The sequence below is a fragment of the Myodes glareolus genome, chromosome 1 (assembly GCF_982192425.1).
Source record: "Myodes glareolus chromosome 1, mMyoGla1.1, whole genome shotgun sequence".
Taxonomy (NCBI): Eukaryota; Metazoa; Chordata; class Mammalia; order Rodentia; family Cricetidae; genus Myodes; species Myodes glareolus.
The window spans coordinates 87,677,123-87,749,211 of NC_142026.1; the positions used below are offsets into that span (position 1 = coordinate 87,677,123).

Below are 72,089 nucleotides of genomic sequence, written 5' to 3' on the forward strand. Positions count from 1 at the left end.
CCTATCTGGGAAATCTGCACTTCAAAAAGGAATCTGACAAGAATCAACAAGGGTAAAAAGAGTCGTGGATAGGTAGGCCTTTGGCCATGGTTACAGAATCAAGGGCTTTCCTTTGCCTCTGGATAAGGTTGTTTGGGGCTTAATTACATCATTTCTTGGGAAGTACTTGAGGAGAGAATCTCTGGGGCAACCACTTCCTTCTCCTCCCCTTCCTCTTTCTCCTTCAGTTTAAATCTTTTCTCACTTTGCCATGATTGCTGTCCTGTGCAGGATTTCCCCTCAGCAGATTCTGACTACATCTTGACCCAAAAGGCTGGGTAAACCTGCCTCTCTCCCTGCAACCCTGCCAGCCCAATCCCTGAGCAGTAGGGTAGGTGTGGCTAAAGTCTCCACTAATTGCCAGACACTCTCCTAGAGAGAGAAAATGAGGAGGGGGAGGGGAGGGGAGGGGAGGGGAGGGGAGGGGAGGGGAGGGGAGGGGAGGGGAGGGGAGGGGAGGGGAGGGGAGGGGAGGGGAGAGGAGAGGAGAGGAGAGGAGAGGAGAGGAGAGGAGAGGAGAGGAGAGGAGAGGAGAGGAGAGGAGAGGAGAGAAGAGAAGAGAAGAGAAGAGAAGAGAAGAGAAGAGAAGAGAAGAGAAGAGAAGAGAAGAGAAGAGAAGAGAAGAGAAAAGAGAAGGAAACCGGAATGGACTTTGTCAGCCTGACGTGTTTTCTGAGCTCTGAGTCTCGGAACTGTCCTCTTCACAATTGTCCAAGCCTAGGAATGACCCTCAATGCCACACTGAGGAGCGCTGTGAAAAGTCATCTGGAGCCCAACTGCTCATAACAAACCCTAGTTCTTCTCCAGGGCAGCACTTCCATTCACTTGGCCTCTGGAAAGTTACGAGCTCTACCAGTCCTATGGAGATTTCTCTTGGTTGTCACCTTTTCTTATGGCAAATTGTACTATGCAGCCACCAAGGAAACTAGGGTATATTATCTGCATGATTGGCTAACTTGGAGTGAAACTTTTATACTTTTGTAGTCAACCTGGCTTTTCATGGAATATAGAATCATAGACAAAGACATAATCATAGACATATATACATAATCATAGACAAAAGAAAATAATCACTCTATTTAAAGGAATATGGAATTCAAATTTTAAATAAAATGTAATTGCCTATATGAGATCAAGTTCCATGCTGACCAGTTATATTGGTAATCGATTTTCAGCCTGGATCCTACCTGGGTGCCTATCTGCCCGCCGCCCACTGTAATTATCACTAGATCAAAGGTCTGAAAGGTCAGGACCACTTTGGTCAGGGTCACTGCTGCAGTGACCAGTGTGCCAAGGCCTGTCACACTGCCTGTCTTGTCCTAGGGGACAAATGATATTTCTTCAGTAAGCAAATGAGAGGCCATTATCTAGAACCAGGGCTTTGGCGTGATCTGAATTGGGTAGGATTATTTCTGCAGTGGCTGAAAGAGATGGAATTTAAGGGATAAACTCGAATCAAAGAGTGAGAGGGAGTGAACACTACAGGAGTATCAAATGTGTTGTTTTAGTTTACTCCCCTGGAGGGATTTCTCTAAAGCCAAAATCGGAGAACAGGGGAAAGTTCAGGAGCGGGAGGTCGTGAACTTCCCGGGAACTTCCGGAGTGTGCGGAGAGACAAGCAGAAGGACTGAAAAGCTACAAGTGAAGCTAGGGTCTCCGCGTCACTAGAGCCACGTGATGCACAAGCAGGTTGCCTAGCTTAAAGATCTGACTATGGCCCCAGACCTCTCTGAAACCAGATTCCTTCCTGGAGCGGCTTAAAAAAATGTCAAAGCAATGCGAAGCTACAAGTCTGTACAGCAAGGTTCACTGCGGTTTAGAGAACTCGGGTCGAGGCCACATCCCCTAAATTGTGCTTTTAATTTTTCTTAATGATTAACATGGGACGTTAGCAGGGTTTTGTGGAAGAAAAATAGAAAGTGCTAGTAGGCTCCTTCTCTCTCAACGGTTTTATTTATTTTTATTATGTGTGTAAGAGTGTTTTGCCTATATATCTGGGACGCATGCAGGTGCCCATGGAGACCAGAAGAGGACACCAGATCCCTTGGGGCTGGAAGTGGGTACTTTTAACCACTGAGGCGTTCTCAAACCATAGAGGTCTTTTTTTTTTGAGACAAAGTCTCACTTTGGTGTGGGATTCCCTTCTGTAGGCTGTGAATAGTATTGATTGATAAAGAAACTGTCTTGGGCCTGTGATAGGGTAGAGTAGAGCTAGGCAGGGAAAACTAAACTGAATGCTGGGAGAAAGGAGGCGGAGTCAGGGAGAAGCCATGGAGCTGCCGACAGAGACAAACATGCTGAACACAGATGAATGGAAACTGGTTAATTTAAGATATAAGAGTTAGCCAGAAATATGCTTAAGCTACTGGCCAAACAGTATTGCAAATAATATAGTTTTTGTGTGATTATTTAAGGGTTGAGCATCCAGGAACAAACAAACAGCCTCATTACAACAAATTGGTGTGCTAACATGGTTGACTAAATCCATGTAAAACCTAAGAAAACTTGGAAGGAAATTCTATACACTAAAAACAAAGTTTAGCTGGATTTTTTTTTTTTTTCGGATGGGCTCTGCTTGCTGGCGGCATGCTGCAGGTCCTTTAAGAGAGGTGTTCCTGATTCAGCAGAAGCAAAAAAAAAAAAAAAAACTGCACTGTTTTAAAGCAGTGGTTTCCTGATTCACACTACCAGCATGAACTCTGGTTCTTTTGGGGGGTTGATGCCCGCCACCCACTTCAGGTCCAGATGCTTATGTACCCACTCAGGGTCGGGAGAAAAGTAGCTGAGACCACGCCCAGGCTCAGCACTTTCTGCCTGGGCTGTTGGTGATTGAGTCTGCTAGGAGAGCATGGCGAATTCCCACTATCATACACAGAGATATATCCAGGCCACACAGTGTGCTGCATGGCAGCTTTAGCTTCTACTCAGATAAAAAAGGGTTTATATGCTACCCAGAGCTACCCAGAGTTGAGGTGGTGAGGATGGCTCCCACCCAGCAGTCCTAGAACCTGCGGTGAACTACCTCCACCATATTTAAAGCCCAAGAGAGGTGGACCCAGCACCCAGGGCCTCTGAGACCAAGCAGCTTAGCATTTTAAAAAGTATTCTTAAACAGAAAATGATTTCAGATACACAATAGGACAGATTCAGACATAAAAGACCTCTAAACGAGACACAGAGTGTTTAAAAAATGTTTGTAGGCTTGGGAAAGAGAAGAAAAAGAGTAAAAAGATAGTAAATGTAGTATAAAAAGAGTACAGATAGTCATAGATTAAAGGAATAAAGATAATAAAATAAATATTAAACTTGTTCAAAAAGTAATAAAGTAAAAATAATAAGCCATGTAAAGATGGACTAAACACAGAGAGTCTGGATCATATATATTATTGTGTTTCTTTAATTATTTTGACTGTTAAAGAGCTACATAACAAGAGACATTTCATTGTACGGGCTGCTAAGCTAAACCAGCATATATATTTTAAAGGTATCTTGATTTCAGAATTTGGGTTAAAGGATATGTTACTTTGGAAAAGAGGTTCTTCTTTTGTTTCCACAGAGGATGAGAACCTGTAGAATCCTTCCAGACTAATGTGGTTTGATGGACCAAGATCCCCTGAAAGGTCTCCATGAACAACCCCAAAAATTACTTTACCCAACAAAAAGTAGGAAGCAGTTTGGAGAAAACTATGTCCATATTCCCAAATACTGTTTATAAATGTTTTTTTACGTTTAAAGGGGGATATGCTATAGAGGTTTTCATTGGTATGGATCTTGGTTTATTGATACAAATTTAAGGTCGATTTGTAATATGTATATTTCTGCTCTTAATTAAGGTATTGTGTTTGTACAGCTCATTTTAAAATGCAATGTACAATTAAGAAATATAGACTAAAAGATAATCATCTATAATAGTCAAGCTTGTAGTCATGTTAGTTAGGTTTTCTAGAAATATAGAGATATAGTTCAGTTAGATAGGTATTATTCATATCTTTCAGAGACCTTCAGAATATGGCATGTAAAATGTTTTAAGAACTTAGGACTTTTCATGACAAGAAGACACATCTGCTCCTGGCAACACCAAGCTACTTCAAGAGGATGATGGGCAACAAAAAGTCTCCTCATGGCATTTGCTAGCCATTTGGGCAAGAAACTGGGGAGGGAACAGAGCTTGTAGGCATTCGGCTCTCATACAGGACAACATTAACTTTCAACTGTCAAACAGAAAGTCTGAGAGATTTTCCTGTGGGGGAGGAACTTGGGAAAACTGACCTACTCTGACAAAGCAGAGTAGAGCAGTCAACCCCACACTGTTGACAGTGTGGGCGGGGTATGGCAGTGGGCGGGGCCTTGGTGGTGGGTGGGGCATGGTGCCCAGTGGTTAGCATTACCACAATCCAAATGGAGCTGTCTGTGCCCCATTTTGGGCACAAGGTCTCCTTTGGAGACCTTGGGGTTTCTTCTAGGACCTGTCATTTCTGTCTATCATGGGAAGCTTTTTCATTAAATATTTTAAATGCCGTATTCAGCAGATCTCTGAAGAGTTTCAGGACCATTATCTATTAAGTATACCTAACTTTAAGTAAAGTTTGTTTGTAATTATTTGCTTTAGGTTTGATCTTAAAAACACATATATAGAAGGCTAAATAAATTATTCTTATAAATAAATTGCATTTGTATTTAACATTTACAAGTATAGGTTTGAACATATTAAAGAATTTGATCATTTATAAGGTGACTATTAACTTGCATCACTTAATCATGACAGGCCAGTCAACGCTGCATTGAGAGAAGTCCACCGCATCGAGCGCTAAAGTTTTAGTTCTGCTGGTATAATATTCATTGATTTCTAAAAATAATAAAATAAATAAAAAACCAAAAAAAAAATACAAAAAAACCAAACAAACAATAAAAGGCACATGCAGGAGGTCCAGTACAGACCGCATGCTAGAACCAGGTAAGGCAGACACCTGTACTTACAGTACTCTGGAGGAGGCAGATGTGAGGTCAGGAGGCTCTCAAGGCCAGTCTGGGCTACATATTGATACTCTGAGAAGAGGGACAGATTGAGAGGGAGGGGGAGGGAGGAAGGAGAGGAGGAGAAAGGGCAGGAAGGGAGGCCAAATACATGGGTTTTATTCATTGAACACTTTACAGCTTGAGGATTGTCTAGCAGTGAGACTAGAGGGAAAGCGACCCCATCCACATTGTCTGGTCAGTGGTTCTCAGCCTTCCTCACGCTGCGACCCTTTAACACAGCTCCTCATGCTGTGCTGACCCCAACCGTAACATTATTTCACTGCTACTTCATAACTGTAATTTTGCTACCATTATAAATCATAAATTAAATATCTGTGTTTTCAAATGGTCTAAGTGACCTCTGGGAAAGAGTCACTCCACCCCCCAAAGGGTCATGACCCAGAGGTTGAGAACTTCTGATCTAGATGAAGAAAAGCTGGTAAGAAAATGAAGGGTCCTGGGCCCTGAGAACTGCTTTCAGTCTTGGTGGATGTCTCCCTCAAAGGTTGCCTGGAGCTCACCTTCTAGAACAGTCTGAGCGGTGGCTTGAGTAGAGCACTGAGGTGGCTCTGCCAATTCCTCTGCTTTCCTCCTAGACCTTTGCTCCATCTGGGAGGCTTTAGGAGCTCAGTCAAAGATGGCTCCCAGCAGGTGACCTGATTCGCCAGGCTCCCAAACCATTGCTTCTTCCCTTCCACTCAGCCCTGGTGGAAATAGTGGCTCTCTGAGTGCCTCAAAGCCCCTTCCTCACTTCCTTAACTCTGCGCACACGTCTGCAGGAATCCCTCCATTTGAAGGATCCTCACTGAACTGCCTGAGGAAAACTGTGTTTTCTGTAGGGAGCCTTAACAGTACACCAATTGACATTCCTTCTCCAAACAAAGCTGTTAAGTGAGAACTTCCCTTACAGAATGCCTTTTAGTCTCAATCTCAATCCATGGATTGTTAATAAATACAAGTGTTGGGGTCATGCAGATTATTCTCGTGTGTGTGTGTGTGTGTGTGTGTGTGTGTGTGTGTATGTGTGTGTGTGTGTCTGTGTGCGCACCTGCATGCACACGCACGTATGGCATATGATACACGCATTGGGTGTCCTGCTTTATCACTCTCTGCCTTATCCCCTTGAGACAGGGTCTCTTAGCTGGAGCAGGCATAGTAACCAGAAAGCCCAGTTACCCTCCCGTCTCTGTTTCCCCAACCCCCATCACAGCAATGTGCTACAGACAAGAGGGGCCATGCTAGTCATTTCAGATGGGTGCTAGGATCCGAACTCAGGTCCTCGTGCATACACAGCATGTGTTCTTACCCACTACGCCCTCCTTCCAGTCCATTATGCAGACCATTCTTAACTGTGAGGTCCTACGTGTGCCTGATATTACTCTCTGACGGGGCAGTGGCGGTGCACACCATTAATCCCAGCACTTGGGAGGCAGAGGTAAGCAGATCTCAGTGAGTCTGAGGCCAGCCTGATCTACAAAGTGAGTTCTGAGACAGCCAGGACTGCTACACAGAGAAATCCTGTCTCAAAAAAAAAAAATACATACATACATACACATATTACTCTCTGAGCATAATTCTTATTCAGGAAATGTTTTAACTCACACAGTTCTTGAAACCTAGAAAATTTGGTGAATTAGAGTTCTTTTTATATTTTTAGTCATAATGTCTCTCTATTAATCGTTCAGTGTTTTTTATGTATGAAGCTAGCAGCCATGCAGATTACAGACTATCATTATCATGTTAACAAAATGGGCACAGTTGCTCGAGAAAACCGGCAGACGAATGACTCACACAGCAACAGAAGGAAGAGCATGCAAAACCCTTGGTCAAAGTTGGTTGTGGGAAATACCAGCATTCCAACCAACTCCTGCAAATTAATTTCTAGCTTTGAATCCTTCCCATACCCAGCTACCACAGACTCAAAACTCGTCCCGAGCCAACGCAATAACTCTTCCCATAGTGAAATGTCTCTCTGCCTTTTGTCTACCCACCTGAATTACACTGCATCAGTTGGGACTGGGTTTCACAGTGAATGAACAAAGCCCCCAAACAACAGTAACGAAATCAAGATGGAAATGCATCCTGCCTCACATAAAAACAGAGTGAGTGTTTGGGGGGCAGGGGTGAGGGGAGGAGGCGGGGGCAGGGCCTTTGGTTGTCCCAGACCAAGGCTCCCTGGAAGCGACCAATCTACATTTCTGTGCAGCAGACCGATTCGGAGGCTGCCCTACGAGCAGGAGCAGCTGGAAGTTCTGTGCTTCTTCTACACGCCATGTGTCCAGCTAGAACTTCAGCCAGGGAAGATACAGGGAGTTAATTACGGGAGCAACCAGCAGACTCTGCCACAGAAGCTCCCACTCTGACACACCCTTTCTTTCCCCATGCAGCCAATAGGAAAGAGGCAAGAAAGGTTGTTTGTTTGTTTGCTTTTTCGTGTTTTTAAATCCATGACATTCCCAGAAGAAGGGGATGTTTTAAGATGATCTCCAGCCTCTCGGGGGTGGTATCATGTCAAATGAAAAGAACTGGGAAGAAGCATCGTGTCTCACGCAGCCCCACTTCTGCACAGAGTGCAGCATCCAAGTGTACAGGCAGCAGACTTGCCTTGGACTGCAGCCTCAGCCTGGACTCACAGAGCAGGCCAAGGCACAAACCTAGCTAACTGTTAACTATCATCAGTCGTAATTGGAATGGCACAATGCGCTTCCCCCTTGAGAGAGAGGAACAGCCTAGCCCAAGGGTCTCATAGTCCCCTTTAACTACTAGGGAATGCTTCAGTTAGGAGCCCTGGCAGCTGTCTGGTAAGTACCTTCTATTGCATTGTGGCCACCTTACAACTCTTAAGACTGGAATGTCGCCAGGTGGTGGCGCCACATGTCTTTAATCCTGGCACTCAGGAGGCAGAGGCAGGCAGATTTCTGTGAGTTCAAGGCCAGCCTGGTCTACAGAGTGAGTTCCAGGAGAGGCTCCACAGAGAAACCCTGTCTTGAGAGAGAGAGAGAAAGAGAGAGAGAGAGAGGAATAGCACTAAGATTTTTGAGTAGATGAGCAAGTAAGATCAGAGGTTTAGTCTGATAATACCTAATCCTGGTAAGTGTTAATAGACTGGGAAAAGGAGAAACCTAGAGGTGGCAGCATGGAGCAGACAGGCTTGGACTTAGGTGATCACAAGTGAGGGACACAGTAGTGACAGAGGGGGACATGGAGTGCCGAAAACTGTTCTACGTGATACAGAAGCCAACACTGACTGTGGCAGGGATGGTGACCGATATTTAGAGTAGAAACCTGGGGCTGACAAGAAGGCTCAGTAGGTAGAGGAACTTGCTGCCAGGCGGCCTGAGTTCAATCCCCAGAACCCACATGGTGGAAGCAGAGAACCTTCTCCTGCAAGCTGTCCTCTGACTGCCGCATACAACTGTGGCACACGTGCACACACACAAATAATAAAAAAGTCAGAATCTGCCAATTTCATGTTTTTCAAAATTTCTTTTTGTGAGAATTTGTTCTTATGCCAATTGTACTACTATGTCCTCTGATCACAGAGTGGTGTGTGTGTGTGTACACACATGTGTGTGTTTGTACATGGATGACAGTAGTATCAACAGCTCCTCATTCTCCTGAACACAGGAGTTGATGCAGGAATGAGGACATGCCCCAATCTAGGCCAACCAGTGCCCTTTTTCTGGGCTTCCATTTAGAGACAGAAGCAGGGAGACTTGGTGTTTGGAACATGTGCAAGCAAACCAACAGCCACTGTTCCTTTGTCCTCTCTCTCTCTCTCTCTCTCTCTCTCTCTCTCCCTTCCCCCTCCTTCTCTCTCTTTCTCTCTCCCTCCCCCCCCTTCTCTCTCTCTCTCTCTCTCTCTCTCTCTCTCTCTCTCTCTCTCTCTCTCTCTTTTTCTTTGGGTTTTCGAGACAGGGTTTCTCTATGTAGCCCTGGCTGTCCTGGAACTTGTTCTGTAGACCAGGCTGGCCTCGAACTCAGAGATCCACTTGCCTCTGCCTCCTGAGAGCTAGAACTAAAGGAGTGCGTCACCATGGCCAGGTTCGGCCATTGCTGGTACAGCATGGAGAGAGAGTGTGCCTGTGCCTGGAGGTGGGTAAGTACCACTCACTCAGAGGTGGGGCTGTGTAGGAAACACGGAGCGCAATGCAGACAAGTGGGCAGACAAGGGGGTGCAGTCTGAAAACCTAGAAACTGGATAAATTCTCAGACTTCCCAATACATCCTTTGTGATCAAGCCAGTCTGAGTTGTGTTTCTGCCACTTGTAACCAAAACAAGTCTGAACAACAAGAAAAAAAAAAGTAAAAGAATGAAAAAGAAAAAAACACAAGCAGCAAGTTGCCAATGTTCTTCCTCTCAGAAAAGGGCTTAATAAACTTCTCAAGTCCAATCAATTCAGTGGGGACAGACAGGTCTAAGAAATGCATATTTATTAGTGAACTATGGACAAATCGAGTGTTTAGGAGAAGGCCTGGGTGTGGTGGTACACACTCTAATCCCAGCACTCTGGAGGCAGAGGCAGGTGAATCTCTGAATTCAAGGCCAGTATCGTCTATATTCTGAGTTCCCGGCTACACAGTGAGATTCTGTTTCCAAAAAAAACCAAAACCAAAACCAAAACCAAATGTAAAAAGTTTAGGTAAGTGTTGGGAAAACAAGTTGCACTTTCTTATTTTGCTCTTTGGTTTCCTTCATTGGTGTTAAGTTTTGCTTTTGAAATTGTTAAGAGGAAGAAAATTAAGTGAGCTGAGTCAGTCAAGGGAGATGGAATAGCTTGCTAGAGAGGTGTGGGGAGAAAGGGTAAGCAATGTCACCATGAACAAGAGAGGCCAAGTTTGTGTGGTTCTGCCGCTGATGTCCCACCACTTAGATAAGTCATTGTCACTGTTACCGTTTCTACACATGAGAAATTAGACTGGAAAAACATGTGTGCTATGTCTCTCTTCCTGACATGATATGGACATTATTCTAGTATGTTCTCTAAGTCTACCAGACAAGTGAAGGCAGCAAGGACATGGGATCCTCACTGCTGAGTTCACAACTATCCAAAGTGTGACACGGGTTTCTCAAGAGGTCCGGCTCAGGAGGAATCTCTTCCAATGCTAGCCTCAAGTCATCCTGCAGGAGGCAGACACAACCTACCTTTTGAAGCCAGCCTTGCCGAGGTGTGGTATCCAAGGCAAGTGTCCTTGTTTTGCCAAATCATTCAGCTCCCTATGCAGAAATAGTAATGCCAGTGTCCCCCTCTTCCCTCCTCACCCACTGAAAGTTCCAGCCCAAACTCAACCTTAGCTAGATGTGCACACCTGGACTCCCTCCATCCTGGCAAGAGTACCTGCCTTGTGGAAACCAGAACAAATTGGTTTCCCACAGCACAATCTTACAGCTTAAACTCCCAGCTGGAAAAGCAGGGTACAGTGTGACTGACAAGCTATGAATGAGAAAGCCCACCAGGAAGTCAGGTCAACTGAAGCTGCTTCTCCACAGCTGGGTTCCAAGGACAGAGTAAGAAAGTGCAGACCTTCCTTAGGTGCTTCTAAACTTCGCTTCATTTCTCCCAAGTTATTGTCATTATGATTTTAATTTTATGTTATGTTTTGTTTACGTGTATCTCTGTACACCAGGTGGGTGCTGGGAATCAAACCCAGGTCCTCTGTAAGAAGAGCCAGTGCTCTTAACTTCCAGACATCTCTCCAACCCAAAATGTTACTGCTCTTATTTCATGTGCAAGAGTGTTTGCCCGGCATGTTCATGTGTGTGCAGGAGCCTACAAAGGCCAGAGAGGGGTACCAAAGTCCTTGGAACGTGAGTTACAGATGGTTATAAGCCACTACGTGGGTGCTGGGAACCGAACCCAGCTCCTCTGCAAAAGCAGACAGTGCTCTTAACCTGAGTCATCTCTACAGCCCTGCTTTGCTTCATTTCTGCCAAAATGGTCAACGAGGAGCTTGCCGGTTTACTCTTGACAATCCAGACTCCCCACAGAGTAGGTATTTAATAAAGTTTTATTGAAATAAATCAACAAGTGCATGAACACATCTGCTGATGTGTGGTCCTGAACGCTATGAGCCACAAGGATGAGGTGTGCTCCTTAGAAGAGACAGCATCTCTGGGACAGGAACACTATTCACACAACTGGAACAGCCTTCCCACTACAGACCCTCTCAGGAAGGGTCGTAACGGATCACACAGAGGCATTTCCTCAGACATGGCACACAGGACCATGCATTATTTGCCCATGATTTCTGAGAGCTTGAAGTCGAACTGAAGGAAAGCGTGTCCATGTAGAACACTAAGAATCACAAAAATCAGTAAATAATCCATCTTAAATGAACTGAGGGGGAAGTCTGATTAGAATCAGAATTCAAAGAAGGGAGAAGAGTGGGACTGGACCAGTCCAGAGAGCTGCACTGGAGACGAGGACCTTGACGTTGGCGAAGAGAACAGGTACGGGGGCTGGTGCTGGTTTTCTGGGCTCTGCTTCATCTGGGGCTTCACAGTGCTACTGTCCAGATGTATGCCCAAGTCTTCCCCTCAGCTGCATGGTGGGCCAATCTCCCATCGGCACTAGAGCAGAGAAGGGCCCACGGAGAGCAGCACAGTCTGAGAGTTGCGGGGTCAATGGGCTCTGTTTTGGGGTGGCTGCTTCAGGTGCGCCTGCAGGAGAATCAGCTACGGAGCGCTAATCCCGAGTGAAACCGCCTTATTACAATGGAAGACGTGGCAAGGCGATATCATTTAACTGCTGCAGCTTCCAAAGAAACACAAAGCGGCATTAGTGTTCTCTGGCTGCAGTGCTGAGGTTTAAGCAGTTAATCTCATTTCGGCTGAATGGCATGTTCATTACAGCCAATAAGTAAGTAATGTGTGGGATTACTGAAGCAGAAAGATGAATTAAGCCAGCTCTGGGCACCGTGTTGATATTTTCCTAACCGTCTGCAAGAATTTGGCATTTTTCGACAGTTGGATCTAATCAACACTCGCTTGGCAGAGATCAGGTGACGGGACTGAGAAGGATGGTGCCTGACTTAGGATGCTAGGTTTAAGGACAATACATGCTACCTAGCACTCGCTGAAGCCCTGATTTTCTGGTGCCAAAGGGGAAGTTTCCTTAATGCAAGGTAACATATCCCAGTACCCACTGCAAAGCTACGCTTCTGCCATGTATGCTTTTCACAGCGGCTGAAGGACTCATTCAATAATACTAAACATCCTTTTACATCAGTCACTCTCAACCTGTGGGTCTTGACCCCTTTGTGGTTGAATATCAGAGATCCCACATATCAGATATTTATATTATGATTGATAACAGTAGCAAAACTACAGTTATGAAGTATCAGTAAAATAACTTTATGTTTGGGGGTCACCACAACATGGAGAACTGTACTACAGGGTCACAGCATTTAGGAAGGTTGAGAACCACTGTTTCACATGGACCCACTACAGAGACATTTCACAGCCTGGTTCAATACATTTGAGCAATGATACTTTGTCATCTTCCATCAAATAACCATTACACTGACTCCAAACCCATTCATCCAACTGATGGCACAAAAGACAAAGGAGATGAAGTCCCTAAAGTGGAAGATGTTACTATGTAGCCAGAAGATAATGCAATCACAAAGATAAAGACTCTGGGGAGCAACCTGGCCGGTATATGTCAAGAGCCAAAGCACAGCTTGCAGGAGGCAGAGGCAAATGGGTCTGGTCTGTGTGGAGGCCGCATCGTGAGACGCTGTCTCAAACAAGAGAAGAAAGAAAAAGCCCAATTGTGTGGTGCAATTTGTGCACAGAGTGTTCCTCAAGGGAAACCATGGGCAAGTGCTTTTGAGCATTACTGAGCACTATTAGGTGCTTATGTAGTATTTGTATATTTAATCTTATTCAATTTGCACAATAATCTTTGTCATTACTTCTCATTTCTTTAAGACAGATTCTCAGTATGTAGCCCTGGCATCCTGGAACTCACAATATAGACCAGGCAGGCTGGCCTGGAACTCACAGAGATCCTCCTGACTCTGCCTCCCAAGAGCTGGGATTAAAGGTGTGCACCACCATGCAACATTATCTCCCATTTCACAGATGTGGAAACTGAGGCTTTCAGAGACTTAAGCTGTTTGTCTAAATAAGGGGGAATGTAGGAGTCTATACTTAGGTGTGATTTCAAAGTTCTTGCCCCCCCCAATATGGCAATTTGCATCCTTAAGAAATATAAGGGAGGAAGTGGGGTTGGACAGATGGCTCAGCAGTTAAGAGCAATTACTGATTATTCAGGACCTGAATTTGGTTCCTGGCACCCATATTGAGCAGCTCCAGGGATCTAATGACTTTGACCTCCTTAGGCACCCATGCTCATATGCACATGTCCACATGCAGATACACATACACATATGTAATTAAAAATAATGAAAGTAAATTCTTAAGCAGATTACTGTATGCATATATTTATGTGCACCATATGCATATGTGGAGGCAGCTGAGGCCAGAAGAGAGCATCCAGTCTGTTAGAACTGCATGACAGACAGCTGTGAGCCACCATGTGGCTGCTGGGAACTGAACCTCAGTCCTCTGCAAGAGCAACGAGCAGCCATAACCACTGAGCCACATCTCCAGCCCTACATTCTTTCTTTCTCTTTAAAGAAATATGAAGCAGGACCTGGGAAGATGGTTCAGTGACTAAAAGACCTAGCTCTAAAGTAAAAGGACCTGAGTTCAAATGTTCAACACCCATGTAAGGGCCAGCCATGGCTACCCATGTTCCAGTAGATGGTCCTGCACCCGCGCACATCCTGGTAGCACGGAATGGACTCAGGATTCAGGGGGCAGGGGAGAGCAATGAAGTTGGGAGGAAAAGTGGGGGAGGGTGCAGGAGAGTTAAAAGGGAGTGGATTTGATCAAAGCAAATTATAAGCATATATGAAAGCCTCAGTTTACACCCGAACATCAGGTTTAGCATTGGTGTGATCAATAATTTTTAAACTAAAATATTGTACGAGTAAGTCTGTGTGCTTTGTTTTTGTGGGTGGTTTGAGGTAAATGCCTATCTTGTCTTCTCTTTAAAAAGTCATCCATTTATTAAGTCAAAAAGAAAAGAAAGTCTCAGTTTAAAGCTGTCTATTAGGGCCAGCAAGATGGCTCAGCAGGCAAAGGCACTGCCACTACACCTGATGCCCTGACTCCAATCCCCAAGACCCACATGATGGAAAAAAACCTACAAGGTGTCCTCTAGCCTTCATGCATGTGTGGCATGTGTCCCTCCCAACCCCCCAAAACAGATTTTTAAAAAAGTATATTGAGAATAAAAAATTAAAGTACAGCACTTCCAAGAAACACGAGAAAATACTGGCTATAACAATAGTAACATTTACCAACTAAATCCTTGGGTTATTCACTTGTTTAGAGTTGTGCTCCAGGTTGGAGTGGAGCTTGGGGAAGAGCTCAGCACACACACACACACACACGCACGCGCACACACGCACACACACACACACACACACACACACACGGCTCCAGCTCAGTCTTCATCTGCCACTGCACTGACTTTTAGATAATGGGTGTTAGACTCTGAAAAACATTATTTACCTGCCAAATCCAGCACCAAAAATTCCATGGTATACTTTATTTTCAGTAAAAGTATTAATTAGATAAGTAACAAAACTCAAATCTAGAAAAGCTAAAGAGTGATGTTCTATCTCAAGTCATTTAAATAAATTAAGAATTCAATTGCAGTCGTTTGTAGTGGCGCATGCCTTTAATCCCAGCACTTGGGAGGCAGAGGCAGGTGGATCCCTGTGAGTTCAAGGCCAGCCTGGTCTACAGAGTGAGTTCCAGGACAGGCAGGGCTACACAGTGAGACCTTGTCTCGATAATAATAATAAATTAAGAGAATAAAAATCAATTACACCACTACAATTGGCATTTCCTTTATTGTAAAGCATAAAGAAAAAGGTTTTCTCGTCACATACATAGCCCTGCGTGTACATTTTTCATGACCAGAAGACAAAATTCTTATGCACTTCAGCAGAACACTTAGCATATGTTTTTCATATCTATTTCTGATGCAACTTATAGTGAGCAGAGACCTTGCTGAAGTGCTCAATAGCTTTTTACCCAAAAGCAACGGTTTGCACCCCACTGAAAGGTGCTCAAGGGGCCACTACTCGCCCCCCAAATATGTCACCTTGCTAACATGTAAACTGGCTTTGTCTGCATTAATGAAGACCGCCTTCAGTGGCCCTCAAGCACGGGCTTCCAATCCAGACAGCGTCCTTAGTAACAGGAGCAGGAGCAGTGACAGCACAAACCGCAGCACACTGGCGTGCATCCCAGCTGGCGAGAAAGGCTGGGACAGCATCATCTGACTGCCACACCCGGGGATGAGCCTGCTCTGCTCTCATACGCTGCACACGCGGTAAGATAGAAAACACGAAACACTCCTGTCTCCTCCGAGAGTGCACTGCAGTCTGGAAGGGCCTTCAGACTCAGCAGTCAGCCAGGGGAGCCTCCACATTTACAACCTGCTCCTACCCAGAAACAGAATTAACAAGCAAGATCATCAACTCTTATATCTCAAGAAATTAAACTGAATGATACTGAAGCAAAAGACTGTTTGAAAGCTTGATGGAAATATTCCAAAGTAGACCTTGTTTCCTGACAGGGAAACGTGTAACTTCATTTCCGTCATATCGCTTTCATCCTTTACATAATCGGAGGGGACATCACCTTGACTGAAGAGCTTCCGGTGTGAGACTGTCATTCACTCACCTCCCATATAAACTATGCAGAGCCTGCTCAGCGGGCACCCCTCCTCCCTGTCCGCTCCCTCAACATTAGTCTCCAATATTCCTCCTCCACCTCTCCCCATCTCTCCAAATATCCCAAGATGAACTTTTCATTCAAAAACACAGTTTAAATCAGTGTGACACACTTGTGCTACATTTCGTTTAGAGAATAAGTTACAAGTCACCAAATAATTTAATGAAATTCACAATGTAAATCCATGGCATAAAAATAGGCCCATCCTATCCTGAAGCTAATAGAGTAGTCCAGTGATTTTAAATTACTTATGAAATAAAGGAAAAAATAAGATGTAAAACACTATTTATAAAAGTCAAGTAAGAAAACCAGTTACCATAAATCTTTTAACAAAGATGAATGTATGATGTGGCTCATCACTTCTGAAAATTGTTAAGGAGGTTTATAATTAGTGGTTTCAAAAATGACTTCAGGGAAACTAGAGAGTGCATTATTTCAATATATAATATATTAAATATTTATATATACACATAAACAATAATACTGCAATGGGAAGTCATTTACATTACTCCTTAGGCCGGCTGCCATTTGGCAAGTATCTGTCTATCTGGTTCGGCTCTAGTGGCTAATGTGTAAATGGCAGCCTCCAGCAGCTTGGGTTCTGTGTACTTCTGTCAACGAGGAGATATCAGGAGTGCCAAGTAGTCATATGCCCACAAAAACAAAGTCCTTGCTTGCTACTCTAACACATACACCTTAGAATATGTAACATTACTATATCTGAAAATTAAAAATACAGAAATCTTTACAAATGGGTGGGCAGGGAAAGGAAACGTGAAAACTGTCGTTCAGAATAAATTATAAATATGCAGCGCTGGCATTTCCTAAGAAGGTGATGTGTCAGATCCTGGTTCATCGTCTCCTGACCACACAGTGGTCCAACCACTCACTCACGCCATGCGAGGTCGAGTCCCCGTTTTTGCAGGCTTCAGGTGGAATTTTCTTGAATGTTGGCAAAACTGGTACTTGACTTGAGACGTTTGGCTGGGGAGACACAAGCATTATCAGTCCAGGCGCTCTCACGGTCTACGCGCAAACCACTGCATCTGTCTGTTTATTGGCTGAATCTGACTTGATCCATTTTTTTTTTTAGAATTAAACCTAACATTTTTTTTTCTTTATGAACAACATAAAATTAAGCTAAGGAGACATTACCCTGACTTGGTTAAAAGCAGTACGGAATAAAACAGGCATCCACACCTTCTTGAGCACTGCAATCTTAAACGTGTGCATAAAGAACAACAGTAGAAGTCCAGGCTAGAAATCTGACCCTAAAAACCCCTTAGGAGACAAAAGTGTCTGCAAAGCCTCTACAGCAGACACATTTAAGTATGAAGCCTGAGGAATTTTCCCCAACATCTAGAATGAGACGACGCCCACTTATGGAGTACCGTACACTAAGGGAAGCCGTGCAATGTGGCGAGACAAGAAGACGGAAAGTGTACATGCAGAAGGAACATTTCCTCAAGCCAGGCACACAGTACGAGCCTGCAATCCCGGAACTTGGGAGACTAAGACTGGGGGATTGTGGGCTTAAAGGCAGCCAGGACAACATAGGAAGTCCCAGGTCAACCTCTGCTACACAGTGAAACCCTCAGACGTGCAAGCAAGCACTTTTGGGGGGCACTAGGGAACTAGCTCTGTGGTAAAGGGTATTTAGTACCCAGCACCAAACCAGATCAGCAACAAAACTCCACTATTGTGTGTGTGTGTGTGTGTGTGTGTGTGTCTGAAAATGTCACAATGAAACGCATTATGTTGTATAATTACTACCATAGGCTAATAAATAAGGATAAAATTCAAAGGACTCTCTAGTTTAAAAAGGAAAAGATTAAAAAGGAAAAGATTTACAAAGAAAACTGAGTTGTACATCACACATACATGCACAAATAGACAGACCATTAACAAAATGGTCCAACCAGCCATGATTATGATGCTCACGGGACTAAGCCGCTAGTGTAAACACAGAATCACGGCTCCCTGGCTAGGTAAAGTGTTTAGAACGGTTAGGTGTGAGTGTTTCTCATACTCCAGTGTCGCATGCTGAGATCCGAGAGAGGCTGGCCTCGACGGCTTGTAGCCCCAGAGCAGGGCTGCAGCAGGGCCCTGGCACCTCTGTTCCTGTCTTGTTTACACCCTGCACATAAGTCTCATAGCCAAAGGCAAGAATCACAGCCCTAGCATGGCTTCCTGGACCAGTGGGCAGCTTTTACGTGTTTTGAGCCTGGGGTGGATTTGGAAAGCAAATGAAGTCAGTAGCTCAGGTTTTTGTTTTGACTTGGTTTTTACTTACTTTACGAAAAACCACTTCTTACTAATTATCAAATTACTTAATATAATAAACTGGCAAGGTAGTAAGACCTGGAAATCCAAGGACCTGAGACTTGCTGGCCTCTCTCGTCTAGTTGGCAAGGCCCCACGTCCTCTAAACTCCTACCCAAAGCATCATCTGTTAGTGTGTTCCAACGTCCCTCACCATGCGATGCAGGCACACTGTGTGACTCTCCATCTGCATAGCTGTAATGACTGGGGTAGGGCCGTCACACTGTGAGGCACACAACCTCTAACTCCTACCCAAAGCATCATCTGTCAGTGTGTTCCAACGTCCCTCACTCTGTGATGCAGTCACACTGTGTGCCTCCACATCTGTACAACACTGTGAGGCATGCACTGTGCCTTCTTCCTTTACTGAATTCCATTACAGTATGTTTGGTTAACAGTGAGTAACTGCCTACTGAACAGAAGCATAATGAGAAATACATGAGCCAGACCTCATGGGGCAGCATGTGGGAAGCTGAGGCAGGGGGGCTGCCATGAGTTCAAGGTCAGCCTGGGAGCTCTTACCCTACCCCAATCTGCTCTGCTCTCTTCACGGTGTTTTTCTATTCTCTATCTCCTGCTATCCCCCACCCCCAGCCCTGGCCATGTCTACTCCTTTCTCTCCCTGCTCTGGACTCTTCCAGATGCCTCTGGCTGTTCTGTCTTTCATGTTTACAATAAAAACTGTCCCCTCAACCATATCATGGAACATCATGCCATCAGTTTACGCAGGGAGGAAGGGAAAAGGGAAGAGGAAGGAGAATAAAGGTGGGGAAGGGAGAGGAAGTGTCCATGAGCGTCAGCATAAGGGCCCTTTCTGCTCACTAGCGCTTGTGGGGTTTGTCGGGCACGGTTTTCCCACCCCCTTCTACCTTTCTCCCATTTTTGTTGTTTGTTTGCTTTGGGTTTTTTTATTATTATTTAATGTTTGTTTTTGAGATAGGGTTGAACTGTGAAGCTGTGGCTGGCTTAGAACTGCTCTGTAGCCCAGAATGGCTTAGAACACAATGATCTACCTGCTTCTTCCTCCTGAAGGCAGAACTGCCTGACATTATTTGATCCAGTATTTTTCCCATAAAAATTTTTCACAGGAATAGTATTCTGAGGAGTGATATTAATATTAAATAGGCTACAATATTGTTTTGTTCAACAAATGTTTGTGAGCACCCGCTACGGCCAGGCACTTCCTAGGTACTGGCGAGACGGTGATAAACAAGGACAATTCTTCTTCTGGTGAGCTTCAGAGTCCAGTCAAGGAGGACAAGTTGATCAGGCGGAACAAGTAAATCAAAGTTAAGCAGCCTACATTATTCAGCTCACACCAGCTTGCTGACTGAATGCCATTAAAAAAGACTAAATGGGGCGAGCAAGACGGCTTGGCAGGTAAAGGTGCACGCCATACTCTTTCTAAAAAACAGACCTATATATTTTTCCTGCTGTACGGGGCTGAATGTTGAGCAATTTGGGCATGCAGGTCAGTGGTTTAACACTGTCCTCCCAACTCCTTAACCCCCAAATCTTCTCACAGAGACCATTAACTAAACAGAAGAAAGGCTACTGCGAGGAACTTACGTAGAATGAGCTTGCGTTTCTTTTGTTCCGAGTGAAGGAAGCTACTAAGGTAGAAGACAACGGGCAGAAAGAGGATGAACACAGAAACAGCGACGACGGACACCGTGTCACTGCAGGTGATCGAACAGTTGAAGGTTCGACTCCAGAGCTTCCGGGTGATGTTCATCTGGAAAAATACATTGTAGTAGTATCTGACATCCCACTTGTCTTTAGTAGATATATATAATCTTTTAGAACAGCCTTAAAAATCTACTGATAGTTCAGAATAATTTTTTCTGCCAGGGAAAGAAGCTGGTTTACAATTAGTCACTGAATAAATTTATAGCTACACAAAATATAATATTCTAAACATACGATAATCACTAAGATATGCTAGAATGTGAACCATTTTACCTCCCAGAGAATGTATAGCTATAAAAATAGAGCTAAGATTTTGTTTCCTTGTTTAAAGTTTATTTATTACTGAGAGCCTGCCATTAACCAAGTACAATCCTAGGACAGAGATATAAGATCAAAGTCCTGTTAGCAGCAGCCACGTTAAGTGGTTTTTGCTATCCTCAGCATTACTGTCCGGGTATAGTTCTCTCTAAGCTGGATTGATATTCACACTTATTCTTAAAAAGTAAGCTTAGACATTTTGACCTTGAGTTTTCTACTTTGAGCTAAAGATTTGTTTTCCCAAATAACTAATTCTCACACATCATATTGCCAGGGGGCATGACTGCCACCTAGTGGTGATGTGTGAAAAGACAAGCTATACAGTGGAGAAAAGCTTCCCCATCCCCCAACATTTGCTCTACCAACACTATAACAAAAGCAGCACTAAACGTCATCCTGGGCATGGTGGCACATGCCTGTAGTTCCAGTACTAAGGAGAGGCGGCAGGAGGATCACTTCCAGTTCAAAGCTGGCCTGGGCTTCACAGTGAGACTTCCTTTTAAAACAAAGCGTTTCTATTCTGTTCTTTGTTCTACCTACTAAATGATAAATTAAGAAACACTAAGTCAAACCAGTGGTGGCACATGCCTTTAATCCTTTGGGAGGCAGAGGCAGGTGATTTCTGTGAGTTCGAAGCCAGCCTGGTCTACAAAAGTGAGTTCTAGGACAACCAGAACTGTTACACAGAGAAACTTATCTCAAAAAACCGAAAAGAAACACTTGGTCCTTGTCCTCGTGTGGCTTTTATTTCAGTGAGGAGACAGCCATGAGAAAATGTTTTCAGATTATCACATATATAAAGAAATTAATCAACAATTAAGTGACTAAGATCTCTGAAAACATGGTGGTAAAACGTCAAATCTCTTTAATCAGCACCACTGGACAAGTTCGCAACGTAAGCACACAAGAGCGCCACGCCCCTGGAAACCACACCCACTTTCTTTTTTTTCTTTCTTTTTCACACCCACTTTCTACTTTAAAATCAAAACGTGCCAAATTAACTCATCCACGAGGAGCCTGGTTAACGGCCATCCTGGTTTGATACAGATCCATACTTTATAACTACCGCAGTTCCTCTGGTTGAAGACGCCATGCATATTCCAGCACACCCCCAAAGAGACGAAGACACTGTAAGTGCATCCAACAACTGCAAACCGTGAGCCATGCCAGACGTAGGTACTTACTGCATCTTCCACATCAATGCACAAGTGCGTGCCCGGTTCAGCCTTATTCTCAAGCCCGTTCATTTTCTGCAGCTCATTATAAAGGGTGCTCAGATTTTTGTATGCATCATTGCAGTTTTTACACACTTCAGAGTAATTTTTTGGTGAGAGAAGATTGTATGTGCGCCCCTGAAATGACAAAGGTAGATAGATGTAAGACACACAGCACATATTGGACATGGCATCTCTGCATGTCAACTGTCTGACACCCTCTCCCTCTAAGCCCGGATAGAAGACACCATGGTATGTTAAAGTACTAGCCTGACCCCAGAAACAAACCCACAGCTATAGCCACCAGACAGATGAGACAGCACACCCTGGGGAAAGACGGCCTCTTTAACAAATGGTACAGGAAAACTGGATATCTGTATGTCAGGACTGGAATCAGATCCCCAGCATTCACCCCACCAAAAATCAACTGAAGAATGGATCAAAAACTTTAATTTAAGACCTGAAACTTTGAAACTACTGGAAGAAAACATGCAGAAAACACAAAGTTATAAGACTGGGCAATGAACACAGCTGATGGCTAGGGTGGTTTGTGTGGAGGGGGTTAGGGTGCAGTCCTTGGAACCCACATGCAAGCTGTCCTCTGACCTCCACATGTACCCCCAAGTAAATATGTGAAAATCATATAAAATCATTTAGAAAATCATTCTAAAAGAAAGACAGAAAGAGAAAAAGAGAGGGAGGGAAGGAGGGAGAAAGGGGGAAGAAAGAGAAAGAGAGAGAGAGAGAGAGAGAGAGAGAGAGAGAGAGAGAGAGAGAGAGAGGATGCCAGGTGGTGTATGCCTTTAATCCCAGCACTAGGGAGGCAGAGGCAGGTGAATCTCTGTGAATTCCAGCCCAGCCTGGTCTACAGAGTGGGTTCCAGGACAGCCAAGGCTACACAGTGAAACCCTCTTTAGAAAAAACAAATCAAACCAAAACAAAACAAACAAAACCCCACAAAACTCTAACAGTTCAGGGAACAGGCACGAATCACAATGCAACTGCACAGGGCTGCAAAGCCCTGCCCAGCAAAGGTGAGAGTTCTAGAAGGAAGAGATGACCTGCCAGCTGTTTCCCAACATTTCTGTAGACAGAGAATGCAAGAAATACATACAGAACTGAAATCACTGAACTCCAAAGGAACAAATAATCCAATCAATAAATGGACAGATGAATTGATAGATCTCAAAAGAAATGCAAGTGGCAACAAATACCTGAAAACATGGCCATCAGATGAATGCAAATCAAAGCCACTATTCTATGCAGTCAGAATGGCCAGCATCAAGGGAACAGTCAGCAGCTACCTGTCACAGCCAGGAGGTTTCACACATCTGCGACTTTCCTGTCACTCAGAAACGGGTAACTTCCCCCCTCCCATCTCTTCTCCAGCAGGCTTTCCTTTACACTTTGGCCCACACCAGCATCTCAGCCTTCATTCCCTACTCTTCCTCGAAAGCCTCCCTCCCTGCTGCGTGGCTGCTGGTCCTCTGGGAGTCTGACCTCCATCACAGTTTCAATGCAGAGCTGTCTTTCCTCCTCTCACGGAGATCCGCCCACCTCTGCCTCTACACCCAGCTGGAATGAAGACATACAGGATTTGAAAGTAAAGGGGAATAATTGGTAGAGGACCAATGGGAGGTGGAAGAGAGAGAAAGGAAGGCCAGAGGATCTGTGAGCATGATCAAGACATAGCTTATATACATGCAAGAAAATAAAATGTCATATTAAAACTCATTACTGTTTACAATTAACATTCATTAATAAAAAGGAAGAGAAGAAATGCACAAAAGTCACTGTTAACCAAGGAGGAGATAGCGATGGGCCGTTATGACGGGGGTTACTAGACCACCTGAGCGACGAGTCCTGAGGATTTGAGGGCACAAGGCACGGGTCTATAACTTTCTACATCTGGTATGCGGGCACAAAACAAAGGTATCTAGCACTCTCTAGGTGCCTCTTAATCTTAAAAACCACTACGCAGGCCTCTGATGAATGCTGAAGAGGATGCTGGAGGCATCAGTAGTTCACATGCCATGGAACTTCACTGTGTATGCACACACATGCACACACAAACATACCTCCACACACACAAGTGCATGCACACATGTATGCACACACAAACATACCCCCACACACAAATGTATGCACACACGTATGCACACACATATGCACACACAAACATACCCCCACACACAAATGCATGCACACACATATACACACACAAACATACCCCCACACACAAATGTATGCACACACGTATGCGCGTGTGCGCGCGCGCACACACACACACACACACACACAAACATACCCTCCACAAACATAAATGCATACATGCATGTATACACACACACATACACAAAGTTCCATGCCAGCAACCCTCAAGTTCCGGCTTCTAGGCAGACGCTGTCTATTCAACACACCCTTACCTTTGCTCTCTTCTCTTTTTAATTATTTACCATGGAGCATGAGCAAAGGACATCTACTGATCATGGGGATGAAAGAGAAGAGGAAAAATCAGAGCAACTGGACCTACAATGTGACCTTTACCACCCAGGTGACACTCTGTCTCCCCTTAAACTCCTCCAAGAAAGCGCACATTGAAGGCTTTGCACAGAACGATTGCGCTAAACCACAGACCCAGCACAGAATCCTGGTGGTGGTGGTGGTGTGGGGCGGGGATAATACAGTTCCTTTTACTAAAATTAAAAATGCACACACTTTTGGTATGGCATTCCGCTCCTAGGAATCCACGAAACACATTCTTATAAGAACCCCCAGTGATGGGCAAAAACACTGTGAGTGGCAGTTTTTTGTAACTGTCAAACCCTAAAACAAACAGTATCTGACCCACTACGAGGAGGGACTAATTAAATAAACGGTAGCATCATCGCACTCTGAATACGGCACAGCTTCTGAAAATGAGGGAGGGAGTGGGATTCTAGGAAGATGGGAGGTGATGGCACATGTGTGGGCTTTGAAGACTCCTCCCTAAGGCCCAGTGAAATGAGGCTGATGCCAGAACCTGGAAGAACACTGCACATGGGCCCACTTCAGCTCAGGAAGCCCTTCTACACCCACAGCACCCCAGGAAGGTGCCACACTCTCTGCCCAAGACTCCCCATAGACTCAGGACATAGGAGGCTGTCACAGTAGCCTGGCCTGTCCTCTCTGTGCGGTCACCAGGACAGGCTGGGATTCGAGAGAAGCCACCTGATAGCATCCACTGCCCGAGGTGCAGCCTGTGACCCTCCTCCCTGACCATTCGCCCATGCTGAAAGCTGCTGTGCCACCTGTCACATGTCTGTTTGCTGCGCCCCACCACGCAGTCCCCACTACCCTATAAAATGCTATACTGTCCCTAGACTCAGCCCACAGAGCCATGTTACCTTCACTCTGAATCTAGCCTTGCCAGAGTCAGATGATACCCAACCTGGCAGCCCCGCCCCACCTCACTGGGTCTGTGTCAGATGACACCCAACCTGGCAGCCCCGCCCCACCTCACTGGGTCTGTGTCAGATGATACCCAATCTGGCAGCCCCGCCCCACCTCACTGGGTCTGTGTCAGATGATACAAAATCTGGCAGCCCCGCCCCACCTCACGGTTAGCATCATCTGTGTTGGATGTCTGATAGGAGCATAAGAGTATCATACTTAACATGTTCAAAACAGAATTCTTTTAAAATTGTCATATATTTATTTATTATTGTCTATTTGTGTGTGTGTGTGTGTGCATACATGTGCAAGAATGCACAGGCACACACTTGCTGTGGTGTGTAAGTAGTGGTCAGAGAACCCGTTGGAGTGGGTTCCTGCTTCCACCATGTGGGTCGTAAGATTTAAGTCACCAGGCTTGACAGCCAGTGCCTGTACATCTCTCTGGCCCCAAACATTCTCCTCAAGGCCCTTCCCCTGCATCTCCCAGCAGCCCGACCTCACACAAGTCCCGTTACCTCTGTGCCTCAGTGTCCTCTCAGTGAGGATGTCTGAAAACAGGGGGGCATGAGTGAACTGTGTGGAAACTTCTGGAGAACCTTTGTTCTCACCGAGTGAACCAGTGACTAACACATGCTGGTTTTACAATGTTTACCTGAGATTTTTTTTTTATTAAAAATTGCCCCAGTTTAAAAAAGGAATGTTTTTCAAAATCTATTTTATGTACATGGGTGTTTTCTGCATATATGCACGTGTACCATGTGTGTGCCTGGTGTCTTCAGAAGCCAGAAGATATTCAGTTCTCATGGAGCTAGAGTTGCCATGTGGGTGTTGGGAACTGAACCCAGATCCTCCACAAGAGCGGTCAGTGCTCTTAGCCACTGAACCATCTCTCCAGCCCATATTTTCTTTTAAAATTTATTATTATTTCGTTTTGTTTTGTTTTTTGAGACAGGGTTTCTCTTTATAATAGTCCTGGCTGTCCTGGAACTTGCTTTGTAGACCAGGCTGACCTCACACTCACAGAGATCCACCTGCCTCTGCCTCCTAAGTGCTGAGATTAAAGGTGTGCACCACCACACCTGGTATTTTTTAACCACTGAGTCACCTCCCCAACCCCCAACCCTTCATTCCCTTTCCTTTTTCTCCCCCCACTTTGTTTTATTTATTTAAAGACAACCTCACTGTGTAGCCCCGGCTGGCCTGGAAGTGGCTTTGTGTAGCAGTGGCCTTGAACTCTCAGAGATTCGCTTGCCTCTCTGCCTGCCTGCCAACTACAGGGTGGGTGCTACCACACTTGGTCCTGAGCATAAGCATTGGTATTTCCAAGTGGAAATAATCGTCGCGTAGAAATGAAAGCTCACTAATTCCTTTATGAGTCCAAATAGATACCACAATTGATGCTGCAAACAGTTAGAATTACACATTACTGCACGAAGTTTATATAACTCACCTGAAGGTTGTGCTCAAAGCAGGCCAGAGTCTTGTTAAACAGACTGAGGAAATACTCAGTGTTATTTGACAAAGCTTCACTGTCGTTCGTTAGGCAATCTGTAAAGACAATGAAACAGAGCGCGGTATGTGAAGGGGTCATCGCCAACAACAGCATGCTGTCACTATCTCTCGGGGACTGTTCAGCTTGGCCTACAACCGCTGTCAACAAACAAGCATGAAGTCTTCCACACAACACAAGTTTCCAAACACACAAGGCTTTTAGCTCTTTTAACGTCCAAATTTATTTTTTAAACTTTTCTTGAAAGTCTTAAAATAGGTGCACATTCTCTTCTTACAAAAACAATTAAAATTAAAACCTGACTGTTAATGGTGAAAGTTAGTGAAGCTCAGCTCTCAGTGCTCAGTGTGCTATTTAGATGGAAAACTTTACCTTGTATTAACTTTGCCTAGATCCTTCCTTGTCTTGTTACCGAGATGTCAGATTCAGTGGCTCTTACCTCTTCCAACCTCCCCGACCTCTTTCTGTCCCTAGCAGGATGGATGGCCTTTTCCATTTATTCTTCTGAACAGACCAAGGGCTGGGGGCTCAGAGAGACAGCCTGCTGGGAATTTGGTCTGAAAACCAGCAGAAGCTTCCTAAGGTCTGTCTGGAACAACACAGAACTGCTTCGTGTACCTGCACGTGTCTGTGGCGTTCATCGCAGTTGCAGTCCCTGCTTTAGCGTGACCTCCCGCTCCTCTGTCCCTGTGACCTCCTGTTCCTCTGTCCCCGTGACCTCCTGTTCCTCTGTCCCTCTGTCCCCTCCACTCCCTGAAGACGGCACGACGTGGAATGATTCTCATTACCCGTGCTTGTTTATTTCCTGTGCATGTACATGCCACCTTCTCTTCTTCCACTATGTGGGTTCTAGAGGTCAAACTCGGGGTGTCAGGCCGGCTAAGCAGCTTTATCCACTGAGCTCAACAGTCTGGGGCTTCATATCCCAGCCGTTTCCATCTCTCTTCCTTGGACCTTGACTCTCTACCCTGCACATGCCCACAGACATCCCCGTCTGCTTTCTATACTTCAACTTACAATGAAAGAGCTTGATTCAAACTCATTGTTTTCTGGTTTCAGGGTCATAAAACAATCCTTAGAGATGGATGCCCCAGCAACCAGCCCACAAGGGGTGTTTCACACACCTATTCCCTAGTGCTTGGCCCACTCCTGTGTTCTTAATTTTCACACATAGTTTTATTCTGCATCCACTTGACTTAGAGAATCAGAACCATCTAGAGGGAAGCTGTGGCTGTGACAAGGGGAGAACTGGGTGGACAACAGGACAAGCCACGAGACAGCTCACACACAGCGATCACTCCCATCATGCAAGCTGGCGCTGCTGAATAGTATGCTGCAAGTGTGTTTACACTTACAACACACGGACTCGTTTCATTCCTGAAGCGAGTCTATGAGGCAACAGCTATTAACTCCACCTTAAAAATAAGCAGCAAGGCAAAAGCACTTGCCACAGGAGCCTGACCACGTGAGCTAGATTCCTGGACCCACGGTGGAAGGCAAGAACTGAGAGTTGCCCTGTGGCCTCCACAAGTGTGGAGGTGTGGTACACACACATCACAAAATAAAAGTAAACTTTAAAAATTGGGAGTGGAGATATGGTTCAGCAGTTAAGAGCATTTGCTGCTCTTGAGAGGACCTGGGTATGGCTCCCAGCGCCCACCTGGAGGCTCACAACTATTTGTAACTCACTCCAGAGGATCCAATGCTCTCTTCTGGCCTCCTCCAACATCAGGAACATGCATGTGGTACACAGACATACGTGCAGACAGAACACTTGTGCACACAAAATAAAAATAAATAAATTCCTAAAAAATATTTTCTTTGAAATTTTGAGACAGGGTCTATGCTGGCCTGGACCTCATCATGCAGTCCAGGCTTGCCTACAAATTTGTAGAGATCCATCTGCCTCTGTCTCCTAAGTGCTGGGATTAAAGGTGGATATCACCACACTTAGCAAATAGCTAAAAATTTTTAAATAAAAATGAAAAACAAGAAACAGTTTAGAGAAATAAAGGAGCCTGCCCAAGGACATAAAATGGATACACAGAAAGCTGGATTTTGTGATCTGTCTGCTGCTGAGCCAGCACTTTCAAACACTGCAGAGTAAGACACACGTGCAGGCATGTACATCTACAGTCTAAACAGTTAACTCAGCACTCAAGAGTCGACAGCTGCATGCTAAGGCTCCTCCTCCAGCACCCACAAGAACCTAACTCCACCAGGATTCGAGAAGTCACTGCCACCTGGTCAGAAAGAAGGAACCTGAACCTGGGCAAAAGGGCAAGAGAGCCAGCACTTTTTCTCTGTTGTAAACTCTGAGACATTGGAGGCCGACGCTCACATGACTAGAAAATTATATAAGGGCACTCCTGAGTCCAGAAGTCAGCTGGAATCCAGTAGATTCACAGACAGGCAGAGAGACACTCCCGCACACACTTGGGCAGGCCCTCTGCACCGATGAACATGGATGGGGTCCTCTTGGTGAGCCTGTCCTGGATGTCTGGCCTCTTTGAGCCCGTGAATCTACAGTCTCTGAAGTTTATCTTCTCAGACACATAAGCCCAGCTCTAGCTGCTTGTCAATCATTTACAAAGAGATGGCTCCCTTTGCCGATGAGCGAACTATGCCAGAGAAAGAAGGTGTGCACCAAGACTACATACAAGTCAGTACGGTGCCGAAATGCCAGATGTTTCTTCACACACCTGTATTTCCTGAAGCACAGCATTCTTCTTTACTAATTACTCATTATTCTGTATGTCAGCATCCACAAAGTTTAAATACTAACATCTTTTTGTTGCTGTTGCTATTGTTTGTTTTGTTGAGACAGGGTTTTCCCTGTGTAGCCCAGGTTATCCTGGAACTCCATCTGTAGACCAGGCTATCCTGGAACTCCATCTGTAGACCAGGCTGGCCTTGAACTCAGAGATCTACCCACATCCTGAGTGCTTCCTGAGTGCTGGGATTAAAGCTGTGGGCTCCCAAGCCTGGCCTACTAAATTCTTTTTTAAGTAATAAATAATATAAGCTCTGTTTACATGCTATGGTATTAACATGAAGTAACCTTGGCTCCTTTTAGGGATTAGGTAAAATAGATAAAAATAAAAATAAGCACAATTAAAGTCAGAGAACATTCAAATATCCGGCTAACAGTCTTCATCTTGGGGATTAGTATCCCCAAGCAAGTGGACACCAACGTCACAAGTCTTGCTGTGCCTGGCATGCAAGCAAAGATGGCAGGAGGGTGGCCCTGTGCACACACAGCAGCAGCACAGCTGCTCTGAGAACTCTGGCAACTTCTTCTGTGCTAGAAACACAGATACATAATTTCATTATGGCTGGAGAGATAACTCAGGGATTAGGAGCACTGGCTGTTCTCTCAGAGGTCCTGAGTTCAATTCCTCACAACCACATGGCAGCTCACAACCATCTGTTGTGAGTTCACCATCTATAATGAGATCTGACGCGCTCTTGGCATGCAGACATGTATGCAGACAGAACACTGTATACATAATAAAAATAAATAAATCTTTAAAAAATAACTTCTTTATAAAAATTATTTATAAAGAAAGCCTCTCTGAGGAACAAAAGGATCTAATCTCTTCTATTTTTCAGCCATTTTCTTTTCACTTAAAATAATTGGGAAATTGAACGAAAAGCTAATCTAGATGGAAGGTCTGATTAAGTGCTGCACTGGCACAGTATGGTTTTCCCAGTGACTGGTAGGCAGTGGTGTTACAAAGCACAAAGGAGTTCACTTATACAAGGGGGTTAAACATGTCTTCATTATTAGAAGCACCCTGACTTTCTGATTCAAAACAAAGGAACTCTAGTAAACCTCCTTATCTACTGGGGAGAATCGGGAGCCTAAGGTTGTACACAGTAAGAAGCTACACAGTTTAGAAATTAGGAAGCTAGTGAAGGTGGTGACGACAAAGCTCTCTGTGAGCACCGAGTGAAGTGGTCATTGTGCTTGGCCTCATCTCAGATAATCAAAGGAGCCTCATCAAGGGCAGATTAGCACAGCTTCTGCCTCCATGAGGACGTGGGTATCAGCTCAAGAGGCCTTCTTCAGGGCACTGAGGATTCCAGTCAAAACCTCACACAGAAACTGGCTAAATTACTACAACAGAATTGTGTGGCTTCTGTCTTTCATCCCCAGGGCTGAGGACTGAACCTGGTCCCCCTATATAGCTAGCAAAGCACTCTGTCACTGAGCTCTGCCTCTAGTCCCGAGCACCTTAGGGGCAGGGTCTGCATTCCTTTTACCTTCCTGTCCCAGCCTCCTGAGTGCTGGGATTCCACCTTTACATAGAAGCTCGCCTCCAGATCTCTAATGATTTGCAACAATTTTCCAAGATTTATTTATGTACATAAGTGCATAACGCATTGTGTTTGTGGTGTGTGTGTGTGTGCGTGTGTGTGTGTGTGTGTGCTGCCCAAGGAAGTTAGAAGAAGATGTCAGATTCTGTGATGGAAACCTGTGAGCTATCTGTAAGTGCTGGGAATCAAACCCAGGTCCTGAGAACTGAATTGGGTCCTCTGCAAGAGCAGCAAGCGCCCTTAACCTCTGAGCCACCTCTTCAGCCCATCCCTGCTGTTTTAAAAGCTGGTTTTATGTTGGCACATCCCTATAAGCCCAGCATTCAGGGGGCTAAGACAGGAGGAGCACGGATTAATTCTGGGAAGCTGAGACAGGAAGCTTGTGAGCCCATGCCCAAGGTCAGTCTGAGACACACAGACACCTGACTCACTACAAACAATACAGGTTGCCCATGGAGAAATGGTACACTTGCAGGGGCTGGTGACATGGCTTAGAAGGTAAAGGTGCCTGCCGCCAAGCCTGACGACTGAGTTGGGGTTCCAGGCACCCACAGATAGAAGGGGAGGACGAACTTCATGGAGAACAATGACCCCCACTTTCTGAAAAGTGGAGCAGGCTTCAGAAAACACAAAATAAACAGTGAGAGTATTGTAATTAAGTTTAGAAATATGAAAACTATCTAAAAGTTATACAAAGAAAGGCTTTTCCACATAGCACCTGACAAAGAAGGGTTCTGCCTGACGGCCCCTCTGTTCCAGCAGCAGGTTTTACTGCTAATGTTTCCATCACGAACACTTAAGTCAGATGCACAGTTGAAAGCTAGTTTCCCTTTGATGAATCAGAATGCTCTTCAAGATCACACGGCGCTTCGGTGGCAACATCACGCTCATAATATACCACCCAGGGCACTGGAATTACAGGTTGCCTCTGAAGAAAGAGTGCATTTCCAGGGGCTGGTGACAGGGCTTTAGAGGGTAAAGGTGACCTGAGCTGGGGTCCCAGGGACCTGCGCAATGGATGGAGAGAGCTCCTATTTCAGATGCAGGTGAATAAAGGTTCGGCTCAGGAACTTGCTATAGCTTTTACTTCGCACGTGTTTAACATTTTGGCTTTTGGACTCTTTAGTAGGAACATTCGGCTCCCAGCAGGTTTACATCCTACACAGCAGGATGGAGAAGAACACTTGCAACCCTCCCCCCCCCCCCGCCCCCATCTATTCCTGACTCTTCACCTGCCATTCATGCATGCCCTCACCTTCTCACCTCACACACGGGGCTCTGTGTGATGCTCACATGGGAAATGGGGTGAGAGACCCTTTAACGACCCTGCTCATGCCCATTTCCCTCTTCATTCAGATTTCCAATCTCTCGTTAGACCGTGGAAGACAAGCAAGAATGCTTTGTGACATTTTGATAAGTGAGATTTTTCTCTTGGAGCTGGAGACCAAACCCTAGACCTCAGGCAAGCACGCTGCCACCTGCCTAAGCCCCAACCACTATAAATAGCTTTAAACTTTCTAAAAATCCTTTTAAAATGTTTCAGATAACTTTCCTATTATCTTCATGAGGTAGGTGTGCAGAGAGCATAATTAGAAGTGCTTATACACTTGGCAAAGAGTCTAGTTTAAAATGATTACACAAGATGCCGGCTACCACAGAAACAGAAAGTGGTAAAAAAAAAAAAATCTAAGGAATTAATCTGGGACCAGATAACAATAATAACAGTCAAAAAAAAAAAAAAAGAAAGAAAGAAAAAGGAAGAAGAAAAAATGCTACTATTGAATAAAGAAAAAAAATGAAATTTATTGGGTCCAATCTCTTAAAGTTATTCCAATTCCATTTAAATGTCAGTCTAGAAATTGTGAAACATTTTAAAATAGGATTAAAACAACAAATGAGAAGTCAGTTTTAATGCACAATCCTGGAAAACATTTGGCTCCTCTGACTGCATCTGACACAGAAGTGCCATAGTCTGGATATCCTGAGGAGCTTTTAAGTGTTCTAGATAGTTCTGAACGGGAATTAGATGCATGTGGCATACAGTTGAGAGCAGGTAAATGCGAATTTAGTGAAAATGGAGCCATATTTTCCTGTCCCTCAGCTGTCCTCCTTTCCCTCCCCTCAAACACATCAGCACCTTTAATTCTTTCGCCTGGCTTGTTAATTAATTCTAATTAGGCAATAACAACCTGTTGAACAACTTGTTTCTAACAGCTTAGTGGTGCATTCCTCAGAAGTTCAGTCAAAGCAATATTTTCAAGATAGGATGGTTCAGAGAGCAAAAGAACACACAGCTGTGACCCCAGCACCTGGCGGGGGGGGGACACACAGGAGGACTAGGAGTTCACGTGCACACAACTACAACCCCAGCACCTGGGGGGGGGGAAGCAGGAGGACCAGGAGTTCACGTGCACACAACTACAACCCCAGCACCTGGGGGGGGGCAGGAGGACCAGGAGTTCACGTGCACACAACTACAACCCCAGCACCTGGGGGGGGGGGGAAGCAGGAGGACCAGGAGTTCACGTGCACACAACTACAACCCCAGCACCTGGGGGGGGGCAGGAGGACCAGGAGTTCACGTGCACACAACTACAACCCCAGCACCTGGGGGGAAGCAGGAGGACCAGGAGTTCACGTGCACACAACTACAACCCCAGCACCTGGGGGGGGGGGGGGGCAGGAGGACCAGGAGTTCACGTGCACACAACTACAACCCCAGCACCTGGGGGGGGGCAGGAGGACCAGGAGTTCACGTGCACACAACTACAACCCCAGCACCTCGGGGGGGAGGCAGGAGGACCAGGAGTTCACGTGCAGACAACTACAACCCCAGCACTGGGTGGGGGGGACACACAGGAGGACCAGGAGTTCACGTGCACACAACTACAACCCCAGCACTGGGGGGGGGGGACACACAGGAGGACCAGGAGTTCACGTGCACACAACTACAACCCCAGCACTGGGGGGGGGGGGGGACACACAGGAGGACCAGGAGTTCACGTGCACACAACTACAACCCCAGCACTGGGGGGGGGGGACACAGGAGGACCAGGAGTTCACGTGCACACAACTACAACCCCAGCACCTGGGGGGGGAGGCAGGAGGACCAGGAGTTCACGTGCACACAACTACAACCCCAGCACTCGGGGGGGGGGGGACACAGGAGGACCAGGAGTTCACGTGCACACAACTACAACCCCAGCACCTGGGGGGGGGGGGCAGGAGGACCAGGAGTTCACGTGCACACAACTACAACCCCAGCACCTGGGGGGGGGGGGCAGGAGGACCAGGAGTTCAAAGCCAGCTGTGAATACACAGTGAGTGTGAGGCCAATGTGGACTCCATGAAACCCTATCTCAAAAAACAAATTGTTATAAATCTCATCCAGAAGCTAGAGATTTAGCACTTAAGAACACTGACTGTTTTTCCTTCTAGAGGACCCAGTTCTGATTCCCAACACTCACTTGGTGGCTAACAGCCATCTTTAACTCTTGTCCCAGGAGACCTAATGCCTTCCTCTGGCTTCCTAAGACACCAGGCACAACATGTGGTGTATGTACATATGTGCAGGCAAAAACTTGGTGTGGGAAGTCCTTCTGGATATGTGTTGTTTTTATTGGTTAATAAAGAAACTGTTTTAAACCAATAGCTTAACAGAATTTAGCCAGGCTGGAAGAGATATATAGGGAGAGAGTAGGTGGAGTCAGGGAGAAGCCATGTAGCCTCTCCCAGAGACAGATGTGCCAGAACCTTGCCCATAAGCCACAACCATGTGGTGATACACAGATTAATAGAAACGGGCTAGTTTAGGATATATAACAGTATTGCAAATAATATAGTTTCTGTGTGTTTATTGCGGGACCATGTGGGACAGAAACCCCTGCCAACAAAAACTCATATATATACAATAAAAATAATTTCTAAAAGTCCCATTTAAAAAACAGTTCTAATGTTCTGTGTGTGTTTACATACGTGTGCAGGTGTACATATGTGGAGGCCGTCAGGCGTCTATCACTATCCCCCATTCTCTCACTGATCCCAGAGATCACTGATTGGCTAGTCTGCTGGCTCATGAGCTCCTAGGATCCTGATGTATTTGCCTCCCTGAGCCTCCCAGTGCCTCCCAGGGCCTCCAAGTACCTCCCAGAGCTTTGAGTGCACAGAGTCATAAAAAAAGAGCCTGTTTTTTTCACATGGGCACTGGTGATTTGAACTCAGGTCTTTTGCAGAGCAAACATTTTACCAACTGAACCATCTCCCCAGCCTCCTACATACATTTTGTTTGTCTGCCTGTTCACTATTTTGAGACCTCTCATGTAGCCTAGGCTGGCCTTAAACTCGCTATGTAGATGAGGATGACTTTGATCTTCTCATCTTCCTGCCTCCACACCCATGTGCTAGGGTCACAGACATGTGTCACCATGCTCAATCTATGTAGCGCTGGAGAAGGAGTCCAGGACTTCATACACCTTAGGCAAGCACTCTGACAAGCTAGCTACATCTTCAATCCCTAGGTGATTTTTTAAAAGGCTCTTCAATCTATTTATACTAGGAATTTTCAACTTTAGCGGTGGTGGTGACAAATGCCTAGGACCCAAACATTTGGGAGGTGAATACAAGAGAACAATAATGAGCTCAGGCTAGCCCAGTGACATCACATGAAGCGGTCGCTAAAATTAACAGCCTGGTGCTTCACACCTGTGATTCAGCACATGGGCAGTGGAAGCATGGGGGTCTGGAGTTCAAGGTCATCCTTAGATATATACCAAGTTCAAGGTCAGCCTGGCCTATATAAGAAATAGCTAAAAAGCAAAAGAAAAGTTCTGTCAGCTAAGCCCTTTTTATCAGTTTCCAGAAGCAATGAAACAATACAAACTGAAGAGCCAGCAGTCAGCACAGAACAGTATACTGACAAGGAGGAAAAGACATGTAGAGTAATAGGGTAAACGATGCTTTGGGGTTTGTTTTTAAGCTGAGTTTAGTGGCATATCCTATTATGTTAATTCTAGTTCTCTGAAGGCTGAAACAGGAGGATCTTGAGTTTGAGGGTAGCCTGGGCTACAATAGCAAATTTAAGGGCAGCCTAGGTTACATAGCAAGACCCTGTCTCAAAAGAGCCAAACAAAAACAATTTTTTTTCTTTTTTTTCTTTTTTTTTTTTTTTTGCCAGGCATGTTTATACAGGCCTTTAATTCCAGAACCTGGGAGACAGGGGCCAGCCTGGCTTATATAGTGAATTCCAGTCTAGCCAGGGCTACATAATGAAACCTTTCTCAGAAGAAAAAAAAATTTTTAAGCCCAATGTTACAGGTTTGAATCTAAAAAAATGTTTTTTTAAACCCAATGTTACAGGTTTGAATCTAAATGCTCTCCATAAGCTCATGTGAACATTTGATTCCTATTTACAGAAGGAATTTTCACTCAAAAAAAATAGAGTTTGGGGGTCACAGCATATTTAAGCGGTGGGGCCTGGCTGGTAGACATAGGGGCTGGCCTTTGAAGGTTATTCCAGGACAGCTCTCTGCTGCCTGTCTGCAATCACATGACGACCTGCCTGCAGTCTCCTTACTGCAGGGTTAACAGGCCCAAGCATTGCAAACATGGCGCCAGCAGGTTTTGCCCTCTCCCCTCCCCCTCTCCCTGCTAACCGTTACAGTCCTAAGGCTAGCCCCCTTATTTGGCCACTTCCTTAAGCCTAACTAAAACTCCAAGGCCCAGCTGTTAAATTCATTACTTGGCCACACTGGCTAACCTGTCCAACTAGGACTTACCAACTCACCTGGCACAGACTTCCCTCTTCCTCCTTAAAATACACTCCTGCAGAGACACCTGACACCTGCTGTCTATCTTTGCCCGCCCCAGAGGCAGCCCCCCACCTCACCCCATCCTCTAGGCCAAAAAGTCTCCTCTGTGCTGAGAACCTGGTGTCTGGGTGTGTCTGCCCACTCTGAGACTCCTACAGTGATGACCTGTCACATTACATTCTGGTCCCATGGACAAAGCCATCCTGCCACTCCTCCCCCTCCAGGATGGACTAAAACCTCTCTGCAACCATGAACCAAAACAGAACTTTCTCATCACCGCCTGTTTCTGTCAGGCATTGTCACAACAATGAGAAGTGACGAAAACATGTACTACTTCTTGCTGCCTTTGATACTGTACATGTATTGCTAATGTTCACGTTTTATAGTATATAAACTCTTGTTCATAGCGTGCTGGAGTTCAAAGAAGGGAAATGTTGGTCCATGTGATAAACTATTCATGACAGTTCTGCCTCCCTGTGGGTTTCCAGGACCCCAGAATGCCCACTTTTCCCTTCTCTGTGCTCTCCTTCTGCCATGTCTTTTACCTCAACTCCACCCAGTGAGACCACACCCGTCCGTGAAGAACCCTCATATCCTAATATGCTTCCGGATGACTTCTTCTTTCTATTATTTACTTTTCTAAGTTATATTTGTAACATATCTTTCTCACTAAGTTATAGAGGGTGGAAGGTAAGGGCATACGACATAGTTGGTATTCAAAGTTAAAATAATGATTTAAGTTTTTACAAAAATACCTTGAATGGGTGTCACTTTACTACCCAGAAACACAGGAGCTTGCGAAGCTGGCAGAACTGATGTCCTCTCTCCCTCCTCCTCTCTCACAACATTCTCTTCCTTCTTCTCTCCTCCCTCTTGCTCCCTCTCCAAAAATCCCTCTCCCTTGCTCTGGGAGATTATTACAAATATCAGTTAATATAGGTTCAGCTATTTTCTCCAACTTACTGATGTCGAAACTAGAGTTCCACAAAATGGTGTTAACTGTCCCAAACCTGACAGCAAACAAACACCTGTCTACCTCAGAGCTCGGAGATCTGCTACACAATTCTAACTACCAGAACTCACCCCACAGCAATGTCTAATACACGGTGACGCCAGTGACAGCTCCTTTAAACTTAGTGATAATAGATTGCCTGGTTTCAGTCACCCTAAAGCTCAGCGAGATCAAATGTGACATTTATCACTACAACAGAGACACAGAGCACCGCGGCAGACACAGAGCACCACAGCAGAGACATGGAGCATCACAGCAGAGACACAGATCACAACAGCAGAGACACGGAGCACCTCAGCAGAGACATGGAGCACCGCAGCAGAGACATGGAAGACTAGAGCAGAGACACAGATCACCACAGCAGAGACATGGAGCACCGCAGCAGACACAGAGCACCACAGCAGAGACACGGAGCACTGCAGCAGACACAGAGCACCACAGCAGAGATGGAGCACCGCAGCAGAGACATGGAGCACCGCAGTAGACACAGAGCACCACAGCAGACATGGAGCACCGCAGCAGAAACATTGAGCACCTCAGCAGAGACATGGAGCACCGCAGCAGACACATGGAGGACCACAGCAGACACAGAGCACTGCAGCAGAGATATGGAGCACCACAGCAGAGACACGGAGCTCCACAGCAGAGACACGGAGCACCACAGCAGAGACACGGAGCACCGCAGCAGAGACACGGAGCACCACAGCAGAGACACGGAGCACCGCAGCAGAGACACGGAGCACCGCAGCAGACACGGAGCACCGCAGCAGAGACACAGAGCACCGCAGCAGAGACACGGAACACCGCAGCAGACATGGAGCACCGCAGCAGAGATGGAGCACTGCAGCAGAGACACGGAGCACCGCAGCAGAGACACGGAACACCGCAGCAGAGACACGGAGCACCGCAGCAGAGATGGAGCACCGCAGCAGAGACACGGAGCACCGCAGCAGAGACACGGAACACCGCAGCAGAGACACGGAGCACCGCAGCAGAGACACGGAACACCGCAGCAGAGACACGGAGCACCGCAGCAGAGACGGAGCACCGGAGCACCGCAGCAGAGACACAGAGCACTGCAGCAGAGACACGGAACACCGCAGCAGAGACACGGAGCACCGCAGCAGAGACACGGAACACCGCAGCAGAGACACGGAGCACCGCAGCAGAGACACGGAGCACCGCAACAGAGACACGGAGCACCGCAACAGAGACATGGAACACCGCAGCAGAGACATGGAACACTAGAGCACAGACACAGATCACCACAACAGAGACACGGAGTACCGCAGCAGACACAGAGCACCACAGCAGAGACGGAGCACCGCAGCAGAGACAGAGCACCGTAACAGAGACACGGAGCACCACAGCAGAGACACAGAGCACCACGGCAGAGACATGGAGCACCGCAGCAGAGACACGGAGCACCGCAACAGGACATGGAACACTGCGGCAGAGACACGGAACACTACAGCAGAGACACGGAAAACTACAATAGAGACACAGAGCACTCACTTGCACAGTTCGCCTCCTGCCACGTGGTACTGAAAAACTCAGAGACCGTCATGACTATTTGCATTCTGTCTGCCATCAGGAGACTTCTGGCACAGTTCGGGCTCTCTGAGGAATTCTGGAACAATGACAAAGGAAAAACGGGAAGAAATAATCTGAGGATTTAGACTTTCCAACAATCCCAAAAGTCATAAAACAATTAAAATACATATTATAAACCATTTAAGATCTTGCCTGATAGGACCTGATGATAACAGCAGTAATAATAAAAATGGCAGGAAGGCAAGTTTCTCTCTAACATTTATTTTTGCCGGGCCCATGTGGAAAGGAAGAATTGCCTGTGTAACTGCGGAGCCGTCGCCCCAGTCCCCTTTGCTTCTTGGATACTTGTTTCTGTGATCGAGCTCAACTTCTTCACTCCAGCTTGCAACTGTGTCACAATCTCTTACTTCGCGCAGGAAAAATTCCAGAATGTGAAAGACGAAATGTAGCAATTGTTGTCTCTGGATGATGGAGCATGACAAATTTGACTTTCACTTTTGTTTCTCTCCAACTGCCTAAGTTTTTTCTACAGTACATGATTTTTTAAATCTGTGAGCAAATGTTCACAAATCCTTTGGCTTTGCCTTTTGGGAAATTTTTTGGTCCAAAGGCTAGTATTCTGCATGAAAATCCAGTAATTCACCCATATAACAACCGAGAGTTTGTACTCGAATAGAAAAGCATGTCTTCCAAGGACAATTTATCACGAAAGAAACTCATGCTGTGCAGATAATTAACCCGGGACCCTGATGTCTTGAACGCCAACTATTTCTTGTCTCTGTTCCTCACATGGGGCAGAGTGCTGGCCCTTCTCCTTTCAAAGCCACTTGACTCCCACGGTTTACAGGCACCACAAGAGTGCTGGCCGTCTGGGGACAGGGGAGTGTCAGAGAAAGCTGTCACACTGTGCTTCAAGAATCTGCCTGTAAACACAGATGGGTGAAAGAGACCAAGTGGGAAGACCAGGAAAAGAACTAGCCAGTCATCGCAGCAATGGGACTATCACTGCGATTCATTTGGGAAGCTCATCCTCCGTGTGTAGCACCTCACTAAGATGCACCTAAGAGAGCGCTTGCTTTTATTTGTTATCTTTATTTTTTAACATTTATTTATTATGCGTTTTGTGTGTGTGTGTAGGCCAGAGGACATCTTACAACATCAGTTCTCTCCGGCCACTGTGTAGGTCCCCAGGATCGCCCTTACCTACTAAGCCATCTCAAGGTTCCTTTCTTGGAACTGTTTCAGAGAAATAACAACAAATATAATGTATTCATTCTTGTTTTTGTTTTGTTGTGCATATGTGAGTTGTGTGTGTGTGTGTGTTACATGTGCAGTTGCTTGCACACAGATAGATGCTGACAGAGGCCAGAGGCCATCAGGCATCCTGCTCTCCCTCCTTCTGCCTTACTCCCTTGAGACAGGCTCTCTCACCAGCCCTGGAACTAGGCTTAGGCTGGTGGACAGTAGCCACCAGGCGCCAGCAGTTTGCCTGTCTTTACTCCCCATGTCACTGGGTTACAGGTGCATGCAGTCACACCTGCCTTTTTGCATGCGTGCTGAGGAATCAAACTAGCGCCTTTGTGCTTGTACAACAAGCAGTCTTACCCGCTAAGCCATCTGTCCAGCTCTTCTGTATTCTTTCATTATTTGTGTGGTCCTGGGGAACCACACATGTGCTTGGCCAGCACTCAAAGCTCGAGCTACATTTTCAACCTTTCAATCTCTCTTTTTTCCTTTTGAGACAAGATCTTGCTATGCCACCCCAGACTAACCTCTTGGCCCAACCTCCCCAGTCCTGGTATTACAAGTAGACACCACTCTATCTGTCTCCTTTATTGATTCTTCACTGGCATTCGGCAGGGACTGGTATGAGATGGTGGTCCTGGGCAGTTGATCTAACTCCTCTGGAGCTCAATTTCACAAGCAAGGGTCCTACACGTCCTATGTTAAATGAAATACATATATTCTTCAAGGAGCACAATGCCTGGTACACAGAATCTGGTAAGTGGCGTTTCACCTGGCTCCCGTGGTGCCAATCCCAAGTGCTCTCAGGAGCGTCTGTTTGATGAGGTGCAAGCGTGTAAGGTGCATCTTCACTTGCAGCTGAGGCTCCTAAAAATCACTACGGATGTGTGGGATGGCTTCGTGGATAAAGGCAGCTGCCATCAAGCCTAAGAGCCAGAGTTCAGTCCCTGGACCTTGTGGTGAAAAGAGAACTGATCCCCACAGTTGTCCTCTGCCCCCATACGTCCCATGGCATGGGCACCCACATATTTACATATATACATGACAGAAAGAAAGATTTATTTATTTATTTATTATGTATACAGTGTCTGCCTGTATGTCTGAAGAGGTCACCAGATCTCATTATAGATGATTGTGAATCACTATGTGGTTGCTGGGAATTGAACTCAGGACCTCTGGAAGAGTGGTCAGTGCTCTTATCTTCTGAGTCCCCTCCCTCTCAAGTCCTGATAGATGCAGTGTTTCTATGGCTGGAGAAACCAGGACTTGAACGGAGCCCCAGATTGGTGAAGAAAAGAGAACTCTAAAACGGAGTAAAATGATCAGAGGGCGAAGGTGCAGCTGACATTCAGTGTGCAGGCACTGTTCAGTAGAACGGGTACTCTCTGAACATGGCAGCACTATGGGTACACTGGGACAAGGTTGGGAAAGTCCTTATGACTCAGCCAAAAGAAAAACACTTTCTCAAGGCTGGAAAGAGGCTTAGCAATTGAGAGCACTGGCTGCTCTTCCAGAGGACCTGGGTTCGATTCCCAGCACCCACATGGTGGCTCACAACCTTCTGTCACTGCAGTTCTGGGAGATCTGGGGTCTTCATAGGCACCAGGCAGCTGCAGGTGGTGCATAGACTTACACACAGGCCAAACACCCACACACATAAAAGTGTCTAAAAATTTTCTTTTAGGAAAATACTTTTCCTTTTCCTTTTTTTCTTTTTCTTGACAGTAGAAAGTTCTTGAAGATTTTTGAAAAGGGTGATACAAAAGGCAGTCTGGGAACATACTTCCAGGTAATGATATCTAGAGAAGAATGTGGCAGGAAGACTGATTAGACACCTGTCCTAGTGGCAGTGTGAGGAAGAGCTGAAGGCAAAAGCGAGGGGGGAGAGGAAGCGACAGCGAGCCCAGAGATGATGCTGGTGTGGTTCTCAGGGTCCTGCAGCAGTACCCCACTCGCCCCTCACACCTCAGACAGGTAGTGCCAACTGAGAGCCTGCTTCTCCCATTGTGCGACCTTCCGTAGGGTACTTAACCTCTCGGAGGCTCAGTTTCTTAAAGCATGGATCTCCCTGCGAATACCTAGGTTTCCCATCTGGAAATCAATTTCTGCAGGACGGAAACTTCACGTGTGTTTGTATTCTCAACACACAGCATAATGGCCCAAACAAGTTGGTCCTTGATTTATACTTGAAAATATAAGTATCCTGATCTGTCATAACCAGAACCATCTGGAGGGAGCCCAGATACCAGGAATGCAGCCATCCACTCATCATGGCTGCCCCTGAGAAGTGGGAAGAAGGCATCGAAACACAAAGGGGGGACAGATTTTACTTCACAAAAATCTACAACCCCAGCTACATACCTTCCTTTACACCCATTCCCAATCTCTGCATTCCCTGAGATGTAGGTAACAATACCATCCTTCCTCACTACAGAATTAAAACCTACCAGCACAATCATACTAGTTTCAGACTCTAAAAGTCACAGCATTCCCTACAAAGCTCAGAGCCCCTAGTTCCTGACCAATGCAGACTTCTGGTCACAGGCTGCCTTGCCCAATTCCTTCTAGGCTTCACTACAACAAACTTTCCCGTTACAGAGTTCTTTAAACATACACGTTTCCTGATAGGTCACAAGGTTCGACTCCCAAACGACCCCCCAGAAACCTGCTAAATCCTGAGGTGCACCGCAGAAACCAGCCTTCTTAATATGCAGACTGGGGAAGGCTTTCCCACCTCTTGTGACCACTTCACTCCTTTTTCACATTAGGGTGGGGAGATCCAGAGTCCCACATTACTGGTAGAATCTGAGTGCCAGGTAGGTGAAGGAAGCGCCTGCAACCCTGGTCTGGAAATCTGCAGCTGGGCAGTGGGAAGTTCACTCTTGCATCTATTGGGTGATGGCCATAATCTAATTACTAGAACTCAGGATTGCCTGGTTTTTGGTTTTCTTTTTTCTTTTTTCTTTTTTTTTAACCTCCTAACTTCACAGCACTTCCATACACAAGAAAAACTTCTGCAGCCTCAAAGACCCAGGGCTAGCATCATGATTCAGGGGCACTGTGCCAACAACAGGTCTTGTTATTTAAGACAGAAAAGGCAACTGGAAATTATGAAGTTTGCAGGAAAACTGACGAAACTGAAAATTCAGATCTCAAGCGAGGCAACCAAGGCACAAAAAGACAAACGTCCCATGTTCTCTCTCAGATACATAGCCTGGCTTTTAATGTTGATATATGTGCACTAATGTGGAGTGGGTGTTGAGCAGGGGTCGGGGAATCAGAGAGGAGGCCACAGGAAGAGTTACAGAAAAGCTGAAGGGGGCGGGGAGCAGGCACTGGACCACAGGTGACAGAAGAGTACAAGGGGCAAGAGAGTGAGCGGTGGATATAAAGGGCGGGAGGGTGGGCCAACCATAATTACCTGGGGAAACGCCAACCTGCTATTCCGTAGGCTAATTTAAAAATAAACTCAGGGGTTGGGCTCAGTTAGTAGCTTGACAAGCATGGGCAAGGTGCGGGTTTGAGCCTCTGCACTGCATGAAACCGATCATAATGATCCATACCTGTAATCTCGGCACCTGGGAGGCGAAAGCAGGGGTCATCCTGGGTCACCCGGTAAGTTCAGGGTCAGTTGGGGGAGGCATGAAACTTCATCACAAATTAATTAATTAATTTAATTAAAATAGAATGAAAAGGCATCCTAAAGACAACTTACTGAATGAAACTGCTCCAAACCAAATATAATGCTGCTGAGGGCAGGGATTTTAAAGTCACAGAGAAAAAAGTGAACCTGAAAAGTACGGCATCTAAGCCTATTTCCACCGCCCTGAAAACCAGCTCTTTCCACAAAGACTGACTCTGGAATTTACTAAATGCAAATGAGCCCACTAAAAAAACAACAGATTCTGTGAAGTAACATCAGACTGGTTTAAAACAAGAGGAAGCAATAGGCAAATTTCTATTTAATCAAGTCAATTTCGATTTACAAAGCAACTAAAATCACATTTTCAGGAGACTACTGGGCCCCTCAGTAGAAAAGGAACTTTTCCACTTCCCAGTCCGGGGGTCATCCCTGGTTTTCCTTTACCAGGCAACCCTGTGACTCTCCCCTGGGCTGACAGTCTAATCCTTTCCTAGAGCATACAAAACATAGAGGCAAAAACCACATCTTCCTCTTTTTGTTTGCCTTCATTAAACCCTTCACAATACCTTCCAAGAGACCAGAAAAGCTCTCAACGAGAACAGACCGACCATGTCCTAAAATGTCAACCCCCACTGACCACGAGCTATTACTATGTGCCAGCTTTCTGTGGCTCCCCTTATCCCCACTTTACGGATGAGAAAACAAGCAGTGTGTCACTAACTTGTCCAGAGTACAAGCTAATAAACGGGGAACTGGACACCTCGCCAGCAGGCTCCAGACTGTCTTAATAAAAATTAATTCCCATACCTCAACATACAGCAACTGAGATTTTGGGGGGAGGGGTAGCATTTAATAGAGAATAAACTGATATTTTGAAAATATGATAATGGTCACACTACTAGAAACTGGTGGCTCTGGGTATGTCCGCTGCAATGCTCAAACTTCTAATGACTAACAGTTTGGAAAAGGTCGTTTCTTGAAACTACGAACTGAGATGGGGAAGGAGGGGGCTGAAAAATAAGATAAGGGTAGGAGTGTTGGACTCCCTGCCCCCAAGAAAGCCACTCATATCTAACTGCAAAACAGTCCCAAGAAGACATCCGCTGTCAGCATCGAGGGCAGTAGCACTCTAAATCCCAGGCCCCTAAAGCCACCCGCCTGCTTCTGATCCCCCAACTCCACAGACAGATCAATCCCTTTTCCTTACTTTCCCAGCCCCCAAGCCACCGGCGCCTGGGCTGCTCCTCTACCCACCCCGATGTTCCGATTGATGTTGTCCATCTTGCTGGTGACCTGTTGGAAGAGCGGGTAGCAGGTCTGGCAGAGGCGCACGGGCCGAGCGCTGCGCACCAGACACCCGGTCAGCTCGGCGCTGCTATTGGCGAAGTCCATCAGCAGCTCCCGGCACTCCGGCTCCAGCTCCGGCAGGTCGGGGGGCAGCAGCGACAGCGGTCCCAGACCGCCACCCTGCAGCAGAGACAGGGTCAAGTCCTGCACCTCCAGCAGCTGCTGCTCCGACAGGAGATCCGCAAAGCCCGGGTGGCGACTGCTGCCGAAAGGGAGCGCGCCCAGGGCGTACCTCCACCGCAGCAGCTGCAGCAGCAGCAGCGCCCGCAGACACTGCGATGGCCACCCGCTGCGTCGCTCGAGCACCGCAGCCCGAGCCATGCCCCGGCCGGCCAGCACCAGATCGCTCACCGGGTTCCTCAGACTGCAGCCGCTTCCGGCTTCGGCCGGCGCAGGCCCCGAGTGGGGTCACGAGGTGCGTGCGTCACGGCCCCGCCCACCTGCCGCCGGAAGGCGGGGGACATCAGCTGAGATGTGGGTTCTGCAGGTCATCTCGGGCCTCTCTCCAGTTCCCTCCGGACCCTGAAGTTCCCTGGGTTCTAGAAGCCTGAGGAGACTGTTCTGGTGGCTGGGCCCGCAGCCTCCTTCGGGGAGATGACTGTCAGAGAAACCCCGAAGGCAGGACGGTTAGGGCAGGTGTTTATTTGCAGTCGGTTAGCATGCTTTTCTTCATCCTCTCTAGAGAGTGGCTAACATCTTTTGGCAGTTACTGGTTTTGGAAATTGTGGCTTCCAGGCTTTAATTTTTTGAATTCTCAACTGTCTATCTGGACAGAACTTCCTGCATTGATGAATATAGTCCGCCTCTTAGTAGTAGGGCGACCAACTGGCCGCATGTGGCTGCTGAGCCCTTGAATTGTAGTTACTACGATTATAGAACTGATTTTTCAATTTCACTTAATTAAATGTAAATATCTGACTGGCGTCAGCTGTGCACGATGCGGATCTGGGTAGAAACCATCAAGTTTGCTTGGAACTGAAGGAATTTCGGGGTGCCTCGCTTTAGTGTTTGAAGTCCTGGGAAATCCTGGGCAAGCCGCTCAACCTGAGACCCTGTTTCATTTGATTGCATGCTTGGGGAGATTTTATGGACCGCTCTAGCAGTGCAGGGCTGCAAAAAGAATTTATGCTCGTGACCTCAAAGGCTTTTTTCTTTAAAGATAAGATCTCACTTAAGTAACTGTTACTGGCCCGTAAACCACTATGTAGACCTACTTGGCCTCAAACCCGCAGAGATCCACCTACCTCTTCCTCAGGAGTGCTGGGATTAAAAGCATGCACCACCATGCTGAGCTGGAAACCCATTTTCTAACAAGTGTCTGATGAACGGCTTTGGTAGAAGACTTCCTTCCCAGCCATTCTGTCACACAGCTTTCCAGGCTGAGATTATTGTTCTGTAAGTACTAATAATAACAACCACTGCACCAACCCCCATGGTGGCTTAGCATCTTGGTTTGCTTCTGAAGGGTCTTGGACTTTTTACCCCATCTGCTTGGTTAACATTTTGTGTTCCTAAGTTTGGTTATGATTGCTAAATTTTGTTTCATGTTTTCGTAACCCATAAATTAATGTTTTGTGTAACAATAAATGGGCTTCCAAATAAAACACTAAGCTGTGTTCATTTCTTCCAATATCATTACATAACTTTTATGGTTTTCCATGTATATAGCAATTACTTTTCTGATGCTGTAATTAAGCGTCATGACCAAGGCAACTTACAGAAGCGTTTACTTTGGTTTATGGTTCCAGACGGCTAGAGTCTACAAGGGTGGAGCAAAGACCCAGTTGCAGGAGGAGGAACTGAAGGCTCACATGTTAAACCACAAGCACAGAATGAGGGGAAACTTTGAAACCTCAGAGCCTGCCCCTGCCCCCACGTGACACACTTCCTCCAGCAAGGCCAAAACTCCTAAATGTAGGCGGATTTTTCTTTGGGCCACCAGACATGGAAACTTATTATTAATTATGAGAGCTTGGCCTTAGATAAGTCTTGTTCCTAACTGGTTATCTTTTAATCTACGTTCTTTTATGTGGCTTGGTACCTTTACCTACCCTATACTCCCATCCGGCATCCCCTCTGTCTGTCAGGGACCTCTCTGCATCTCCACCCTTCTTCCCAGCGTCCTCTCTGCCTAAACCATCAGAAAGTGCCTATTCCATAACACCTAGACCTACCCAAACAGCGCCACCAATAAAGTACCAACTATTCAAAAGTCTGAGACTACGGAGAACCTTCTCATTCAAATCACTGCGCTGCATTAGAAGCACCACCAGGCTTGCTGGGAGATGACATGTTTTGTTAAACTCCTGTAGGAAACAAATTAGCATAACAAATATTAAAAATGCATATATTCATTGACCTGCCAAATTTCAATTTTGTTTATAACAGCAAAAGGATTTCTTAAAGAAATCAGGAGTTTTTTAACCCTTCTCTTTCTTTTCATTCCCTTCCTGGAACCATTCAGTCCTAAAGATCAGGGGGAGCAAAGCAGGCAGCTGTGCTTGGTGAGCTGAGGTATCCAAGGCCTGGGAGATATCAGGGGACAGGCAAGGTAACATGAAGGAGGGAAGCAGTATCAGCCTGATGCAGATACTGGATCCTGAATAGGGTAAAAGGGTTCTTGTGCAGAGGATGGGGTGCTGCTTTCATTCAGAGCAAGTAAGTATTTTAAGAATAATGAGTGATGGGGGGTGCTGGAGAGATGGCTCAGCGGTTAAGAGCATTGCCTGCTCTTCCAAAGGTCCTGAGTTCAATTCCCAGCAACCACATGGTGTCTCACAACCATCTGTAATGAGGTCTGGTGCCCTCTTCTGGCCTGCAGACAGAATATTGTATACATAATAAATAAATATTTAAAGAAAAAAAAAGACTAATGAGTGGCTCGTGCTCCCCTTGTCATCCCCACCTGTCACATGATAGACTAGGGTTTGATTCCCCGAATGGGATGGGGGCCATCCATTCTGGGCCATCCAGAAGTGGGGTTGACATGACAGGCAGGCCACATGCTGGATTGCCTAGCCCAGGTGGTGGTGGTGCACGCCTTTAATCCCAGCACTTGGGAGGCAGAGGCAGGCAGATATCTGAGTTCAAGTCCAGCCTGATCTACAAAGTGAATTCCAGGACAGCCAGGGTTACACAAAGAAAAAAACAAAAAATAAAACTAACAACAACAACAAAAAAATGGGAGTCTGGTTCCCTTTTTTATTTTAATTTTATTATGTGTGGGGGTGTTTTGCCTGCATATATGTCTGTGCCCTACATGCACGCCTGTTGACCACAGAAGTCAGGTGAGGGTATCAGCTCTCTGGAACTGGAGTTACAGATGGGTGTGAACTGCCATGTGGGTGCTGGAAATCAAACTTGGGTCCTTGCAAGTTTGCAAACTGCTTGCAAGAGCAGCCAGTGCTCTTAACCATCTCTACACCCCCCAGGAATCTAGTTTCTTACTATCAGAAAAGAATTACTGTGATGATATCTTTATTTGTATAAATAAAGCTTGCCTGAAGATCAGAGGGTAGAGCTAGCCACTAGCTAACCATAGAGGTCTGGAGGTCTGTACAGACAGACAGGAAGTGATATAGCAGGAAAAGTCAAAAGAATGTCCTACCCTGTCTTGGTAAGATTCAGCAGTCATTTTCCTTGAATACTGCTTATCCAGTTTGAACAGCGTGTAAACTGTCAGTAGGTGAGGCAAGGGCAGTTCTTTGACCAAAAGGCAAGTTATGCCAAGAAAAAGAAAAGCTTCAAATGGAGTGTTTTGGTGCCCAGCATTCTCTCAGGGGGAGATCGGTGCTGCCAGGAGCATTCATCTCTCACATCAACAGAATTTCTAAATTATTGAAACATTTAAATATCATATTCTGAAGGTCTTTGAAGTGTTTGAAGATTACATATCTATGAGGAGTATGTCTTTGTACATCTAGAGAACCTAACTAACATAAGTATGTCAAGCATGAGTGGCTATTTACCTGTAATTCTTAATAACTTATATGGCTTAGAGGCTAAAGCTTAATAATATGAAAATAAACAATCTTTTAACAGATGTGCAGCATGAGGACAATGACCTCAAAATTGTAACAATATATAAAAATATCTTGATCAGAAGTAGAAATGTATAGTGCAATATGACAAAAATATCTTTAAATTCTATACAAAATATCTTAAGCAGATATAGAAACATATACATACAATAGAACAAAATAATTTTACATTTGTATACAAAACATTGTAAACAGAGATAGGAATACACAATATAACAATATAATTTTGAATTTGTATCAATATATAAATTATCTTAGGAATGCAAAAATAATTTTACATATGTACCAGTATGCAAGAATCTATATCAACATGAATTGTCTATAACTAAAATAGTTCACAAGTATATATATATATATATATATATATATGTATATATATATGTATATATATATATACTTCCTATTTATCCTAGTCTATCTATTTTCCCTTTTTATTTTCTAAAAGATATTCTCAAGCCTAAACTTTGTTGTTCCACCCCCAACCCATTACAACTTATAACCAACTCTTAACAGATAACAATTATTCGTAACCCTGAGAAAACAAAATCTGTTGGGAGAGGGGCATGGTTTTCTTAAACGTCCTTCTAGCTGTCTTGGGGGTGACAATATCTCTACAGAATCCTGTAAAAACAATCAAACAAACAGAAAACCTAAAACAATGATTAAGTCTTGAGAGGACTAGCCGTAACATTGTAGCCAGTCTCCAAGTAGCTGGTAAGGTTTATCTGAAGTTCTGGCAATAGTGTTGTGAGGAGGTTGACCATCTCAGTTAGCCAATTTGAAATTGTCTTGAGCAGTTTGTAGTCCAAGATGATCTTTGAGTGGTGTTTATCAGTTCGATGGCATCATTTAGAACCAGGAAGAATCATTGTTGTGGGGTCCATCTTCTTTCCAGAGACTTCAGAGATTGCTAAATGTTAAGAAATCTATTGTTCATTGTAGAAAACTTAAACATTATTAATATCAAGATAAAAAGTTTAAATTTTTAACAGATAAGTATTTAAGGAAAGATACCAAAGGGATGAAATTAAATATGGGGAGAAATAGAATTTGGGGGAGGTAGCAGAGTTTTGAAAACAGTAGTCCCTAAATTTCTGCTTTTCTTCTCTTCTATACCAGGTGACTCTTCTGACATGAGACAGAAACTCTGAATTTTTCTTTTAACGACATGCTTGGACTTAGAGAAGGAATGAGCCATGCTCCATCTCCAAAGCCAGTTTTAATTCTTAATTGAGCCAGGACTATAACTTTTCTGAGAAGTACAAAGATATAGATGCTTACATAGTGAGATTTTTACCCTGCAGAGAATATTGGTACGATAGATCATAGTTTTCTTTGCTTGATAATTTTTTTCTGTATAACTTTCCTTTCTTCTGAAGATGTCTAGATGTTCAATGTCTTTTGATTTCTTGAAGATGAGTATTTCTATTTTTCTGTAAAGACAAAAACAGAATCCTGCCCCGACCCTTGTGAATTTTCCTTATGACTTGCAGGATTGTCACATTGGTGGATGAGCTATTATTTCTCCTTATCAAGAGGTTTCTCCTGCTTGAATTGAATCTTAATTAATTTTGATGGTATCCATAGCTTTTTTCCTCCTGTGGAAACAAAAGTGAAACCCCTCCCTCAACATAGCACATATCCTGGTTCCCATTCTGAGGTTAACACATCTTTGAAGTACACAGGATGATTTAACTAAGAAGTTTTTATCTGTTGTCCAATGTCTCTCCATAGCTGTTGTTTCTTTCTCATTAGTTTTAAGAAAATTCAATATTAAGCAGTCTATTTCTGGGGGTCTTGGTTCCCTACTTGTTTATTAAGCATCTCTTTTAAAGTGTGATTGGATCTTCAACAATCACTTGCCCTGTAAGACTGTGTGGTATACCTGTAATATGCCTTTTATTTTAATATTCAAAAAATTGTTTCATTTTACTAGGACATATGCTAGAGCATTGTCAGTTTTAATTTGTGCAGGTATACACTTGATGGCCATAACTTCTAACAGGTGTGTGATTACAGAATCAGCCTTTTCAGAACTAAAAGCAGTTGCCCATTGAAATCCTGAAAACATTTCTTTTGTATGGTGTACATATTTTAATTTTCCAAATTCTGCAAAATTAAACATATCCATTGCCAAATTTCACTTCTTTGCATACCTTTAGGATTATTTTCTGCGGGTAAAGGAGTTTGGTTGTAGAAGGAGCAAGTTGGATTTTTTTCACAATTTCCTTGGTTTGTTGTCAAGTGAAGAAAAAAAATTTGTTTTTAATCCTTTGATATTGACATGGTGGGATTTTATGAAATTCTGAGTACATTTCCAATCAATAATTGATCGATTTCTGTTGACTAAGGTTTTCTATCCCACCTGGTCTTTGTCCTGTCTGGTTCCCGCAGTCATCAAGTCCCAAAGAAATCACACAGAGGTCTAATTTAGTTATAAACTGATAGGCCTAGTAGCTCAGACTTCATATTAACTCTTATAACTTATATTAACCCATATTCTTATCTATGTTAGCCACATGGCTCAGTACCTTTCTCGACGGGGCAATCACATCTTACTTCCTCTGTGGTTGGGACAGGGCTGCAGAGGAATAGACTTCCTCCTTCCCAGAATTCTCCTGTTCTCACTGCCCCACCTCTACTTCCTGTCTGGTTGTCCCGCCTATACTTCCTACTTGGCTACTGGCCAATCAGCATTTATTTAAAACTAATTGACAGAATATAGAATTGTTCCACACCAGATTTCTACATTACCTTGTGCTAGAGGACCTGGCAGACCATTATGGTATCTGATGTATGTTAAATATGTGGGAGATGATTCTTATTCCTGATTATTTCTTGTAATTGTATTAAAAATTAAAGTTAATTCTGTTTCATCAAGAATAAATTCAGCAGTTTCAATATGTTAAAAAAAAAAACCTCTTTCTGTGTATTGGGAATCAATACCTATATTTAGAGGTTCTGTAAAACCAGTTAATACATAAAAATGGCATAAAATTCTAACTTTTGCACAGAGTTATAAGGGTTTTGAATCACTTTGCTTAAGTTTCCTGATTTATATACTTGCCTTTCCTGATTTATTTGCACCAGTATAGAACACAGAGGCTCCACAGATTGGTGTTCTCCTTACAATGCGCAGAAGAACCCAACTGGTTCTTTATATGAATTTAATTCTCTCACTTTTGTGACAATTGTTGCTAATCTTTCCCAAAACATTATGCAAACTCTTTGCCAATATTCATTATCTTTCCATAAAGAGGAAATTTTCTTACTAGTTAAAGGTAATTAACTAGTTAATTTCCCCTAGGTCTATTCCTATCAACTGAGGAAGTATTACTCTTCCTTTTAAAATCAAACCAGAAATCTTTTCCATGTAAGTTTTTAATTTCTTATTCTGTTTATGTGATAAAACTATCAATTTCAATGTAATGTCTTCGCTCAGCATCAAAACCCCTGAAGGGGATTGCTTAGAAGGTGATATAACGAGAATGCAGTTCAGCTTTGAATTCACATGATCCACATGTGCATCAAGTATTTTCTTTTCCACCAAAACCAATTCTCTTTCACATAAGCTGATAATTATCTGGGACCATTTAATCCCTTGTCCCCTTCTAGGGTCTTGGCCAAATTACTCAGTTCATATATTCCTACTCCAATAGTGGTTCTTAGATAGGAAATGTCTCCTAACAATCTTTGAAAATCATTAAGAGTCTGCAATTGATCTCTACTGATCTGTATCTTTTGTGATTTAATTTTTGAAGAACCTATTTTATATCCTAAGTAATTAGTAGAATCTCCTCTCTGTACTTTTTTCAGGAGCAATTTTTAATCCCCAGTGAGGCCAAAATTTACTTTACTTCTTCAAACATTTTTTCCTAAAGTGTCTACCTTTGAGTCAACCAATAAGATATCATCCATATAATGGTAAATTATAGACTGTAGAAACTGTACACAAATTATTTCCAATGGTTTTTGCATAAAATACTGGCACAGGATGGTTCTATGTAACATTCGCTGTGGGAGGACCTTCCATTAACACCTCTTGACTGGCTGAGAATTATTATAAGTAGACACTATGAAGGCAAATTTTTTCCCTATAATAGGCCATTCTTTAGGTAACAGAGAAGGCAAAGGCATTCTAGGTTGTAGAGAGCCCATCAACTGAATTATTGTATTTACAGCTCTCAGGTCTGTCCACATTCTCCATTTTCCAGATTTCTTTTTAATAATAAATACAAGAGAATTCCAAGGGCTGGTAAGTTCTTCAATACGGCCAGCAATTAGCTACTCCTGAAGCAGCTGTTCAAAACCTATAGCTTCTCTGAAGTCATAGGCCATTGCCAAACCCAGACAGGTTTGCCAGATAACCATTTTAAGAACAGGACCATTGGTACCTCTGAGAGTTTGACAAATGTTGTGACCTGTTTTTGTACATCCTAAATGGTCAGTGACTTTTTAAAATAGTGTCTTATAATATACTTCCCAGGAACATGAGTTGGTTTATGTCCATTTCTGAGACTGCAGGAATGTTAATCTAGGTATTCCATTGCTGCAACAGATCACAACCCCATAGATTCACTGCTATATTAACCACACATGGTCTCAGTCTTCCTCTCTGTCCTTCTGGCCCTATGCATTCAACTGATTTTATGATCTGTTTTACCTGAAATAAAGTTCTAATCCCTAAAAGATGAACATTTACCTCCTGAAGGGGCCAATTCGAATGTCAAGATTCTGGAGTAATAATAGTCACATCTGCACCTGTGCCCAAGAATCCCTCAATTTTAATGTTATTGATTTATACTCCTAGCTTTGGTCTTTGGTCATTTATAGAAGTCTGACAAAATATACGTTTTCTAGTTCCTTCTAGAATGTTTGATTCATCCTCCAAAGCTATTCTATCATCCAGAGAAATACAGTTTTTTTAACAAGAGGCACTGGATTTTCTGGGGAGGAGTATCCTCTACAGTGACTGGGAATGACTGAACCATATTCATCATGGGGTCTGTGAGAGCCACCCCCCAAGGAGTTTCCCAATGGTAAAGGGTTGTCTTGTTTTTCTCTTATTGGTCTGCATTCATTGGTCCAATGCCAACCTTTGCTTTATCTTCTACATATGGCAGAAGATTGGGAGCTTCGATTTTGGTAATTCCCAGAAGAATCATTTTTTCTAGGAACACTCTGTCTACAATTTCTTCTCTGATGGCCTATTCTACCACAATTAAAACATTTGGCATTTTGATGTCTTTTCAAGCCTTCAGAAATTGCCTCTCCTACCTGGTCTCATCATTAGAGTTAAGAGACTCAACAATGGCTGTGTGCAAGATTCATTTGTTCATGGGTGCTGATTTGATATTTAAAGGCCCAATTATCTTTTTGCATTTAGAATTGCATTTGAAAATTAGCATTTTCAAAAGCCAGAGACTCAATGGGTACTCTATCTTCTGAATCTGATACCCCTATATATACAGCTTTCGTTAATCTTTGCAAAAAGTCACTGATGTTTCTTTTGGGCATTGTACAACTTTAGTGTATGACTCAATTCTTTTTCCTATTCTTGAATCCTGTCCTAAGCATTCAAGGCTGCTGTACGGCATAAGGATGTACTTATGCTGTACATATCAGGGTCAATGTATGTAACCTGACTATTTATATCAGCATGACAGCTCTCACCAAGAACTTGATCTTGGGAAACTTCATAGCCTCTGATTTTACCTTGACATTCAAGGGCTTCATCTCTCCAATAGCCTTCCATTGTCACTGAGAACAATGTTCTAAAATTACTAAGACTAGTTGAAGTCAGTCACTTGGGGTAATCCTATTTCCTGAAGACTATGTATTTAACAACTGCCTCACATATGGTGAATGCATACTATAAGAAACTATTGCTTCTTTAATATCTTTTAAATCTTTCATGTGTTTAGGTTCCCATATGTGTATATTCATATTTGCTGACTTCTCAGAAATAGTAACAGGATAGATCATAGCAGGTGAAGTTGCAACTCTTGGTAAACCATCTCTGGCTCTGAGAGGTACTGGTGGTTCTCAGTCCCCTCTAATTTCTTTTGTCTATTCGCCACTCTATTTATCAGTTATAAAAGTTTTTTATAAAGGTCAAAATCTATTAGTCACCACTTTCTGTAGTGTTTGAACTTTGTGAACTGTGAATGATTCCAGTGATTTCATTAGATTGATCGGCTTCTTGTTCTCATCATTGACACATGATTCTAAGGATTTAATTTCATTTTATCCACCAATGATACCTTCTCATCCTTAGAGACTGTCTGGATGGCATGCAGATTACCTTCCAAAAATGATGTTCTATCTGCTAATTTGTCATAACCCTTTGACATGGAAAGAATTTTTCTGTTAATGTTTCATTTATGTGGTCCATAGAGTGAATTTTGCCTGTCAAATGACAATTACCATTTTCAATGGAATAAATCCTTTCAGCTAATCTCTCATTTCCACTCTGTAAAGTCTGTATCATTTCCATCAGTTTCTCAATCTTGGCTCTGTTATCAGACATTTTTTTTAAGGATATGATATGAATTACCAAGCTAATAACAACTATGGCTAAGAATATAGACATTCCAGGTAGGTTACATATCTCTTTTAAAATTCCATCCATAGTTCATTCCAATGCCTGCCCTTTCCTGGATGGAGGCAGAAGCAGGAGATTGGGGGAGAGGGACTTGAAGGGGAGGATGGGGGAGGCTGCAGCCAGGATGTAAAATAAATAGATAATAAAAATGTTATGTAAATATAACAGTGTAGGGTCATTCAGCAAGAAGGCTCAGCAGGTATTGCAGTGATAAAATACCACAACCAAGACAACTAATAGAAGAGTTTATTTAGGCTATGGTTCCAGAGGGTTAAAGTCCATAATTGGCAGGGGGAAGAGGGTAGCAGACAGGCTGGAACAGGATGCTGAGAGCTCACATCTTTTGTTTTGTTTTTCAAGACAGAGTTTCCCTGTGCAAAAACATTAACTGTCCTGGAACTCACTTTGCAGACCAGGCTGGCCTCAAACCCACAAAGATCCATCTGATTCTGCCTCCCAAGTACTGGGATTAAAGGTGTGCACCACCATACCACCCAACCAGAGCTCACATCTTAAACAGCAAACGCAAGCTGAGAGTGTGGACTTGGAAAGGCAGGAGTTTTCACATTCAAAGCCCACCTCCACTGACACACTCCAGTGAGGCCGAGCCTCCCAAATCTCTCCAAACAGTGCCACCATCTGGGGACCAAGTATTCAAAGGTCTGAGACTATGGAGGTTATCCTCATGTCGTGGTTTGAATGAGAATGGCCCCCATAGGCGCGTATATTTGTATGTCTAGTCCCTAGTTATTGTGCGGCTTATGGAAGATTTACAAGGTGTGACTTGTTGGAGGGGATGGTGCCATGAAGGCGAGGCAAGGACTCTCTCTCTCTCTCTCTCTCTCTCTCTCTCTCTCTCTCTCTCTCTTCTATCTCTATCTCTCTGGATCAAGATTTGAAGCTCTTGGCCATTGCTCTAGCACCATGCCTGTCTACTTCTTGCCATGATGTAATGGACTAACCCTCTAAAATTATAAGTAAGCCCCCAATTAAATCCTTTCTTCTCTATGTTGCCTTGGTCATGGTGTGTCTCAATAGAATAATTACTTAGGACACCACCATGTCAGGTAAAGACACTTGCTACCAAGACTGAGGACCTGAGTTCAACCCCTAGGACCCACATAGTAGAAGAAACCAGACCTCCTCAGGTTGCCCTTTGCCCTTCACATGCCCCCAAGTCCTCTCTGACCTCCACATATATGCCTATCCATGTACACAAAGCTAAGAGAAAAATAATTTTAAAAGCAACAAATTATAAAAGGATTAAAATTAAAAGCAGGATTAAATCAAAGTGCTGTGGGAGAATTGTCTGTATTCTGTCAATCGTGTTTTAAATAAACGCTGATTGGCCAGGCAGGAGGTGTAGGTGGGAAAGCCAGACAGGAAGTGGAAATGATGCAAGGAGAGCAGGAGAATTCTGGGGAGGAGGAAGTTGATTCTGGCACGCCTGCCCAGACCACCGAAGCAGCAGGATGTAAGCTGCCCCACTGAAAAAGGTACTGAGCCACATGGCTAAAATAGATCAAAATAATGGGTTAATCAAGATATGAGAGTTAACCAGTAAGAAACCTGACCTAAAGGGCCAATCAGCATTATAACTTACTGAGTCCTCTGTGGTATTTTCTCTGGAACTAAACAGCTGGGGGGCCGGGCAGGACAGAAAACCCCAACAAACAAGCCAGCCCCACTCATGTTACATCAAAGCTTACAGGGTTGCTTTGGTGGTGTTTAGAGGGTATTAAAATGAAATAACTGTCTAGTTTGGTGATGAGTCAGAAACCTCTCCAAGGAGGTCTTACAGGATGAATGGGAATTCCTTGGCAGCTCACAGGGTCCTAGGAGTGAGTGGCAGCAGCTGTCTAGAAGGAAGAACCAGGAGACTTGTCATAGGTTACAGTTGTGAACTGTTGGTGCTTGGAACTTGTGTTGCTGGAGTGATGGGCCCTAGGAATGGAACTGAGGCCAAGTTACCCTGCCTAGGACTTTCCACTTGAAGGCGTATACGACCTACGGTATGCTAAAATAACTAGACCAGCTCAAAACAACAGATCTAATTTAATAATTGAAAACGGGGAAACTCACGCAACCAGATTAAAAGTTCCGATGTCCAAATGGGTCAGGCGAACACCGCATGCAGAGAGCGAGCACACTTGGATCCCCAAGTTTTCTTCCCTGGGGCCCAGATCGCCACACCCCCAATTCAATGTGATTGGTTAATAAAGTTTCCCCATCATCCACTAACATGCCTTTGTCTCAGCCTGTGGGCAGCAAGAACCCTTAAAGGAATTAAGCAGGATAATGACACAAACTTGTAGGCATCTTCGAAAGAGAACTTCTAGCAACAATGTGGAATCCCCCAAGCCCCAGAACTGGGTGTGTCATTAAAGTAGGAGACAGAAAAGTTAGTTATAAAGGATGCTCAGGTGTGTCTGGGAAAAAAAAAAGAGGAAGATTGATTAAAGAAATGTGATACAGAAAAAATGAGAACCCCTGGTTCTCTTGACCCATAATAGGAACCAATATTGCAGATTTGGCTAACCGGGCAGATGATTGTGCCGTGGATAGGACTAGGGACAAGAAAAGGGGAAGCAATGAATCCAGTTAAAATTGTCAACTCAAGATGGTTCTTGCTGAGACACCAGAGATTATTTAAACTGCAGATGTGACTGGGAATGCCTGTCAGGGGTTCCCCGTTGGGAGTTGTAGCAACTGAGAAAATGCCTTGGTGAGATCAGCCCATTGGCAGCCTGTGGGGCGTTTTCTTGGCTGATGGTTGATGGGGGGGAGGGACACTGTGGAACTTGGGAGACAGCTCAGCAGGTAAAGCACGGGCTGTGTTCTAATTTGGCTTCTGTTGCTGTGATGAAACACTGTGATCAAGAGCAACTTTGGGGGAGAAAATGGGGTTGTTTGGCTTACACTCCCACATCCCAATAGATCATGGAGGAAAGTCAGGACAGAACTGAAGTAGAGGCCATGGGGAGGCTCTGCCTACTGGCTCATTTCCATGGTTTGCTCAGACTTCCTTAAACAAAGGACCACCCACTCTGCCCACAGTGAATTGGACCCTCCCACATCAACCATGTGGATGCCCTACAGACAGGTCCACAGTCCTGTCTGAGGAAGGCAACTCCTCAACTGAAGTTTCTCTCTCTCTGGGTGACTTTAGTTAGCATCAGGTTGACAAAACTAATTAGCACACTGAACAAATGTGAGGACCAGGGTTCACATTTTCAAAACCCGTGTCAAAGTTGGGTGGGCCTGGCAGCCTACTTGTGGAAACAGGAACTACCCAGAGAAAGTCAACAGCTAGCCAAGCCAGCTGAGACTGGGAGCTCCAGGCCCAGTCAGAGACACTGCCTCAATATAAGAGGAGAGCCACCAAGAAAGACACTTCATGGGACTGGAGACATGACTCAGAGGTTAAGAATACTGACTGCTCTTCCAAAGGTCCTGAGTTAAATTCCCAGCAACCACATGGTGGCTCACAACCATCTCTAATGAGATCTGGTACCCTCTTCTGGCCTGCAGGCATACATGGAGGCAGAATACTATATATGTAATAAATAAATAAATTTTAAAAGTACACATGCACCCACATATGCATGCATACTACACATACATCAAGAAACTCTTAATGGGGCTGGAGAGAAGGCTCAGAGGTTAAGAGCATTGCCTGCTCTTCCAAAGGTCCTGAGTTCAATTCCCAGCAACCACATGGTTGCTCACAACCATCTGTAATGGGGTCTGGTGCCCTCTTCTGGCCTGCAGGCATACACACAGACAGAATATTGTATACATAATAAAATAAAATAAAATATTTAAAAAAACTACTGATGATGATTGGAAATGACTATTTTCTTAATTATCTACAGAGTGAGATCACAGAGAAATCTAGCATAGAGACCTAGTACCAAAAAATGAAAAGAAAAGAAGAAGAAGAAGAAGAAGAAGAAGAAGAAGAAAGGAAAGCCACTGCCCTAATTCAGGTCCTTTATGCCTCTTGCCTGCATTATTGTGCTATCAAAGGAAGACTAGCAAGGGTAAAATCTACTCTATTAATCAGGCTCCCATTTACTTCAGCAAGTGCCTGAAACCCGTCAACTTATAAGGAGAAAAGCTTCATTTGGACTCATGACTTTAGAGGTGTCAGTTTGTGGGTAACTGGCTTGTGTCAGACTGTGCATCACGCTGAGGAGCCTAGAGTAAAGCAAAGTCTTGGTCCTCAAGGGATTAAAGGGTTACCAGGGTCCCACAACCCCACTCTTGGGACACACCCCCAAGACTGCCATCACTGAGAAGTTCCCCCACCTCCCAATAGTGTGATACTCAATAAGGCTTTTACATGTGAGTCTTTGGAGAACCAACTGTTTGGACATTGTGTAAATGAACAAGTCTGGGCTGGATAACCATTTAAGAGTGACTTTTACTCTTCCAGAGGACCCAAGTTCTGTTCCAAGCACAACTGTCAGTAACTCCAGCTCTAGCCTCTGTGGACACACCACATCACCCACACACACACACTTAAAAAATTAATCTTCAAAAGTTCAAGTCTAAAATCTTCTCTGGAAAAATTAAAAGAGACCAGGTGGTGGTAGCACATGCCTTTAATCCCAGCACTCGGAAAGCAGAGGGAGGAGGAATCTTTGTGAGTTCAAAGCCAGTCTGGTTTACAAAGAGTTCCAGGACAACCAGGGCTACACAGAGAAATCCTGTCTTGAAAAGAAGAGAGAGAGAGAGAGAGAGAGAGAGAGAGAGAGAGAGAGAGAGAGAGAAAGAAGAGAGAGAACATACTTCCAAGATAATCCTTCCCAAAGTGGAGAACATGGCAGCAGTGAGGAGGGCTGAGACAAGCAATACTGAAACCATCAAGGAAAAACCATCGCATCCTGTGTCTCCATGTCCAGTATCTGGGCCATGAGGGGGCAGACATCCCACATTCCTGGCATCCCTTCCCTCCTGGTGTCTCCATGATAGCTCCACCATCCTCTCAGAAGTTACCCAGGGAGGTTCTGAACCTGCCACACACCCCTTGGCCTTCCAGGGGTTTTTTGAATTGCAGCCTGCACGTCTGAAAAAGCCCTGGGTGGAGACCACCAAGACTGGGCACTATGCAGGCTGCCCCTGAGTTCCTTGCCAACTACACACAGCCAACGACACTGCTGGATGGGCAGGCCTTCCTGTGGTTCTCTGTCAAAAGACTCATCCCCAGGAAGTCTGAAACAAATTTGCAAATCTACATCTCTGATCTGCCACATGGGGTTCTTGCCAATTCCAGGGATGGCCTCAAGGCCTTTTATTTTTGTTCCAGTGAAATGTACTTAGCTTCTTTTTAACAATGTGAATCTCTTCAGCAACTGCATTCCCCTTGGCAGCATCTCTAAACGTACTCTCTTGCAGGCCTAACTGCAAATTTTCTTTGACATATTTCTACTCTGCTCCTCTGTAATCCTGATTCTCACTATAAATTTGGCTCAAAGAAGCTGGTAATATCCATTCTGCTTGCCTAAATGCTGCATCACCCTGAATTTTCCCTAATGCGTGTTCTTTAAGCTCAACCTTCCATAAGGTATCGGGCATGGATACAATGTGTCCAAATTCTTTGTCATGCTGTTAAAGATGTTATAGATCAGAGCCGTGAGTGGGGAAAGGAGCAGACACAGAATCGCCCTTCAGAAATGAGTTTCTTTAGGAGGGAGCCTCATGAGCACAGGAGGGGCCATGATTCAGGTCTTACCTTGGGAAAAGCATTAGGAGAGACAATGTATCACTTCAGAGACAGTGTAGCACTTCAGAGGCAGCCTCAGGGCTCTGAAGGAAAACACGGCCTTCCCTTTCAAACAGAGAGGAGCCCCATAGAGAGGGGGCTCAAGTGAAAGAGTAAGATAGTCACTACAGAGAACTTGAGAGGGGACCTGTGAGAAGGAGTCTTCAGAAAACACCCCAAACAAAAGACAGTACTCTGGCTTTTCTAAATGTGAAGGTGCTAGGGGGAAAGCTTCTCACTATGTGATTTAGTCTGGTTTAAATCTAAGTGGCCACTTCTCTGTACCAGTTTTCTACATCTGCTACCGTAAAGTACTCAAGGTAAACCACCTTATATAGATAAAGCCTTATTCTGACTCATCTCTGGAAGTTTCTGTCTCCTCTGAGGTTGTTTTTGGGGTTGTGGTTACAGCTCATCCTGCTAAGTTTCTTTTTCTCAGTACCCACACTGAATTTGAAGGTTATTAATGTGTGGCTTTTTCATCTGGGCATAACATGACTGCCATCTCGGATTACATATTGACCCTGTAACCATGCAACTAATCGAGCTGAATAGTGTAGTGATAGCTAGACCTATGGGATAGTAACAGAGCTATTGACACTCCCTAATAGAAAAAGGAAGGGTCATAGGTGGACCCTAAGTTGTGAGTCCAGCATTCCTCCTTCTTGCCATGCTCCCAGCCCAACTGAAAGTGATCTTGGGAGATGGTAGAGTATATAGGAAGTAGGAGTTTAAGTGAAAGTGGGACTCTTTCTTCTTCTTCTTCTTCTTCTTCTTCTTCTTCTTCTTCTTCTTCTTCTTCCTCTTCTTCTTATGTATGCATTGTTCTTCCTGTATGGATACCTGCTTGGCAGAAGAGGGCATCAAATCGCATTATAGATGGTTGTGAACCATCATGTGGTTGCTGGGAATTGAACTCAGGACCTTTGGAAGAGCAGTCAGTGCTCTTAACCACTGAGGCATCTCTCCAGCCCAAAAGTGGGAATCTATGACACAATTTCTATTTGGTTGTCATCAATGATGGTGTGGGACTTTGTGGTCATCCATGTGCCTATAGTTAATCCCTTACCCATGCTCTGTAACCAAGCCCAATGTAGTAGGAATGAGAATGCCCCCATAGGCGTATATGCTTGAAAAGTTGGTCCCCAATTGTTTCAGTATATTTGAAGATGTGTCTGTGTTTTGCCTCATCTGCTTAAGGCACCTGATTGGTTTAATAAAGAGCTGACTAGTCAATAGCTAGGCAGAAGATAGGTGGGCTTCCCAGGAAAAAGAAATTCCAGGTTAGACTCTGGTTTGACAGATTTTGCCAGTAAGACACATAGGAAGTCAGACATACAGAATGAAGGAGAGGTAAAGAGCCATGTGGCAGAACATAGATTAATAGGAACAGATTAATTTAAGGTATAAGAGCTAGTGGGGCAAGCATAAGCTAAGGCCAACCTTTCATAAGTCATAAGAAGTCTCTGTGTCATTACTTGGGAGCTAGCGGTTGCAAAGAAAGTCCAGCAACACTAGCTGGTGAAAGTGTTTTGTGGAGGATTGGGGGTGTGGCCAAGTTGGAGGAGGTGGGTCACTGAGGTTTCAGAAGCCCATGTATGCCTTGTGTTCTCCCTAATGCCTATGGATCAGATGTGGGTTTTCGGCCTCATCTGAGAGTACCATGCCTGCCTGCCTGCTGTCAGGTTCCCCACCATGGTGACTATGGACTCACCCTTTGAAACTGTAGGCAATCCCCCAATTAATTGCATTCTTTTATAAGTTTCCTTGGCCATGGTGTCTCTCACAGCAATAGAACAGTAACTAATACATCCAATAAGCTTGCGGATCCACCAAGTTGGACTTCGGTGGAATTGTTTCTTGGGTCTGATATGGGCTCTGTATTAGTCAGCATTCTCTAGAGTAACAGAACTTACAGAATGAATCTCTGTATATGTGTGTGAAAGGGATTTATTGGAATGACTTACAGGCTAATCTATGACTGGCTAGGAATGAAAAGTCCAAGGATCCAGTAGAATCTCAGTCACAAGGTTGGATGTCTCAGCTGGTCTTCAGTATATGATGGAATCCAGAAGAAGTAGTGAAGAAATGGATGTTTTCTTCAAGGCAAGCAAGCAAAGAGCAAAAACTTCCTTCTTCTATGTCCTTGTATAGACTTCCAGAAGAAGATACGTCTTCTTAAAGTATCTTTAATGTCTTAAAGGTATGTCTTCCCACCTCAAGATCTGGATCAAAGAGGTGCATCTTCCTATCTCAGGGGCCTGGGTTAGAAGTGGGTTCACCCACTTCAAAACCAAGCAAAAAAATTCCTCACAGGTGTGCCCTCCGTTTCTAGATTGTAATTCTTTCCAGATACACTCAAGCTGTCAACCAATAGCCATCACAAGGCCCTATCTGAAGTGAATAGACATTTGTTTAGTTTCCCTGAGAAAAGCTAACAGAACAGTTTATTAACACTGGACACATTTTGTATTTGTATATGAGAGCTTTGTTTTTAACTGTTGGAAAATATATTATGTAATCTCCACTAAATATGTGAGATGAGAGGGAAGCAAGGATGTAGGATAAGAAGGTAGGCAAAGGTGACTAGAGGCTCAGGCACAAAGGCCTCCTGAGTGATATCCTTTATACCTGTAGGCTTTCAAAGCCCAACTTGGATCATGTTGCTCTTTAGATTCTGATCGTACCCTTGGCTACAAATCTCACTCAGAGTTAATGACCAAGGTTATTGTAGAAGAATCCATGTATCTGTCACTTCTACTGCACTCCAACCCACGTGTCTGACTCTTATATTGTCCTCTGATCTATTTGTTTTTCTCCATAGCACTTAAAATCATTTTTTTTAAAAAAATCCACATAGATTTCTCAGAAAATTAGGAAACAACCTTCCTTAAGACCCAGTAACACCACTTTTGGGTATATATCCAAAGGATGCTCAACCATGCCACAAGGACATGTGCTCAACTATGTTCATAGCAGCTTTGTTTGCCATCACCAGAACCTGGAAACAACCTAAACGCCCCTTGACCGAAGAATGGATAAGAAAAAAATGGTACATTTACACAATGGAGTACTACACAGCAGAAAAAAATAACAACATCTTGAATTTTGCAGGAAAATGGATGGCGCTAGAAAACATCATTTTGAGTGTGGTAACCCAGACACAGAAAGACAATTATCACATGTACTCACTCACAGGTGGTTTTTAAACATAAAGCAAACAAAACCAGTCCACAAATCACAATCCCAGAGAACCTAGACAACAATGAGGACTCTAGGAGAGACATACATGGTTCTAATCTACATGGGAAATAGAAAAAGACAAGATTTCCTGAGTAAATTGGGAGCATGGGGACCTTGGGAGAGGATTGAAGGGGAGAGGAAAGGCAGGGAAGGGAGCAGAGAAAAATGTAGAGCTCAATAAAAATCAATAAAAACACAACAAAAAACCCACATATATTTTTGTCTCTTCCTATCGGAATGTAAGCTTCCAGTTGAGGACACCTCTGTGGAATTGGTTTCATCTCTTTGGTTTTTTGTTCATTTGTTTCTGTCTTTTGAGACAGGATTTCTCTGTGTAGCCCTGGCTGTCCTGGAACTCACACTGTAAACCAGGCTGGCCTCCACTCAGAGATCCACCTGCCTCTGCCTCATGAGCGCAAAGAGTAAAGACATGTGCCACCACCACCCGACTACTCTATTCTCTATAGATTTCATTAATTTTGTTCTTCACTACTTTTATCTAGCTTCTTATTTCTGCTGCCATATTTTAATTCCCTGCTTTATAAATACTGCATCTTTTTTAAAGTTTCCTTCTTCTTTAGTCTGTTTTCTCCAGGTTGCTTCATTCCTGGTGTGTCTCTCTGTGTGTGCACATGCACATATGTGTGTGAATGAGTGTGTGTGCATGTCTGCTAAGGTATACGTGTATATCAGTGTATATGTACATGTATGTGCACACACATGTGGGGCCTGGAAGTTAAACTTATATGTCATTCCTCAGGAGTCATCCACCCTGTTTGGTTTTGTATAGGCAGGGTGACCACGCAGGAAGTAGAGGTGGGGCAATGAGAACAAGAGAATTCTGGGAAGAGGATTCTGCAGTCTGCAGTCATGATCCAGATACAGAGCAAGCAAGATGTGACGACCTTACCTAAAAAGGTACCCAACCATGTGGCTAACTCAGACAAGAATTATGGGCTAATGTAAGTTATAAGAATTAGTAAATAAGAAGCCTGAGCTAATGGGCCAATCAGTTTATAACTAATGTAGACCTCTGTGTGATTCTCTGGGACTTAACGACTGCTGGAACTGGGCAGGACAAAAACCTCAGTTAACATTTTTGTTTTGTTTTGAGTAATATAATTACTATTTTTTTCCTTTTATCCCTCCCTCAAAACTATCCCATATACCCCTCATTGTTCTTTTTCAAATTCATGGCCTCTTTTTTCATTAACTGTTGTTACTCATGTATGTGTGTGTGTGTGTGTGTGTGTGTGTGTGTGTGTAGTAATAAGAAACAGCGGGCCGCTTCCTGCCATCCACCAGGCTAGCTTTACTCAAAATAATTACATGGAAACTGTATTCTTTTAAACACTGCCTGGCCCATTGCCTCCAGCCTCTTATTGGCTAACTCTCACATATTGATTCAGCCCATTTCTAATAATCTGTATCTCACCACGAGGTCGTGGCTTACTGGGAAAGATTCAGCATGTCTGACCTAGCAGCTTCATGGTGGGCAGCTTTCTGACTCTGCCTCACTCTGCTTCTTTCTCCCAGCATTCTGTTCTGTCTACTCCGCCCACCTATGTTCTGACCTATCAGGCCAAGCAGTTTCTTTATTAATTAACCAATGAAAGCAACAGATAGATAGAAGACCCTCCTACATCGTGCGTGTGTGTGTTTTATAGTTTGTGTGTGTGTATGTGTATGTGTTAATACATGTGTGTCTTAGGGTCTCTATTGCTGTGAAGAAAAAATGACCATGGCAACACTTATAACAGAAAGAATTTAACTGGGACAGTTTCAGAGGTGTAGTCCATTATCATCATGGCAGGAAGCATGTTGGCACACAGACAAACATGCTGCTGGTGAGGTATCTGAGAGTTCTACATCTTGATTATCAGGTGACAGAAAGTGAACTGTCCCCACCTGCACATAGCTTGAACAGATGAGACTTCAAAGTCCATGCCCACAGTGGCACACTTCCTCCAGCTAGGCCACACCTACTCCAGCAAGGCTATACCTCCTAATAGTGCCACTCCCTATAGGTCAAGCATTGAAACACATGAGTTCATGGGAGCTATACCTATTCCAACCGCCACAACGTGCATTCCTAAATTCCTACATACCACCTACCCAGTCTTTATAATATTACTTGTATGTATATTTTTAGGGCTGACCACAGTGTGCTCTTCCCTGGGGAAGTCTATTTCTTCTACTTTCAGCATTCTTCAGTTGCCTGTAATTCTTTATGTAGAGCTGAGACCACCTGAGACCCACCCTATTTGGGGGCCATTGTCTCTCATTGGTACCTAGGGCATGCCTCTTTGATTAAAGTTGACCAGTAAGCTCCAGAGATCTGCCTGTTTCTGCCTCCCTGGCACTGAGATTGTAAGCAAGGCATGGCTTGTTTCTTTTGTTTGCTTTTTTATGTTGTTCAGGTCCTCATGCATAGCAAGTGCTTTGTGAATCAAGCGTGTTTGTTTTTATTTTATAGCTCTCCTGAAACTTCTGGTGGATGTTATCTTTCTGATTGTACTTAGAAGAAGACTGCCATGACACTCAGTAGAAATGCTCTGCTCATGGATGGGCGTAAAAATCCCAAAGCAATAGATTGAAGTCATCACTATTATATTATGGTATACTATTTGGGTTAAAACTAGGGCATCAGTCATGCTAGAAATGTTCTCTACCCCTGAACCTCATTCCCAGCTCTGAAAACATGAATATTTTAAATGTTTTTCTCTTGGACAGGTCACACTCTACAGAGAACCATCTGCCAATATTCTATCCAGCTGCCAGTAATCTCAGATGCTGGCCGTGGAGAAAGGCTGGCAGTTCAACGTTAAGACAGTAGACTTTTCTCTAAGCCTCCTGCTTTAGCAAAATGCCCTGGCCCTCAAATGTGCCCATGTGTCTTAAGCCAGGTTCTCTCTGGCTCACTCTCTCCATAGAGTTTTTTGGCAGAGTTGGGGTGAAGAGGCAGATTAAGTCAGGATGGGAGTAAGGAGTGGGTTAATTTGGGGTGAAAGTAAGAGGCAGGGTATGTCAGGGTGGGAGAAAGGGGTAGGTTAAGTTGGGGTGGGCTGGAATTATGGGGCAGGTATTAGAGATAAGCTTTGAATTTTTTTTTGATCCTCTCTTGCCTAGACTTTCTATAGCTTATCTTTCTTTCTTTTTTTTTTTTTTTTTTTGGTCATTTGACTGTTCTGTAATGTAATATACAATGACTTTCCCCTTGTTATCGGCTTATAATTCAACTCTGTTGGTTCTGTTACTAATCAATCTGTTTTCTGCCTTCTGATACTTTTTTCTTTTCTGCTCTTGTGTGTTTTGTTTTGTTTTAACTTCTACTGGGGCCTGGAAAGATTGCTCAGTGGTTAGGAGCACTTGTTATGTTTGCAGAGGACTGGAGTCTGGTTCTCAGCACCTGCACAGTGGCACACAACAATTCATAACTGTAGTTCTAGACGATCCGATGTCCTTTTTGACATCCACAAGCACCAGGCATATATGTGGCACACATATAATGTGGGATTCTCCTCTGTATGCTGTGAATATGTTTTATTACCACTGGTTAATAAAGAAGCTGCTTTGGCCTATGGCAGGGTAGAATATAGCTTAGGTGGGAAAACTAAACTGAATGCAGGGAGAAAGAAGACAGAGTCAGGCAGCTGCCAGCCAATTGCCAAGGAAACAAGACATGGAGAAAATAAGGTAACACCACAGCCAAGTGGCAATACATAGACTAATAGAAATGGGTTAATTTAAGATGTAAGAGCTAGCTAGGAATATGCCTGAGCCATTGGCCAAACAGTATTGTAATTAATATAGTTTTGTGTGATTATTCAGGTCTTGGTGACTGGGAAACAAAAACAGTCTCCAATTATACACATACACATGTACAGACAAAGCACATATGTATAAAATAAACAAAACTCTAAAGTGTTTAAATATGTTTACTGTTGCCAAAAATAGTGGCATACATCTGTAATCTTATTGGTCAAGAGTCTGAGGCAGAAAGGTCATGAATTTGAGGCCAACCTGGGCTACATAGAGAATTCCAGGCCAGCTTGGGCTATGCAGCAAGACTATGTCTCAAAAAAATAAATAAACAAAGGAACAAAAATTAACAAAAACCTGGGCTGGAGAGATGGCTCAGCAGTTAAGAGCATTTACAGCTCTTCCAGAGGTCCAGAGTTCAATTCCCAGCAACCACTGGTGGCTCACAGCCATCTGTAGTAGAATCTGATGCCCTCTTCTGGTGAGCAGGTGTACATGCAGACAGAGCACTCATTCATAAAAAATAAAGAAATCTTTTTTAAAAAAGTTAACAAAAATATTCTCATTGTTAATTTTGTGGGATGTAATAACAAGCTCTGCCCACTCTCTTCCCACCCAAGCAAGAGGATCTCTTCCTGCCTCCTCTACAGCCTTCTCTCTGTGTCTCTCTCTCTGTCTCTCTCTGTCTCTCTCTCTTTCTCTCTCTCTCTCTCTCTTCTGAAGTAACTACTGCCTCCCTCTCTTCTCTCTCTCCTCTCTCTGCTCTTTCTCTTTCCCCCCTTTTCTCTCTCCCCTTCTCCTCTACTGTCCTCCATAATTCCTTACTCTTATAACATTCCCAATACTCACTAAATAAACTCTATACCCAAGCTCTCTCCACATGGCATTTCTGTCTGTCTCTGTCCCTCATGAGACCAGCCTCGGGTCACCCTGCTTTATGAATGATAACATTGGTGCCAGACTCGTCCAGGCTCTCTCTGCGTTTCCTCCTGCCTGCTTGTCATCTTACAACACATTCTCTCTGTTCTCACCTTGCTAGTTATTAAAGTCAGAATACACATCCTATGCCACTTCCCACCATGAGGTAATAGTCTCTCTTGTGGAGAAGGTGGAGCGCAGCCCTTTTATATTTGTGCACCTGACCTGCTGTCATCCACCTGAAGGCACTCACAAATGTGGTGGTTTGAATGGGAATGTTCTTCATAGGTTCAGATATTGAATACTTGGTTACCAGTTGGTGGTGGTGTTTGGGTAGGTTTAGAGGATGTGCCCTTCCTGGAGGAAGTATGTCACTGGGACTGGGTGAGGGGGCTAAAGAGCAATGATGCACCATTAACAGTTTTCTCTTTCTGCTTGGTGCTTGCAGTTCAGGATGTGAGCTCACGGCTTCCTGCTCCTGCCACCATGCTTTCAGTGCACCACCATCATGAACTCTGACCCTCCTGAACATAAGCCCAAATAAGCTCTTCTGGAAGTGGCTTTGGTCATGGTGTGTTATCACAGCAAATAGAAAACTAATACAGAAACCCTGCTATGGTGAATTTATGTACTGCAAAATCCATTAGCTTAATACCGGTTACATTAAATGTTTTTTTAAGATTTATTTAAGCCAGGTGTGGTGGTACACACCTTGAATCCGAGCACTCCGGAGGCAGAAGCAGGTAGATCTCTATGAGTTCCATGATAGTCTTGTCTACTAAGTGAGTTCCAAGGCAGTCAGGGATGTTACACAGAGAAACCCTGTCTTGAAAAACCACAATAAATTAGATAGATAGATAGATAGAAAGATAGATAGATAGATAGACAGACAGATAGATGATAGATAGATAGATGATAAACAGATAGATGATAGATAGATAGATAGATAGATAGATAGATAGATAGATAGATGATAGATAGATAGATAGATAGATAGATAGATAGATAGATAGATAGATAGATTGATTTATGTTTATGGCTATTTTGTCTGCACATATGTCTGCACACCAGAAGAGGGTATTGGATTCCATGGAACTACAGTTACAAACAGTTGTGAGCCACCAGGTGGGTGCTGGGAATTGAACTCAAGACCTCTGGAAGAATAACTAGTGCTCTTAACCACTGAGCAATCTCTCCAGTTCAGCGTTAAATTATGTTCACAATGATCAGTGAAATGTATCTTTATTTTTCTAATTCTTTAATATACAAAAGCTCAAACAATGACAAGCAGAAAGAGCCGTTGTAACTAACCTTAACGCCCATGCGCTTTGTAACCGTGACTAGGATGGCCTGACATCACGGAAAATGTAAAGCCTGCTATTCTTTTTTTTTTGTATCTTAATTTTATTTTAGCTTTTGTGTGGGGGTGTTTTACCTACTTGCATGCCTGCAGCACATGCATGCCTTGTACCCACAGAAGCCAGAAGAGGGCATTGGATTCTCTAAAACTGAACAGAACCCCTAAAGAGTTAATGCTCCAAAGAGCTAAGACTGGTGAAATCCAGGGTTGCCAACCAAGTATTCCATGAGGAAGGGTCCCCTTAATTTTATTAAAGTTATTTATTTATTCACTGTGTGGGGTTCTTTGTCTGCATATTTCTGTGCACCATGTGTGTGCCTGGTGCCAGCAGAAGCCAGAAAATGCTATCAGGTCCCCTGGAACTAGAGTCATAGACACTTGTAAGCAGCCACTGGGGTGCTGGGAATTGAGCCTGGCGTTGAACCCAGCGAGGCTGCTCACTGGATCTTCTAACCACAGCTTACACGGGCAGCTTTTCTGGATCTCAGGTCTTTGGACTCAGACGGGAACTACAGATTACATGTCCATCTTCTGACTAAAGATCTAGGACCTCAGCATCCACAGTCTTGTCAGTCAACTCCTTATAGTAAACAAGTGTGTGTGTGTGTGTGTGTGTGTGTGTGTGTGTGTGTGTGTATCTCATCTCTCATCTCTCTCACCCATTTCTCTTTCTCATTTATGCATCTATCTGTCTAACATCCATCTCCTCTCCTGTTAGTTTTATTTTTCTGGAAAATCCTGGCTCGTAAAGATACTATAACTAAAAATAGAAAATTTATTTTTACCAATAAAAATCTCATTAGTTATTCAATGGTTATTAACTACTACATTTGGATTTTTATGTACCACCTGACAGTTTCAAAATATGTTTATTAATAATTATTTTGTAACTTCCTAGGACATACAGATTGCTAAACAAATGAACACAGTACTTCATATGTATCTTACATATGGTTTAACCAATACCAAGCCACAAACCCAGCCCTACACAAAGTACTAGAAGGAAAACTCCAACCCAAGGAAGTTGGCTACATCAACAAAAACACAGACAATTGATGTCTCATAGCAGCAAATCCCAAAGAAGGGAAAAACGCACAAATTAACA

The 72,089-nt window shown here is 44.2% G+C and overlaps 1 protein-coding gene across 1 annotated transcript; it reads right to left on the reverse strand.

Moving 5' to 3' along the window:
- Nucleotides 1-14,966: 14,966 nt before the first annotated feature.
- Nucleotides 14,967-45,662, reverse strand: Ostm1 (osteoclastogenesis associated transmembrane protein 1). Its single transcript, XM_048425062.3, has 7 exons — nt 45,198-45,662; nt 39,017-39,131; nt 26,303-26,400; nt 21,388-21,555; nt 19,766-19,931; nt 16,769-16,858; nt 14,967-15,582 (listed from the first exon to the last, which is right to left on the reverse strand). The coding sequence occupies exons 1-6, from the start codon at nt 45,609-45,611 to the stop codon at nt 16,803-16,805; spliced, it is 1,017 nt and encodes a 338-aa protein (XP_048281019.3). The 5' UTR covers nt 45,612-45,662; the 3' UTR covers nt 14,967-15,582; nt 16,769-16,802.
- Between the last annotated feature and the right edge of the window lie 26,427 nt (nt 45,663-72,089).

Coding starts and splice junctions, on each gene's coding strand:
- Ostm1 (XM_048425062.3), bottom strand. CDS start 45,611: ATGGCTCGGGCTGCGGTGCTCGAGCGACGCAGCGGGTGGCCATCGCAG. Junction 21,556..26,302: donor GCTTTGAGCACAACCTTCAG/GTGAGTTATATA, acceptor TTGTCATTTCAG/GGGCGCACATACAATCTTCT. Junction 19,932..21,387: donor GCATTGATGTGGAAGATGCA/GTAAGTACCTAC, acceptor GTATTTTTCCAG/ATGAACATCACCCGGAAGCT.